General features: G+C 44.8%; 3 protein-coding genes across 7 annotated transcripts in view; all 3 read right to left on the bottom strand.

Moving 5' to 3' along the window:
• The window catches only part of LOC111863921 (serine/threonine-protein phosphatase 6 regulatory ankyrin repeat subunit C), a 7586-nt gene extending 6423 nt beyond the window's left edge, over positions 1 to 1163 (bottom strand). Inside the window, exon 1 of the mRNA XM_023850749.2 lies at positions 1131 to 1163. The gene's annotated coding sequence lies outside the window, so the exon portion shown is untranslated. The remainder of the gene's footprint in view (positions 1 to 1130) is intronic.
• Positions 1164 to 16428: 15265 nt separating this feature from the next.
• On the bottom strand, positions 16429 to 23065 carry LOC111863826 (ankyrin-1). 4 transcript variants are annotated; one of them, XM_023850572.2, is made up of 2 exons: positions 22929 to 23065; positions 16429 to 19263 (listed from the first exon to the last, which is right to left on the bottom strand). In XM_023850572.2, the coding sequence occupies exons 1-2, from the start codon at positions 23030 to 23032 to the stop codon at positions 17277 to 17279; spliced, it is 2091 nt and encodes a 696-aa protein (XP_023706340.2). In that variant the 5' UTR covers positions 23033 to 23065; the 3' UTR covers positions 16429 to 17276. The 4 variants fall into 4 exon arrangements, with proteins under 4 accessions (XP_023706340.2, XP_023706349.1, XP_023706331.1 ...); XM_023850581.2 differs by having other exon boundaries at positions 22896 to 22940; XM_023850563.2 differs by having other exon boundaries at positions 22851 to 22936.
• Positions 23066 to 31911: 8846 nt separating this feature from the next.
• Positions 31912 to 69785, bottom strand: LOC111863884. 2 transcript variants are annotated; one of them, XM_023850680.2, is made up of 4 exons: positions 69654 to 69785; positions 45432 to 47007; positions 37412 to 37705; positions 32315 to 32398 (listed from the first exon to the last, which is right to left on the bottom strand). In XM_023850680.2, exons 1-3 carry the CDS (start codon positions 69720 to 69722, stop codon positions 37437 to 37439), a joined length of 1914 nt encoding a protein of 637 aa, XP_023706448.1. In that variant the 5' UTR covers positions 69723 to 69785; the 3' UTR covers positions 32315 to 32398; positions 37412 to 37436. The 2 variants fall into 2 exon arrangements, with proteins under 2 accessions (XP_023706456.1, XP_023706448.1); XM_023850688.2 differs by lacking the exon at positions 37412 to 37705 and having other exon boundaries at positions 31912 to 32398.
• Positions 69786 to 72089: the final 2304 nt, after the last annotated feature.

Raw genomic sequence — 72089 nt, 5'->3', positions numbered from 1 at the left:
GGTCCGCCGCGATGTAAAGCCAGCGACTAACCGCTTGAGCTATGGCGCGTCCTGTGTACTCGTATAGTCTGGGAGCAATGAGTTAAGCGATTAATGTCTTATCTTTGTATATATCTGAACCCACTTTATTAAACTTTCAAGACCAGTTGTGTTCCACAGTGCCTTGCAAGTGTTTCGTCCTTGAAAGTACCGGATGTTTCACAATCACAAAATATAACGCGCAATGACATTGTTTCTGTGTTGAGAAGTAACGGTTACTGGCTATGGTTGTAATAACGAAAATCAGGCCTATATAAAGAGGTGCAAGCACGGCCATTTGGCCCTGGACCCTGATCTGGTGGATCCCCAAAATACTCTTATTTAATTACAAAACGATAACAAGTAAGCAAGAATGAGGGAAGTGAATTTAACTGAATTATTGATTTATTATTCTTGGGTTTTCATCGATATTAATTTGCGTTCTAATGTTAGATTTAAGATTTGGATAGTATTACACGAGATTGCCAAATTATATGTAAATAAAGTAGAAAAAGTAAAACGGTGTATTTTTTTATTGGCAATTTAAAATTTCCTTCAATAGATGAAATAAAACGTGATTTTTGAATGTACTTATTAAATATATTCATATACTTATATAGTTTTCAGCATGTGGTGGGGGCCCCAAATTCTTGAATGTCTAGGACTCCACCTCATCTATCTCAGGTCATAGTAATAATAATAATAATAATAATAATAACCGTCCTGTGACCCTATAGATTTGTTGTTGCCACTGATTGGCCTATTGTAGCCTGCCCTGCGTGATTATGATGATGGAGAATTTGGTGGAATGAAGATTGGCAGGGGAAACCGAAGCACTCAGAGAAAACCTGCCCCAGCGCCACTTTGTCCACCACAAATCCCACTTGACATGGTGGACGGTAAACAACTGGAAATAGATTTTAATGCCAACAGCAACAGGATGCTAAGATACAACATTAATAACGAGTAGTTTTGCGTCTAAATTCGAACCCTGAATATTTATATTATGGTGCCCCTGTGTTGTGCGCGAATTTCTGTGGTTGTTCATGGTTACCACAAGGCTCTTCCTATCCCCGTCTGTCAGAAACTGTGGAAACGAGAGACACACTTACCTGCCCATCCACCGAACACGGCAGTCACTACGACAGTCGCTTGAAGATCCACTTACAAGCTCTGCTTCTTGGTATCGGTAGCGATTAGCGTCTTGCTGTTAATTTAAAGAAAATTGTTTATCTTTATAATCACATGACGTCATTATACGCAGAAGATATGCTGCAAGATATAATTAACAGAGACGTGCTTACTTTAAGATTTGCATCTGGAGTGCATGAAATCTTCCGTCTTCTGTTTTATTTGTGGCTTACGTAACAAAACGGGAGCCGCGACAGCTCAGTCGGTATAGCGACTGGCTACGGGCTGCACGACAGAGTTAGAATCCCGGTAGGGTCAAGAATTTGTTCCTCTCCACGTCGTCCAGACCGGCTTTGGGGCCCACCCAGTCTCCTATACAATGGATACTAGGAGATCTTTCCACCGAGGGTAAAGCGGCCGAGGCGTGAAGCTGAACCACTCACCAACTAGTGCCGAGGTGAAGAAAACCTGTATCTATACATACAATCCCCCATACACCTTCATGGCGTAGTTGCTAATTAGTTAAGCACAAGGACACCTTTACCTTTTGCTACGCAGCGGAACTCAGTAATGTGGACCGTAGAGAACTGAATTGTCGGACGATAAGTGAAATGTGAACTGGGGAGGGGGAATGCGTCAGGAAGTGGTTCGTGGTATAATTTGAGGTACTATTTTGGAATTTGGCCTAGAAAACCGAAATTAACGGCCATGGGGATTCGTTGCGCTGACCACTTGACACCCTCTATCCGCTAAAAGATGGTACTAACTTCACCGACAAGCGGCGGTAGCTCAGTCGATATAGTTTGCGGACTAAAAACCACGGATTTTTTTGGGGGGAGAGAATGAGGAAAACCACAGAATAGTCGGAGGCCAGACCGAGATTTGAACTGCACACCTGCAGAATACAAGCCAGTATCGACCCCACTTGAGCCAACTTGCTCAGTTTCTGCTCCCACGGCAGGAGTTTGGTACTGCTTGGTGGTTCCTGAAATCGGTTTGGACATCATGACGAAGAGCAAAATTCTGTCCCTGCCGGGAACTGAATCCCGGACCTGCCTGTAGCTAGTCACTTTCCTGGTGAGGTAACCATTCTTGCCGTTCTCAACTACTACATGAAGCTCAAACTCATCTGTGGCATGTAAGCGCAAACATGCTCCACCACCTTATTCCAAACTTCTGTGTTGTGACACCGTATATCCCAGTAGCTGAATACTAACGTTTCGGAGGAACGTACGGCCGCCATTTTAAGGGCGGATGGAGACGGTAAGAGTATGTCCCTCGAAATGTTAATATCCAGAAGGTGCTGTAACTCAAGGTGCTCTTTGCCGTGAAAACCGCTTCTCTCATACTGGTTCCAGCGCGAATACAGTAAACCCTCGCTAATCCGGTTACAGTTAATCCGGATCGAAATGTGGAAAATGCTGTACACAACTGAGTACACACTTTATAAGACACATGACATTTATGAAGGCAGATGGGTCCCTTGTCTGTTGAGACAAAACTTGACACTTTCTTCAAACCTACATTATTACGTTCAAAAACAAGAACAACTTCCGAGTCTTATACTGATGAATAAATGTATTGTCTTATAATTTTTAATTGAAGACTCTACAGTAATATTGCTTTTATTTATGTTCATCAGCACTACTTATATCAATACATTTTCCATTTATTTCTGGCCTGAGTTTTGTTTTTTATTTTTTAGTGCTACCTTTTTATTCACTAAACTGGATTATGGCTTATTTTGGCTGATTTCCCCCCCCCCCAGTTAATCCGGATTAGCGAGGATTTATTGTACGCCGTCAGTTTTAGCAAAATCTGCGAATTTAAAGACAGTACATGAACGGGACTTGTCACTACAAGGTGCTCGATCGGTAACTTGCGAAGTTTACGATGCAGATACACTGCTATGCATATCAGTTTGGTTGGCATTTTATTAAACAGTTCAATAACATTAGCTCTATATTGTCACATGATACAGTGTGATTACAGAAGGGGTTTAGATTGGTAATTGGGTTTATTTAACTCTTGCAGAACGCTACTACAAGTAAATATAGCGCTATCGCTAATTCACGTGCTAAGTCTTCTCAGTCTGTTTTATCTTCATCGGCTGTCACCTGGTAACGGCTTCCAAAGCCGTAGCTTCCTCAGCTTCCGTGTTCACGTCCTTACTGGTCGGCGCCTGTCTCACAAGTAATTAAACTCTAGACTTGTCCTACTCATAACACCTCGGCACAGACCACACAGAAAACACCTGTCCCAACAGCTCTTCTATTGTTGCGTCACACAGATCGCGTAGAGAACGCCACTTTCCAGTTAGTACATTGGTGCGTTAGGAATGTGTTGCCCAGCAGTGGGCTCTGTTTGCAGAGTCATTATTTAGCAACGGTTCTACATGCTACAATATGTTTTTGTTGTTTATTTAATGATGTCAGTAATTCGGACTATGTGGAGCCGAATGACTGAGTGACAGTAAGTAGTGAATTGGAAAGGCTGTTGCGGGAAGTGATCGTGGCCTAATTTAATGCACTTCATCTACATTTCCCTTGAGAGACTGGGGAAAGCCACGAACACCGCAGCCAGGAAAGTCAGTGTTCCGGCCGAGATTCGAACCAGGCACATACCCGTTTTGGGGGTACGTTGAGTTTGCGATGACAGAATAAAAATGGGTAAGGCCGTAGCGTTAGATGGGCGGTGATTAAAGCGAGGAAAACTGTTTAGAAACCTTGATCTCACGAAAAGTTGCAGGGACTGTACTGCCGCCTGGCTTTTGCCAGTGCTGTACACGTACCTGTTGTATGTCGCGCGATAAGGCTCAAGGTGACACGATAACGTTTCTTGCTGTCGGCACTACAAGTTCCCCTGCGCGGAGTTCTTCTGCCTGCTGTTCATAATGCATTAAGATTTTCTTTTATTTAAGTTAGGTGAGGTGGAGTGAGGTGACGTGAAGTGACATGACGTGACTTGACGTGACTTGGCGTGATTTGACGTGAGGTGCCGTGACTTGACGTGACTTGACATGAGGCGAGGCTATGCTAGGCTAGGTTAGGTTTGATTAGGTTTGGATAGGTTAGTTTAGGTTAGGTTAGGTTTACGCAGTAGACTTGTGCGCATCAATCAGTAACTGAGGGCTACCATTCCCTGCTGTTAGGTGAGGTGAGGTGAGTTGAGGTGACGTGACGTGACTTGGCGTGAATTAGCGTGACTTGGCTACGTGTCTTGGCGTGACTCGGCGTGACATGATGTGACTTGACGTGACTTTGCGAGACTTGGCGTAACTTTGCGTGACTTGACTTAACTTGACGTGTCTTGTCGTTACTCGGCGTGACATGATGTGACTTGACGTGACTTTGCGAGACTTGGCGTAACTTTGCGTGACTTGACTTAACTTGACGTGTCTTGTCGTTACTCGGCGTGACATGATGTGACTTGACGTGACTTTGCGAGACTTGGCGTAACTTTGCGTGACTTGACTTAACTTGACGTGTCTTGTCGTTACTCGGCGTGACATGATGTGACTTGACGTGACTTTGCGAGACTTGGCGTAACTTTGCGTGACTTGACTTAACTTGACGTGTCTTGTCGTTACTCGGCGTGACATGATGTGACTTGACGTGACTTTGCGAGACTTGGCGTAACTTTGCGTGACTTGACTTAACTTGACGTGTCTTGTCGTTACTCGGCGTGACATGATGTGACTTGACGTGACTTTGCGAGACTTGGCGTAACTTTGCGTGACTTGACTTAACTTGACGTGTCTTGTCGTTACTCGGCGTGACATGATGTGACTTGACGTGACTTTGCGTGACTTGACGTGATTTGACGTGACTTGACGTGACTTGAGGTTTCTTGGCGTGGATTGACGTAAATTGACGTGAGGCGAGGCGATGCAATGTTAGACTAGGCTAGGCTGGGGTAGAATACGTTAGGTTAGGTTAGGTTAGGTTAGGTTGGGTTAGGTTAAGTTAGGTTAGGGTAGGTTAGGTTAGGTTAGGTTAGGATAGGTTTGCGCAGTAGACTTGTGCGCATCCATCAGCAAGTGAGGGGTACCATTCCCTACTCTTATTTTACGTGAGGTGAGATGAGGTGACGTGAGGTGAGGTGAAGTGAGGTGACGTGACTTAGCGTGACTTGGCGTGACTTGACGTGACCACGTATCTCGGCGTGACTTGGCGTGACATGATGTGAGTTGACGTGACTTGACTTAACTTGACGTGTCTTGTCGTTACTCGGCGTGACATGATGTGACTTGACGTGACTTTGCGTGACTTGACGTGATTTGACGTGACTTGACGTGACTTGAGGATTCTTGGCGTGACTTGACGTAAATTGACGTTAGGCGAGGCGAGGCAATGTTAGACTAGGCTAGGCTGGGGTAGAATACGTTAGGTTAGATTATGTTAGGTTAGGTTGGGTTAGGTTAAGCTAGGTTAGGTTAAGTTAGGTTAGGGTAGGTTAGGTTAGGTTAGGTTTGCGCAGTAGACTTGTGCGCATCCATCAGCAAGTGAGGGGTACCATTCCCTACTCTTATTTTACGTGAGGTGAGATGAGGTGACGTGAGGTGAGGTGAAGTGAGGTGACGTGACTTAGCGTGACTTGGCGTGACTTGACGTGACCACGTATCTCGGCGTGACTTGGCGTGACATGATGTGAGTTGACGTGACTTGACTTAACTTGACGTGTCTTGTCGTTACTCGGCGTGACATGATGTGACTTGACGTGACTTTGCGTGACTTGACGTGATTTGACGTGACTTGACGTGACTTGAGGTTTCTTGGCGTGACTTGACGTAAATTGACGTGAGGCGAGGCGAGGCAATGTTAGACTAGGCTAGGCTGGGGTAGAATACGTTAGGTTAGATTAGGTTAGGTTAGGTTGGGTTAGGTTAAGCTAGGTTAGGTTAAGTTAGGGTAGGTTAGGTTAGGTTAGGTTTGCGCAGTAGAATTGTGCGCATCCATCAGAAAGTGAGGGGTACCATTCCCTACTCTTATTTTACGTGAGGTGAGATGAGGTAACGTGAGGTGAGGTGAAGTGAGGTGACGTGACTTAGCGTGACTTGGCGTGACTTGACGTGACCACGTGTCTTGGCGTGACTTGGCGTGACATGATGTGAGTTGACGTGACTTGACTTAACTTGACGTGTCTTGTCGTTACTCGGCGTGACATGATGTGACTTGACGTGACTTTGCGTGACTTGACGTGATTTGACGTGACTTGACGTGACTTGAGGTTTCTTGGCGTGACTTGACGTAAATTGACGTGAGGCGAGGCGATGCAATGTTAGACTAGGCTAGGCTGGGGTAGAATACGTTAGGTTAGGTTAGGTTAGGTTAGGTTGGGTTAGGTTAAGTTAGGTTAGGGTAGGTTAGGTTAGGTTAGGTTAGGATAGGTTTGCGCAGTAGACTTGTGCGCATCCATCAGCAAGTGAGGGGTACCATTCCCTACTCTTATTTTACGTGAGGTGAGATGAGGTAACGTGAGGTGAGGTGAAGTGAGGTGACGTGACTTAGCGTGACTTGGCGTTACTTGACGTGACCACGTGTCTTGGCGTGACATGATGTGAGTTGACGTGACTGCGAGACTTGGCGTGACTTTGCGTGACTTAACTTGACGTGTCTTGTCGTTACTCGGCGTGACATAATGTGACTTGACGTGACTTTGCGTGACCTGACGTGATTTGACGTGACTTGAGGTTTCTTGGGGTGACTTGACGTAACATGACGTGAGGCGAGGCGAGGCAATGTTAGACTAGGCTAGGCTGGGGTAGAATACGTTAGGTTAGGTTAGGTTAGGTTAGGTTAGGTTGGGTTAGGTTAAGCTAAGTTAGGTTAAGTTAGGTTAGGGTAGGTTAGGTTAGGTTAGGTTTGCGCAGTAGACTTGTGCGCATCCATCAGCAAGTGAGGGGTACCATTCCCTACTCTTATTTTACGTGAGGTGAGATGAGGTAACGTGAGGTGAGGTGAAGTGAGGTGACGTGACTTAGCGTGACTTGGCGTTACTTGACGTGACCACGTGTCTTGGCGTGACATGATGTGAGTTGACGTGACTGCGAGACTTGGCGTGACTTTGCGTGACTTAACTTGACGTGTCTTGTCGTTACTCGGCGTGACATAATGTGACTTGACGTGACTTTGCGTGACCTGACGTGATTTGACGTGACTTGAGGTTTCTTGGGGTGACTTGACGTAACATGACGTGAGGCGAGGCGAGGCAATGTTAGACTAGGCTAGGCTGGGGTAGAATACGTTAGGTTAGATTAGGTTAGGTTAGGTTGGGTTAGGTTAAGCTAGGTTAGGTTAAGTTAGGGTAGGTTAGGTTAGGTTAGGTTTGCGCAGTAGAATTGTGCGCATCCATCAGAAAGTGAGGGGTACCATTCCCTACTCTTATTTTACGTGAGGTGAGATGAGGTAACGTGAGGTGAGGTGAAGTGAGGTGACGTGACTTAGCGTGACTTGGCGTGACATGATGTGAGTTGACGTGACTTTGCGAGACTTGGCGTGACTTTGCGTGACTTGACTTAACTTGACGTGTCTTGTCGTTACTCGGCGTGACATGATGTGACTTGACGTGACTTTGCGTGACTTGACGTGACTTGAGGTTTCTTGGCGGGACTTGACGTAAATTGACGTGAGGCGAGGCGAGGCAATGTTAGACTAGGCTAGGCTGAGGTACAATACGTTAGGTTAGATTAGGTTAGGTTCGGTTAGGTTAGGTTGGGTTAGGTAAAGCTAGGTTAGGTTAGGGTAGGTTAGGTTAAGATTGCGCAGTACACTTGTGCGCATCCATCAGCAAGTGAGGGGTACCATTCCCTACTCTTAAGTTACGTGAGGTGAGGTGAGGTGATGTGAGGTGACGTGACTTGGCTTGACTTAGCGTGACTTGACGTGACTTAGCGTGACTTGACGTAATTTGACGTGACGACGTGTCTTGGCGTAACTCGGCGTGACATGATGTGACTTTTCGTGACTTTGCGAGACTTGGCGTTACTTTGCGTGACTTGACTTAACTTGACGTGTCTTGTCGTTACTCGGCGTGACATGATGTGACTTGACGTGACTTTGCATGACTTGACGTGACTTGACGTGACTTGAGGTTTCTTGGCGTGACTTGACGTAAATTGACGTGAGGCGAGACGAGGCAATGTTAGACTAGGCTAGGCTGGGGTAGAATACGTTAGGATAGATTAGGTTAGGTTCGGTTAGGTTAGGTTGGGTTAGGTTAAGTTAGGTTAGGTTACGTTAAGTTAGGTTAGGGTAGGTTTGGTTAGGTTAGGTTAGGTTAGGTTTGCGCAGTAGACTTGTGCGCATCCATCAGCAAGTGAGGGGTACCATTCCCTACTCTTATTTTACGTGAGGTGAGATGAGGTGACGTGAGGTGAGGTGAAGTGAGGTGACGTGAGGTGAAGTGAGGTGACGTGACTTGGCGTGACTTTGCGTGACTTGGCGTGACATGATGTGAGTTGACGTGACTTTGCGAGACTTGGCGTGGCTTGACTTAACTTGACGTGTTTTGTCGTCACTCGGCGTGACATAATGTGACTTGACGTGACTTTGCGTGTCTTGACGTGACTTGAGGTTTCTTGGCGTGACTTGACGTAAATTGACGTGAGGCGAGACGAGGCAATGTTAGACTAGGCTAGGCTGGGGTAGAATACGTTAGGATAGATTAGGTTAGGTTCGGTTAGGTTAGGTTGGGTTAGGTTAAGTTAGGTTAGGTTACGTTAAGTTAGGTTAGGGTAGGTTTGGTTAGGTTAGGTTAGGTTAGGTTTGCGCAGTAGACTTGTGCGCATCCATCAGCAAGTGAGGGGTACCATTCCCTACTCTTATTTTACGTGAGGTGAGATGAGGTGAGGTGAGGTGAAGTCAGGTGACGTGACTTAGCGTGACTTGGCGTGACAAGACGTGAGTTGACGTGACTTTGCGTGACTTGGCGTGACTTGACTTAACTTGACGTGTCTTGTCGTTGCTCGGCGTGACATGATGTGACTTGACGTGACTTGACGTGACTTGAGGTATCTTGGCGTGACTTGACGTAAATTGACGTGAGGCGAGGCGAGGCAATGTTAGACTAGGCTAGGCTGGGGTACAAGACGTTAGGTTAGATTAGGTTAGGTTCGGTTAGGTTAGGTTGGGTTAGGTTAAGCTAGGTTAGGTTAGGGTAGGTTAGGTCAGGTTAGGTTAAGTTTGCGCAGTACACTTGTGCGCATCCATCAGCAAATGAGGGGTACCATTCCCTACTCTTAATGTACGTGAGGTGAGGTGAGGTGACGTGAGGTGAGATGATGTGAGGTGACGTGACTTGGCGTGACTTAGCGTGACTTGACGTGACTTAGCGTGACTTGACGTAACTTGACGTGACGACGTGTCTTGGCGTAACTCGGCGTGACAAGATGTGACTTTTCGTGACTTTGCGAGAATTGGCGTGACTTTGCGTGACTTGACTTAACTTGACGTGTCTTGTCGTTACTCGGCGTGACATGATGTGACTTGACGTGACTTTGCGTGACTTGACGTGACTTGAGGTTTCTTGGCGTGACTTGACGTAAATTGACGTTTGGCGAGGCGAGGCAATGTTAAACTAGGCTAGGCTGGGGTAGAATACGTTAGGTTACATTATGTTAGGTTAGGTTAGGTTAGGTTGAGTTAGGTTAAGCTAGGTTAGGTTAAGTTAGGTTAGGGTAGGTTAGGTTAGGTTAGGTTTGCGCAGTAGATTTGTGCGCATCCATCAGCAAGTGAGGGGTACCATTCCCTTCTCTTATTTTACGTGAGGTGAGATGAGGTGACGTGAGGTGAGGTGAAGTGAGGTGACGTGAATTAGCGTGACTTGGCGTGACTTGACGTGACCACGTGTCTTGGCGTGACTTGGCGATACATGATGTGAGTTGACGAGACTTTGCGTGACTTGACTTAACTTGACGTGTCTTGTCGTTACTCGGCGTGACATGATGTGACTTGACGTGACTTTGCGTGACTTGACGTGATTTGACGTGACTTGACGTGACTTGAGGTTTCTTGGCGTGACTTGACGTAAATTGACGTTTGGCGAGGCGAGGCAATGTTAAACTAGGCTAGGCTGGGGTAGAATACGTTAGGTTACATTATGTTAGGTTAGGTTAGGTTAGGTTGAGTTAGGTTAAGCTAGGTTAGGTTAAGTTAGGTTAGGGTAGGTTAGGTTAGGTTAGGTTTGCGCAGTAGATTTGTGCGCATCCATCAGCAAGTGAGGGGTACCATTCCCTTCTCTTATTTTACGTGAGGTGAGATGAGGTGACGTGAGGTGAGGTGAAGTGAGGTGACGTGAATTAGCGTGACTTGGCGTGACTTGACGTGACCACGTGTCTTGGCGTGACTTGGCGATACATGATGTGAGTTGACGAGACTTTGCGTGACTTGACTTAACTTGACGTGTCTTGTCGTTACTCGGCGTGACATGATGTGACTTGACGTGACTTTGCGTGACTTGACGTGATTTGACGTGACTTGACGTTTCTTGAGGTTTCTTGGCGTGACTTGACGTAAATTGACGTGAGGCGAGGCGAGGCAATGTTAGACTAGGCTAGGCTGGGGTAGAATACGTTAGGTTAGATTAGGTTAGGTTCGGTTAGGTTAGGTTGGGTTAGGTTAAGCTAGGTTAGGTTAGGGTAGGTTAGGTCAGGTTAGGTTAAGTTTGCGCAGTACACTTGTGCGCATCCATCAGCAAATGAGGGGTACCATTCCCTACTCTTAATGTACGTGAGGTGAGGTGACGTGAGGTGAGATGATGTGAGGTGACGTGACTTGGCGTGACTTAGCGTGACTTGACGTGACTTAGCGTGACTTGACGTAACTTGACGTGACGACGTGTCTTGGCGTAACTCGGCGTGACATGATGTGACTTTTCGTGACTTTGCGAGACTTGGCTTGACTTTGCGTGACTTGACTTGACTTAACTTGATGTGTCTTGTCGTTACTCGGCGTGACATGATGTGACTTGACGTGACTTTGCGTGAATTGACGTGATTTGACGTGACTTGACGTGTCTTGAGGTTTCTTGGCGTGACTTGACGTAAATTGACGTGAGGCGAGGCGAGGCAATGTTAGACTAGGCTAGGCTGGGGTAGAATACGTTAGGTTAGATTAGGTTAGGTTCGGTTAGGTTAGGTTGGGTTAGGTTAAGCTAGGTTAGGTTAGGGTAGGTTAGGTCAGGTTAGGTTAAGTTTGCGCAGTACACTTGTGCGCATCCATCAGCAAATGAGGGGTACCATTCCCTACTCTTAATGTACGTGAGGTGAGGTGACGTGAGGTGAGATGATGTGAGGTGACGTGACTTGGCGTGACTTAGCGTGACTTGACGTGACTTAGCGTGACTTGACGTAACTTGACGTGACGACGTGTCTTGGCGTAACTCGGCGTGACAAGATGTGACTTTTCGTGACTTTGCGAGACTTGGCGTGACTTTGCGTGACTTGACTTAACTTGACGTGTCTTGTCGTTACTCGGCGTGACATGATGTGACTTGACGTGACTTTGCGTGACTTGACGTGATTTGACGTGACTTGACGTGACTTGAGGTTTCTTGGCGTGACTTGACGTAAATTGACGTTTGGCGAGGCGAGGCAATGTTAAACTAGGCTAGGCTGGGGTAGAATACGTTAGGTTACATTATGTTAGGTTAGGTTAGGTTAGGTTGAGTTAGGTTAAGCTAGGTTAGGTTAAGTTAGGTTAGGGTAGGTTAGGTTAGGTTAGGTTTGCGCAGTAGATTTGTGCGCATCCATCAGCAAGTGAGGGGTACCATTCCCTTCTCTTATTTTACGTGAGGTGAGATGAGGTGACGTGAGGTGAGGTGAAGTGAGGTGACGTGAATTAGCGTGACTTGGCGTGACTTGACGTGACCACGTGTCTTGGCGTGACTTGGCGATACATGATGTGAGTTGACGAGACTTTGCGTGACTTGACTTAACTTGACGTGTCTTGTCGTTACTCGGCGTGACATGATGTGACTTGACGTGACTTTGCGTGACTTGACGTGATTTGACGTGACTTGACGTGACTTGAGGTTTCTTGGCGTGACTTGACGTAAATTGACGTTTGGCGAGGCGAGGCAATGTTAGACTAGGCTAGGCTGGGGTAGAATACGTTAGGTTACATTATGTTAGGTTGGGTTAGGTTAAGCTAGGTTAGGTTAAGTTAGGTTAGGGTAGGTTAGGTTAGGTTAGGTTTGCGCAGTAGACTTGTGCGCATCCATCAGCAAGTGAGGGCTACCATTCCCTACTCTTAAGTTACGTGAGGTGATGTGAAGTGAGGTGACGTGACTTAGCGTGACTTAGCGTGACTTGACGTAACTTGACTTGACGACGTGTCTTGGCGTGTCTCGGCGTGACATGATGTGACTTGACGTGACTTTGCGAGACTTGGCGTGACTTTGCGTGACTTGGCGTGACTTTGCGTGACTTGACTTAACTTGACGAGTCTTGTCGTTACTCGGCGTGGCATGATGTGACTTGTGATTTGACGTGACTTGACGTTAGGCGAGGCGAGGCCAGACTAAGCTAGGCTAGGCTAGGCTAGGCTAGGGTAGGCTAGATTAGGTAAAATTAGGTTAGGTTAGGTTTGCCCAGTATACTTGTAAGCATCAATGAGTAACTGAGGGGTACCATTCCCTGCTGTTAAGTTATGTGAGGTGAGGTGAGGTGAAGTGAGGAAGTGAGGTGAGTTGAGGAAGTGAGGTGAGGTGAGGTGAGGTGAGGTGAGGTGACGTGACGTGACTTGGCGTGATATGACGTGAGTTGGCGTGAGGCGAGGCGAGGCTAGGTTAGGCTAGGCTATGCTAGGCTAGGTTTGGTTAGGTTAGGTTAGGTTTGCGCAGTAGACTTGTGCGTATCAAACATTAACTTAGGGCTACCATTCCCTGCTGTTAGGTGAGGTGAGGTAAGTTGAGGTGACGTGAATTGACGTGACTTGGCGTGACTTGACGTGACTTGGCGTGACTTGACGTGACTTGGCGTGACTTGACGTGACTTGGCGTGACTTGACGTGACTTGGCGTGACTTGACGTGACTTGGCGTGACTTGACGTGGCTTGACGTAACTTGACGTTAGACGAAGCGAGACGGCGCGAGGCGAGGCTAGGCTAGGCTGACAAGAAATTATTCAACCACTTTGTGAATACGGCAGCGTTGAATGCTTACATTCTGTACTGCAAGGCTGGTAACAAGAAAGATCATCTGTTATTCAGAATAAACTTAGTGAATAAAATCACAGCAATATCCCATGGACAGAATTAGAAATGTGCAAACGGCTTCCTTCCCATACCGACCCGGAATGTACGAGATTGACGGGACAGCATTTCATTCAAGAAAATCCCAAAACCGAAACATAAAAACGGAAAGAGAAAACAAACCAGATATTCGTGTAAAAACTGCCTAGGGCACCGTCTCTCTGCCTAGACGCCTGTTTTGAGCAATACCACACCAAGTTGAACTACTAGACACTGGATATGGAGAGCTGAGAAAAAGAAATTGCTTGACAAAATGTAAGTACACATTTATAGTAGTGAACTGTAAACAATTGTAAATATAATATAATTTTTTGGAATTTTTTAAATAGCGATTTCGTTATTTAAAAATATTTAGGTAAATGTCTGCACAAAACCTTCAATGCTTGCAAAAATAAAGCACCGGGAGGGATTTAAATATCCCCGCTTAAATTCCCGCTAGATGCATGTAACTGAGCGGATGCATACGGTGTGTCGCACACGCTTGTGGGGTTAACGGTCATGCGCCTGGCAACCCTAGCAACGCCACCTGAATGCACTCCGTCCGTCTGTGGGCAGGACGAAACTCTAGAACCACTGAAACGCTTTTAATGAAATTTGGAATTGGAGAGTATTAGCAAAAGTTATCTGCAGATTCTGAGTTTGGTTCAAACCGAAAAAGAAGACAACAGACGCTTGACATGAAGACCTAAACGCGTTTCTGCTCGTAAGTCAAGCGCAACTCGCTGAATATTTATCGGAGTGAAAATATTTCGAAATTACATTGTACAGGAAAATGAAATAAGTTTCATTCCAAAACGCTTTTCCTCTAAGCCTTACGGTTTTAGAGACAATTAAACCAAAGCGATGCTGTGCATACGTCTCCTTATTTGATTTCCGAACTTATGCGAAGATTACTGAGCAGGGAACAGTGGCTTTCTGAACATACGCGAAGACCACGAAAGTCTCTTTAACTGTTGGTTCCTCCCACCTTAACTGTAACATCCTCATGGCCGTGTATGTAGACATACATACATTTAATTAAATATAACTCAACGTGCTTCGCGGTAGCGTAGTTGGTTGAGGCACTATGCCACAAGCTGGAAGGTAGCGGGCTCGAGTCCCCATGAGGTGTATTTTTTTCATTTACCTAATCCTGCCGGCTGCACTATGTCCCTGGAGTCAACTCAGCCTCTACCAGAAATGAGTACCAGGAATCTTCCTGGGGGTAAAGGGCAGCAGACGAGTAAGGCTGGCAACCTCACCTCTATCTGTGGGTTGATTGTGTAGAGAAAATGTGGGAGCCTCGACGTCTCACAACCCTATGGGCCTCCGTGGTCTTCTACAGGGATAGCTTTACCTTTTAACTGAATGTGCTCTCAGAGCATTTCACCATTACAGGTCAGTCTGCACGAACATGAATGGTTCAGTTGTTTCTGAGAAGGGTCACAGTTAAGAAAATAATAAATAAGAAAATTAGGAATTCACTTAGGCCTCGTTTCAATCAGAGATGTTTTATTCTTTGAATGTAGTACAGTCTTATTTTGTATCACATGTACATAGTATCTGGAATATAACTTGCTATTTTCTTAGGTCACTTTCAAACCCTGAAGACGAAGGCAGAATTTTGTGCCGAAACACTAATTGAGTTTACCGGACTACACGATGTTACATTCCAGAAGACTTTGATCTGCACAGACGCGTAATGACAGCGCACAGGGAAGTCCTAGCACTGAGTTCGATCACCTGACAGTGAACAGGTGCTTGTGAATTTAATGTTTGGTTCTTACAGGAAGCGTTCATCGTGGTCTTGATCCTTCCATTTATATTTCCTCCTGTTCAGTGTGCAATGTATACTTTTACATCTACATTTTTAATTGAAATGCAGAGAAAAACGTCCAGATTGACGTTTCAGGAAGGGCTAGGGAGTGATAACTAAGACATGAAAAGTGAGATGTTCGGTTTTCACAGCGGTGAAAGTTCGACATACAAGTACAGTCTGTATCTGTGTGTAGTCTTCAGGATTATGACATCCTGTAGCCTAGTAGCTAAGTAACAACCCGGTGTTTCGTCTGTGAGATAGGATCTGAAACACGCAACACAGCAATCAGGGGAATCCTGTATTAATGAAATACATAATTAAGATTCAAAATATCGAAACACAAAAACGCGATATACAAAACACACAAAGGCTTCTAGTTAAAAATGTAACAGTCAGTTTGTAACATTTCATATCAGTGTTAAACAGGAAGAAATAATGAAGACAGCCCGACGTTTCGGAGACACATATCTCATCCTTTCACACGCTGTTCGCTTAGCTTGTCCCATCTGTTGATTTCATACTTGGCTTACTCTTCTATCCTATAGATGGAGGCTGTATATTCCTCCGAAATGTCGGGCTTGTCTCCGAACTACACGGCTTTGCCACACACCGGAGTGAGAACATCAGATCCAACAGAGAAATAATGAAGTTAATTCGCTCTGTTTTAAGCTCATATTTACGATGCAGAGGAGGGACACGCCCGTATAACATTTCTCCTGATGGGTAGTTTCGAGAACATTTCATAAGAGTAATCTTCAAACGTATTAACATTAAGAGACACAAGAGCAAAACACAAATTTAAAATGTTTTTCCCCGTATCTTGATACCTAAGGTTGAACGTTATAGTATTTTGGGTGTGATGCCGTGCAGTTTTGTAGCCAGATATAAACGTTTCGGAGGAACCTGCTGCTATCATATTCAGGGTAGAAGAGTAACCCGTGAAGGAGAATGTGGTCAGCGATTTATGGAAGAGAGGACATCATTTCCTCTCTATTACTCAACTCTCCTTTTCTGAGGGGTTACACTTTTACTTACAAGCGGTTAGTCGGTAGCTTCTCACCGCGGCGGCCCGTGTTCGATTCCGGGTGTGGTCAAGTGGGATTTGTGGTGGACAAAGTGGCGCTGGGGCAGGTTTTCTCGGAGTACTTCGGTTTCCCCTGCCAATCTTCATTCAACCAATTGCTCCACAATCACCCTCACCTATCATCTGGGGCTGGTACAATAGGCCAGAAGTGGCCGCAGTACAAGGGACTTAGTCCCAACCCACTAGCAATAAAAATACACTTATACCTTGAAGATGGAGGATGCAGGTTCCTCGGAAAAGTTGATACCTATCTACCGAACTGCATGGTGTCACATTCAAGCAGACTGGTCTCACGCTCACTGCCTTGAGTCCGCCACGTGTCATTGAGTTTTCAAGTGTCTGTTACAAGTAGGTATGATGTGTGACACGTACGTGAATTTCTGGTTTCGACCTGCAGGCGTTAAGGCACTTCACACCCTTTGCGGTAGTACGTGTGTTGCAAATGGAATCAGTGCAACAGGGACACTACAGGCGACTTTCCACGCTGCTGAGCTGGTTTTAACGCAGGGCCTGCAACCACCACTACGAAAGTACACGTGGTGATGCACAGGGACACTGCAGGCGACTTTCCACGCTGCTAAGCTGGTTTTAACGCAGGGCCTGCAACCACCACTACGAAAGTACACGTGGTGATGCACAGGGACACTGCAGGCGACTTTCCAAGCTGCTACGCTGGTTTTAACGCAGGGCCTGCAACCACCACTAAGAAAGTACACGTGGTGATTAAGTACTTTCTGTGCTGAATTAAATTTCGATAACAGATACTTCATTTGTTTACATAATCGTGTGTAACTTAATATGTGATTTCGCGCTACAAAACAGTTTTAGCTGACAGGGGAACTATTTATATTACCACAAAAATATGTTTTGAGATTAAGTAGTACATTGCGTCTGAATGAGTTCATAAGTTCATGAAACATGAAAGGCTGGTCATTGTGTTAGGAGGTAAGAAATATGCGGTGCTTAACAGCGCTGCCCCCAGCGGATTGGCGTGTTACTTCCTTCTGGTCACTCTGGCAGCCCTCTTCTTGTTAAGAACGCTGATGCAATCTGCGTGGTTCTGCGCAGTGGCCAAGTCCAGAGCTGTTTTCCCGTCCATCGTGCGTGTGTCGAACTTGGCTCCACTGTGCAACAACAGTTTGAGTGTTGCCAGCCTCCCCCCATGCGCCGCGCAGTGCAGTGGAGTCCAACCTGCAGAACTCTTGATGTCCACTACCGCACCCTTCTCTAGCAGCTCTTCAGCACAGCTGAGGTGTCCATTTTGGGCAGCAATATGCAGAGGCCACCATTTACCTCTGGCCTTCATGGTCAGGTCCGCTCCGTTCTCAAGCAACAGACTAAGCACCTCAAAGTGTCCGTTCTGTGCCGCTATGTACAGTGCAGTAAACTGTTCACCGTCCGTTGCTTGATTAATAGCAGCTCCGTTCTTGAGCAACGTCTCGACGCAGTTCACTTTGCCACTTTGCGACGCGCGGTGCAGAGGAGTCCAGCCACCTGTTGCTCTAGCATTCACGTCGGTACCCTTCTTGATAAGCGCCAGCACACAATCCGAGTAACCACTGTGAGACGCGACATGGAGAGGCGTCAGTCCGCCAGTGCTCTTTGTCTTGACATTGGCGCCATTTAAAAGCAGGAGTTTCACGACGTCGAGGTGTCCGTTCTGCGACGCTATGTGCAATGCTGTCCAACCACCCTTACTCTTGTCGTTCACATCGGCTCCGCTCTCTATGAGGATCTTGGTGCAGTCTAAGTGTCCGTTCTGCGCAGCTACGTACAGCGCCGTGTTACCCAGGTCACTCTTCATTTGCACATCCACGCCCTTGTCGATTAGCATCTTAACACAGTCCCAGTGGCCGTACCTCGCAGCTCTGTGCAGAGCGGAATGTCCGTATCTGGTTGTGGCGTGTTTGTCCGCCCTGTGACGCAACAGCAACTCAGCACACTTGAGGTGCCCTCTCTCGAGAGCTTTGTGAAGTGGAGTCTCACATTTCTCGTCTCTCGAATCCACCTTTGTTCCCTTCTCCACCAGCGCCTTCACGCAGTCCACATGCCCTTCTTCAGCTGCTTTGTGGAGGGCGGTTAGTCCTAAGCAGTTCTTGGCATGAACATTGGCGCCCTTCTTGAGCAGTATCATGACGCACTCGAGACGCCCGCTGGACGCGGATATGTGGAGCGCTGTTTCGCCGTCAGGTGTTGCTGCGTGAATATCTGCGTTGTACTTGAGCAGTGTCTCTAGCGACCTCACGTTCCCCTTCTCGGCCACTGTGTGAAGGACAGTGTATCCTCTGCTGTCCTTCGAGTTGGCGTTTGCCTTGTTCTTCAGGAGGACTTCTAGCGAGTCCTGAGATGCAACGTGCAGGATATTGGAGTCCACATTTGCTCCGTGTTGCAGTAGCAGGAGCACGCAATTTGTGTGACCCTTCTCCGTAGCGACGTGCAGCGGGGTCCACCCGTCATCTGTCGTCTTCTCGTTGGGACTGGCTCCGTTCTCGAGGAGCATTTTTACGCAATCCCAGTGTCCACTCTGTGCCACTGTGTGCAGGGGGGTCCAGCCTCCCGTGCTCTTCACCCCGACATCAGCTCCCTTTTCAAGGAGCAACCTGACGCAGTCAAAATGCTCGTTGAGCGCGGCTATGTGCAGTGACGTGACGCCTTCCAAGTCCCGAGCATTGACGTCGGCTCCTTTGTCCAGCAGAAATTTGACGCATCCCAGAGCTTTGAAAATAGTAGCGGTGTGGAGAGCTGTGACTCCCTGCTCGTTCTTGGAGTTGAGGTCGGCTCCCCGCTCTACCAACAGCCGTATGCACTCGACGCTTCCGTCCTGGGCCGCTATGCGAAGAGCGTTCTCGCCGAACTCATTAACAGTCTCGATGTCCGCCCCCTCGTTGAGTAATTTCTTGGCGTGCTTGAAATCGCCTGACCAGATCGCTTCAAGGAAAGCGGTGTTTAGCTTCTCGGATTGGCCTTCCATTTCGGGTGATCTGAAATCATAATTTACAGTTTCATAATCGACAGACTGGGTTCAATGATTGATCTTAGTTCTTTCCAGAAGTGTCAGATCAATAGTTACTGTCCCCCTTTTCACCTGAGGGTGGAAACAAATCCAGTTTCCGAAATCTTGTGCTTAGTTAGGAATACCAGACGATGGACAGAGTCCACAAAGAGAGTGATACTGAACATAACTGTAGTATTACTAAATACACACCGAAGAAATTCAGATATGCAGATCTGTACACATTTGTAAAATATCCCGCGAGTTTCGGGGCATTCCCGAATTAAAACCTTTAAGAAGTCCTTCCTTAGTTTCCCATGTCTGTCCATCTGTCTGCATGTAACAACTGGAGAAGCGCTGAACAGATTTTTATGAAATGTGATACTGCATATTAAGAATGCCGTCTTCTAGGATGTAGCGCCGTGTAGATCTTATGTGAACCGACGTTCCTCTCAAACGTCGGTTCACACAAGATCTACACGGTGCCACAACCCAGAAGACGGCATTTTTGATAATCACCGCCGTGAAAACCTCAAATCTTATACGATACTGCAAATGTTTGCTAAGAGGGCAGCGTAGTTGGTTGAGGCATTATGCTACAAGCCGGTAGGTCGAGGGTTCGATTCCCGATGAGGTCATTGGACTTTTAAGTTGACCTAATCCTTCCAGTCGCACTAAAGCCCTAGGGCCGACTCAGCCTCTATCAGAAATGAGTGCCAGGAATTTTCCTGGGGTAAAGGGCGGCCGGGGTGTGAGGCTGACCTAACCGCCATCTGTGAGCCGATTTTCTAGAAAATGCGGGACCCTCAACATCTCACAACCCTATGGGCGTGCAGGGTCTGTTACAGGGATAGCTTTACCTTCACTCATTTTATATGTTTGCAACACCTGTGGTCATATATGAGATTTACTTGGAATTGGACAACTGAAGTGGGCGCCTTGCAAGAAGATCCACGTACGTTTCTCTGCGTACATCTAGCGTCAGTTGATAAATTTTTGAGCAAAATATATTTCAATTAAAGCTGTGCCAGATGCTGAAACCGTACGTTTTATTTCAAGTGTATTTGTTCCTGAATGTTCTACCTTTCGAGAAAATAAAACAATACACACTTTTGTGCGGCATAAACTGGTAAACTGAGCAGACGCTGACCGACTATGGGTTCCTGGATGGAGATTTTCAATAGTTGGTGCTCACGAATTTGGATTGTAGAGACAATATTAGAGCGTTAGAGCCAAAACTGTGATACCGCGTGGCATGATTAATATATACGAACATCTCGGAGGAACCTGCTGTCTTCATCTTCAGGTTATCCAAAACGTTGGCATATGTTTACCTGGCTACACACGGTCTGATATTCCAGAAGGCGGTAACCTTCATATCCCCTCCCATGGGAACTCAAATCTCACGTTTCCTAACTTGNCCGAAACGTCGGTTAACACCACATATACACGGTGCCAAATCCCAGAAGACTGCTTTCTTGTTTAATTTGATTCTGCATTTACCGTCATGGAATTCCGGAATATTGAAGACGGGCTTCTAACCTGTGTCTGAAACACATTTGATAGCACGTCATCGATGGGATCTTACGTCATAATTAAAAAGCTACCAGATTCTATTTTGAGCACAGGAATGGGGAACCGAATCTTCATACCGTGGACTTTGACTAGCTCACAAGAATTCTCTTCCGTAGTTGTCAGTTAAAGGCGTGACGTAACCTCCGAAATGCTTTAGGCAAATGATATGTTGTTCTGAGTGAACATAGCAGCATTACTGCCTGATGAATCATTGTGGCGACAACAGAGCTAAGCAGGCAGGTAGAGACATCACTATCAGTGAGTCACTCTCTGATGACGACGTTCTTCATGTCTTGAGTGACCACTAAAGCGCTCCAACCTAATTGACCAATAATGAATGACTCATGGGTCATGTATTTGAGAACAGTGTTTTCATATCCAACGATACGCAGTCACCGTGGCGTGTGCCTACGGGTTACACATATTGGTCGGCGAGATTTTCTTTTTGCAAGACAAATACAGCGTCCTCTAAACGAGCATTGGTTTCTGCGAAACGAATTCACACTGGGGAAGTAATACAGTCGTCTGTCTGTGAATTATAGGCAAACATCACTTACTCGTTCAGCATACCTACGGGACATGAACCATAGACAACACATCACTTGTCCAATATACCTACGGGACAAGAACCACAGACGCATGTCACTTGTTCGACATACCTACGGGGAGTGAACCATGAACAACACATCTCTTGTTCAGCATACCTACGGAGCATGAACCATAGACAACACATCACTTGTCCAGCATACCTACGGAGCATGAACCATAGACACATGTCACTTGTTCGACATACCTACGGAGCATGAACCATAGACAACACATCAGTTGTCCAGCATACCTACGGGGCAAGAACCACAGACGCATGTCACTTGTTCAACATACCTACGGCGCGTGAACCACGAACAACACATCACTTGTTCAACATACCTACGGGGCATGAACCATTGACACACATCACTTACTCGTTCAACATACCGTTTTTTTCAGAGGCTCTTCCAACACATTCTGGGCCCAGACACAGTTCCGTAATCATTTTTCACAGTCGGTAGGACCCCTTGGACGAGTGATCAGCCTGTCGCAAGGCCGCTACTTAGACACAGGACAACACAAACATAGAATAAACGCATACACAGACACAAGACACACACACAACAAAACATCCATGCCTTGAGTGAGAGATTAGAACCCACGATCCCAGCTTCCGAGAAGCGAAGACAATTCATGATTTTTTTTATTCGCTTAGTGGGGGATCGTGTCCTGGGTCCACTCGGCACGGCGGCCACTGATTGGCATATTGAGCCTGCCCCGGGTGATTATAATGATGGAGAATTTGGCGGAATGAAGATTGGCAGGGGAAACCGAAGTACTCGGAGAAAACCCGCCCTAGCGCCACTTCGTCCACCACAAATCCCACTTGACGAGACCCGGGATCGAACCCGGGCCGCCGCGGTGGGAAGCCAGCGACTAACCGCTTGAGCTATGGCGCGGCTACTGTGACCGACTGTTCAGAATACCAAGGGGGGGGGACCGTAGATATACATAATTTGTCCTGCATACCTACGAGGTATGAACCATAGACACACGTCACTTGTTCAGCATACCTACGGGGTATGAACCATAGACAAACATAACTTGTTCAGCATACCTACGGGGCATGAACCATAGAAATATGTCACTTGATCAGCATACCTACGGGGCATGAACCATACACATACGTCACTTGTTCAGCATACTTATGGGGCATGAAGCATAGACAACACATCACTTGTTCAGCATACCTACGGGGCATGAACCATAGAAACATGTCACTTGATCAGCATACCTACGGGGCATGAACCATATACATACGTCACTTGTTCAGCATACTTATGGGGCATGAAGCATAGACAACACATCACTTGTTCAGCATACCTACAGGACATGAACCATAGACAACACATCACTTGTTCAGCATACCTACGGGACATGAACCATAGACAACACATCACCTGTTCAGCATACCTACGGGACATGAACCATAGACAACATATCACTTGTTCAGCATACCAGTGGAGCACGAAACAGAAAGGCGTCACTTACGCTTCAGCTGCACCTGGAAACTCGGCTGCCGTGCTGCTCACCAACAAGGCACTGAGTGAGCGGGCCAGGTAGTCTGGCCAGTTCTCCCACCAAGCGCTCTGCATTCTTCGCGGGGGCTGAAGGTCGAATTTCCGGACGTTAGTGTTCGTTTGTTGTCGACATTCTCTTCTTGCGGGCTCTTGTGGACACGGCAACGAATCTTCCAGGGAATGCCCTGACCAGCTGAGCGACTGTTAGCTTCTCAATGAAATCAATGAATTTTTTAGAAAAGAATGTTCTGACTGCCATGTGTTTCATGTAGCTCTGTGGCCTGGCTACTTGATTAGAGGAAGGTCGAAGGGGGTTACCATTCCTGCTACGTGTTCAGGATGTCTCATCTTCAGTTGTCGGCTGGTTATGCACCGTCCCTTCCGGCGAGATTGTACGAGATTTTCTGTGATTTCTCTCCTTCCAGGCAACGCAGTTTGTCGCGGATTTCTTCAGTGTTTCCACGTAAGAGTTTTGCATGAAGAGTTGTACCTTCTGGGATATAACGCTGTGTACTCCGAAGAAAGTCAACCGACGTTTCGGAGGATCATGTCACCGTCATCTTCAGGTTTGTTGAATAAAGTCCTGAAGGAGGAGTCGATATGTTCCACCGAAACGTCAGTTGATTTCCAACGGATTACACGGCGTTATGTCCCAGGAGATAGTACGCTTCATAACTATCGCTGTTAGAACATCAAATCATACGGAATTTTACATGATTTCCCTTGCCCCCCCAGACAAGATAGGTTTTTCTCAGCCTCTCCAGGAAAGAGTATTGACTGTGTGGGAACTCTTATATAGAACTGGGCTTTATCACTGGGCCTAGTGTAACGTAGTGAAATATAGTGTAGTGCAGTGTAGTGTAATGTGATGTAGTGATATATAGTGTAGTGTAGTGTAATGTAGTGCAGTATAGTGTAGTATAGTGTAATGTAGTGCAGTATAGTGTAGTGTAGTGCAGTATAGTGTAGTGTAATCTAGTGCAGTATAGTGTAATGTAGTGCAATATAGTGTAGTCTGGTGTAATGTAGTGCAGTATAGTGTAGTCTAGTGTAATGTAGCGCAGTATAGTGTAGTCTAATGTAATGTAGTGTAATATAGTGCAGTATAGTGTAGCCTAGTGTAATGTAGCGCAGTATAGTGTAGTCTAATGTAATGTAGTGTAATATAGTGCAGTATAGTGTAGCCTAGTGTAATGTAGCGCAGTATAGTGTAGTCTAATGTAATGTAGTGTAATATAGTGCAGTATAGTGTAGCCTAGTGTAATGTAGTGCAATATAGTGTAGTGTAGTGTAATGTAATGTAATGTAATGTAATGGGCGCCGTGAGGACATTTTCAAAGGGGCGACGGCCAGAAAATTTTCACATAAGCTCACGTTTAAGGCATGTCAGACTGTTTCCAGTGGTCGCCCTAGAATGGGTATAATGCAAGAAATAATTTTCAGTCATTTGCACTAAGATTTTAAATATTTCCTTCTTTGTTGCAATTTTTAAGTTTTACAAAAATCCAAAGGGGGATGATAGGTCTGGCTACCTCCCTTCCGCTACAGGGGTTGTGGTGTTGATGTCGGTACTCTGTAATATACCTCCCTCCCATACTGTCTCTTTCTACCTGAAGACTGAGACGGAGCGACACACTGAAACCTCATTATTTCTTATTAGTAAGTTGGTTGTATCCAGACAAAACCCATCTTATGAGTGCTGTAGTGTCCTGCCTCCACTTCTGGGCGAATGTTTCTCCGTACTGTGTAGCATGCGGTTTGTTCTGACTCACATCAAAACTGTAGTTGATTCCTAGATTTCAAACCCATTTTCCCGAAAAACTGTTTCAGATGGACACAGTACACTCCAGAACTCATGTGACTTCAAGGTTTGTGTCCTTCCTTCTGGATCATTAAATCAAATTAGGAGTAATTGTCGTGCAGCTGTGGGCTCGCGGTCCCAGGCTCGACGGATGCGAATGGCTGATATGGTGGAAGCGACTGATGAAATTAGCTTGGGCATGGACGTGGGTGTCCTGTTGGAAGGAGAGAGTGCGGGGGTACTTGCGACACGTTTATATCCCAATCGCAACGAGGAGTGGCGTACCGAGTACCGTTGTGTAAGAACTGATTACGGGGATAGCATACGTGATACATGAACTTTCTGTAGTGCTCAATCAAGAAACGCCATGTCGCTTCTTGCTTTGTTGTTTAGCGATGCTGTCACTATGACGCCTATATAGCGTCGATGATAACAGCGATTGCTGGATGTGAAACATCTGATGGAACGAGAATTGGCAGGGGAAAACGCAGTACTCGGAGAAAACTTTCCCCAGTGCCACTTTGTCCACCACAAATCTCACACTTTCTGACCTGGGATCGAGCCCGGACCGCCGCTATGGGAAGCCTACGACCCCTATGACTAACCGCCTGAGCTGAGGCAGCCCCTTCCGTCGTATTCTTATTCAAATGTTTGAATCAATGTACCATTACAGCACGCATGCGCATTTTTCTGACCCATTTAAAGCCAAAAAAGAAAATCCGTGGCCTGTAGTCCACAAACGAACTATACCGACCGAGCGGCCGCAGCTTGTCGGCGAAGTTAGTGCCAACTTTAGCAGGTAGAGGATGTCGTGTGGTCAGCGCAACGGATCCCCACGGCCGTTAATCTCGGCTTTTTAGACCGGAGCCACTATGTCTTTGAAATAGCTCCTCAATTATCCTCATGAGGCTGAACTTTTCAGAACATCTGATAGCACCGGGAATCGAACCCGGGACCTCTGGATCTGTAGCCAGGAACCCTGACCACTAGAACATAGAGGCACCCCCCCTCTTTTAAAGCACTGTGCTTTAATATTAAGAAATTCTCCATTTTCCCCGCACGACGTGTTTCTTGTAATTCTGACACTAAACAGCCACAATATCATTACACAGTACAAATACAGCGTTTGTAAAGGAGATGCGTTTTACTTTCTTTGAATAGTGCTTTTACATTATATGAATTACACAAGGTTCGTGGTATCTTGTCTCAATATGAACGGGAGGAGGGGGATGTTGCGGTCTGAAGGAGTGTGCTTGTGATAAACGGAGTGTTAAGAAGAGCAAATAGCTACGTTGCTGATAAGAGAACTGAACCCAGTATGTTGACATTCCTTTATTGTACTTATCTCAGTTGGAATGATAATATCACTTCAGTATACAACCATATTCCGACTCGTTAACATTTCAGAAATTGCTATTACAATAGGATTTGACTCGCAGTCTATTGTCTATGGCGATTATTGTCCATAAGTAACAGGGAATAACACAACAGATGTGGATTTAATATAAGAAATATGTGAAGAGAAATTATTTTCAGTTGATATACTAACCATTTTCTTAATCATCAATTAAACTGTGATTTTTATTCCACCATTTTGTTATAGAACAGTCTGTAAACTTATAATTTATAGTTATGAGAGAAGAAATAGGATAATAGCTGCCTTTATTTTATACATTATTTTAAATTTTACGTACTTCGGTATAGAATAATAAATTTGGGGGAACACATAGAAAATTAATGCACCATATCAATACTTCTATCGTAATAATAATAATAATAATAATAATAATAATAATAATTATTGTCATTAATCTCACACATTTCTTGGCACTATATCTCTAGTGACATGATGCAGACAGGAGAACCCTGATACAGTTTATTTATATAGCAAATTATTTTCTTTTTAATAATATTATTGTCATTCGTACTTATATGAAGATAATAATTCGTATAACAATTGAAGGTCTCGCTTGCATGGCCTACATTGATGTGTTAAGGCGTCTAACAATTCCATTGTTGTTAGATAGAAACCCGAAGGCATATAACCTGGATATAGACCGTGCTTATGCATCTGTTATTGTCTCATTATTGTTTATGACTTTGGTTAGCTCGTGTCTTTTAAGTGCTATTATAAAAACGCTTCCCATCTCCTCCACGTGCCTATAAAATGTAAGCTGAAGTTTGATATTTGCTTTGGATTTAAAGTTATTGAATTAATGCACTATTACGACTGACTCGTTTCATAAACAAACGAACCGTGTGACTTTGTACATGTAAGGATGTGCAGAATTGAAAATGATGGAGTATCTGTGTTTGTGTTGCATTAATGAAGAGAACTGAGATTTGTGGCAAGCTATTTTTATCTGAAAAAGGGAAAAAAGTTTAGCGTTACGAATATTTAGGAATGTAAAATTCGTGGACTTAATATCATTACTTTGTTGAAATTGATTGAACAGAAGTCATCAATGCTTGAAAATAAATCCTAATTGTCGCAGTATCAGAGCCCGTTGAGAAAAAACAAACTCCGTGGCCTGTAGTCCGCAAGCGAACTATACCGACCGAACGACCGCCGCTTGTCGGCGGAGTTAATGCCAACTTTAGCGGATGGAGAATGTCACGTGGTCAGCGTAACGGATCCCCACGGTCATTAATCTCGATTTTCTAGACCGGAGCCGCTATTTCCTTGAAATAGCTCCTCAATTATCCTCACGAGGATGAGTGGACCCCGTTCCAGACCCACTACTTCTCAGAAAATCTGGTGGTAGCGACGGGAATCGAACCCGGGACCTCTGGATTTTTAGCCAGGAACTCTGACCGCTAGACCACAGAGGGGGGTGGGGATCAGGGCCCGTTGACATATACCGAAAAAGCAGTATGATTGGTTAGAGCACACAGATAATGGTGTTTAAGTGTAGAAATGGAGGAACTCGCGTTTGCATGTCGTAGTGTTTCGCCCGGAAAATGGACGCTAAATTAAATCAACTTCCAAGTAATGCACAAATAATCATTGAAGGTAGATTTTTCGGAACCTTTAAAAATAAAGCTACGTTTTAAACAACTGTTTGACACCTTCAGACAAGCTTGTCATGGTTTCGAGCACGAATGTTACATCTTGTATTCTAGTAGCTTTTCGTGCAAATAATTCGTTACCAGGAGTGTATTCGCAGATAGGAGGGAGGTGACTGAGGCAGAAAATTTGGAAATATAACGAAGAAAGAATACATTTGAGACTGAAGCAACCAGATTTATTTCATTGTTGGTATTATGTTGTGAAGATCTTTGTATCGACTGGTATGCTTCCGTGGAAATGTATAAATGAAATTCTTTTCTTTGTTGAATTGAAACTCAGTAGGGGAAAGGTTAAATTCACTGCCGTCTACTGTAAGATTGTTGTTGTTTCAAGCAACGCTGCTACTGTATTTTGCTGCGGGTAGAATATGCTTCGTGTGGAATGGTTAGTGAGTTACACGAATCAAGGTTATTGTCCTCTGGGATGTGACAATTAGTAGTCAGCCATATTTAGGGTTACTAGTACCCTCTACGTTTTTTCTCCAACCCAATATTCCTATATTTTTAGTTTAATTTTATTAATATCATTGTCCTTGTTTTGTTCTTGTTATTATTCTTCATCTCTCGCTTCTGTTGTTTCCCACCTTCTCTATGTTTCTACATTTCTTTTCCTTTTGGCCCCTTCCCCTTACAAGATACTCCTTTTAAGAACCAGCGGTTCCTATTAGTTCATTCTTCGTCATGGATCTTGTCTTTCCTCATATGGCCCTCCATTTTAACGTCGCATCTTTACCTTCTACCCTGAAGATGGAGGCAAGAGATTGGTTGGTATCCGTCTATCACTACATGGTGTCACACCCAAAGAACAATTATCTTAGCAAACCGCTGAGGGAACCTGGTATCTGGCATGGATCAATGATTTTGCCCCTGCTGCAATAACATTGATTCACAACCAGTACAAAACGCAACTTGAAATCATAACACATCCTTAGGAACTGTGTACCAAATGTGACTTTGAGCTCCTAAGATATTCAAGGACAGAAGAAACTTTACGATTCATCTGAAAATATCGACTATATAAAGAATTTTGAACCAGCCTTTTAAGTCATGATTGGATTAATTGGGTAATTGAAGGAGACGTTTTATGATGTTGCGACACTTTTTGTTTACGTGTATGAACATTGTGGTCAAGTACGAATATTTTGTTTAAGTGTGAACATTTTGGTTTGGTGTGAACATTTTAGTGACGCCTTAACACCGCCCACGGGCGAGAGAAATGATTTGGGTTATCTTAATGTCTTGCACAGCAAAGTTTGATGGGTCCTGTCGCCCTCAGAATGTGTTATCTCACACTACATACTGAACATTCCTTTTGAAATCAGGACTCATATGGAAGAACTTGAATATTCTTAGAATACTTCCGTTCGTAAGCATGTTTAAAAAATATCATAATGAAGCTTGAATAAATTTATCTTGACATTTAGAGACAAATAAAGATTATGAATATATGTTGCATCTAAAGTTAATGATTTAGTGATCATTTCAGTAAACTCCAGCAAATATGACTTTGTCTATTAGTACAGTTCTCTATACACGAGAGAACATAATCATTTCGGCAAGGGAACTCACTCTTTCGGATTAAACGAAAAGAGAATGGACTCCAACTTGTCTTGCAAGAGTTCGTACTGAAATGAAGACACCCCATAAAGATGCTTCGCTTTGTATAGTCTACATTAAATAACACAGAAGTTATGCATTTCATCAACATCTAACAGCACTAGTTCAATAGTTGTGAAGTTTTTGTTTGACATGAATTATGAAACTTATGGAATTTAAACTGAGCATGGTTTCGTAATCAGATTTAAAACCTTTTATTACGCAAAATCATGCTCTCATATTTATTTTATAAAATACATTTTATCAGAATTTATGGATTCATAGATATGTGGGGTAACTACCTCTCTACCTCAGTCGACAAACAGCTTATTGTATTAACTTGCCACACAAATTATGCATCTGTTACTTTCGGTACAGATGGCGAGCGCTGTTACTTTCGGTACAGATGGCGAGCGCTGTTACTTTAGGTACAGATGGCGAGCGCTGTTTAAAAAATTATTTCCACGAACTCGTGAATTTGAATATGTTTTTAGAACATTTGTCTTTGTAACGCTTCTTATTCAACTCTTTCCCTGCTGTAAGCGCATTATCTCGTTCAGAAATTCTGCCTGTTTCCCCTCTCGACATCTTTGTTTTCCGATATCGTAAAAAGTGAATTCTCCTGCCATGTGCCGACAACATGACGTTTCAGCCGTAGGAATTATAATGCCTGATTGAAATATAGAAATAAAAGGGATTTTTTTAATTAGAACATTAAGTATTCTGATTGTATGCCGCGTCATAGCTCAAGCGGTTAGTCGGCTGGCTTCCCACCGCGGCTGCCCGGGTTCGATCCCGGATCTGGGATTTGTGGTAGACAAAGTGGCGCTGGGGTAGGTTTTCACCGAGTACTTCGGTTTCCCCTGCCAATCTTCATTCCACAAAATTCTCCATCATCATAATCACCCAGGGCAGGTACAATAGGCCAATCAGTGGCCGCCGTGCCGAGTGGACCCAGCTGGACGCCACCCCCCACTAAGAAAATAAAAAAAAAAATTCTGATTTTACAACAAGTTAATACAAGTGAAATCAAGTCAAACGTAACGCGTAATGTTTATATTAGCACGTAGAACCCAAAGCTAAATATTTCGCGTTTACTGAAAATTGTTTGCTGGCGCATATGCAGTTTCTGTGTCAGTCCATTTCGGCTGTCAATGCGATAGTGAAAGAAATGTTCCGTAAGAGAACTGAATGACAGTCCTTAGTTTCAGTAGTTCTTTGCGCCGTCTTTCTCATATCGGCAGCCAGACCTCTTTCAGAAGAAAAAGAACAAGACTTAACATGGCTGCAGCAGTTACAGCAACATAACATAACATACCAGTGTCGACAATACTTGCATTTACTTTGCAATGTCAGTAACGACGTTTACAGATTTGAGGTTTTCACGGCTGTTCCTATGAAGAATGCCGTCTTCTGGGATGTGGCACCGTGTAGATATTTTGTTAACCGACGTTTCGGAGGAATGTATCGCCACCAGCGTGAGCAGGTTCATCGCTCGCGTATTTTTCATAACCCGAAGATGGACGAGATACATACCTCCGAAACGTCGGTTAACAAAATATCTATACGGCGCCACAACCCAGAAGATGGCATTCTCGACACTGTCCTTGTCCTCAGGTACCGTCCGACTAATTAAATCACGACAAGGCCTCCGTAACATCTCAAGGGATTAATTTTAACCGCGCGAAACGTGGCAGAATGTAAGAAATTCAAGTACTGCTCCCGAAGGAAGGAATCGTAGTGCTTTAATTCATGACGTAGTGCATTGGGAAGGGTTGTAAATGTTGCGTCGTTGGTTTCAGATATCTCATGATTCGAATTACGGACAAAATATCAGAAATTGATTGTGTTTTCTACGTATTATCTGAAGTACATGATAAAGTAACTCCTCCGATGTACAATTTAAAATTTCCTCGAATGTCGACACACGTAGGCTACACTGGGTTTTCAAACACTTCTGACCCTCGACATTAGCGGAGAACACTGTGTTCCTGTGTTTATTGTACGTAAGTTCTGTAAAGAAGCGAACGGTCAAATTCGAAAACAATTCATTAAGTATCGATAATTTTATTCTTTCCGTCAGAAGAAAACGGTGGCCACTGAACTGAGTTGGTGTTTGTTACTATTACATCACGCTTCACTTCAGTCACTAGGCCTGTCGCTTTTGTTGGTCACAGAGCGTACGGAGAGGTGGGGGGGGGACCGTAAAGTGTTACGGCATTGAGGGCGTCTCTGTGTCTCATTTAATATCATGCTCTTTGTCAGTTTAATTTCATTTACTAGGGCTATGCTACAAACCGGAAAGTCGCGGGTTCAAGACCCGATGAGGTCATTGGATTTTTTTTTTCAATTGACCTAATCCTTCCAGCCGCACTATGACCCTGAGGTCGACTCAGCCTCTAACAGAAATGAGTACCAGGAATTAATTAAATATTTTTCTTGAGAAGTAAAGGGCATCCGGCGCGTAAGGCTGGGAACCTTGCCGCCATCTTTGAGCCGATTGTCTAGTATTGTGAGACCCTCACAACCCTATGGGCCTTCACGGTCTGTTACATGGATAGCTTAACTTTTTTACTTAGGGGTAAGCATAATTCGTTATGTTATTGTAATTTAAGACGAAATATTTATGACCTCCAAATATACAATTTTTGGGGCGCAAAGGGTACCGGTGCTCACTGATCCACCGCTCGGAGCCCTAGCTGCAAATATATTTTTGGAAACATGATATTTGGTACTGTCTCGAGATATCGAAGAGTTTCAGATACAAACCAGAGGAGCGCGATGTTGCTGTTTGTGTGGGCACGTTCATAAATGCGCTGTTTGTGGGCGAGGTTACAGTATCAGATTGAAGTTCGGTGCTGGTCGCAGGAAGAACTTGAAGGCTGTTGTCGTTCAGATGTTTCTCGCGTGAGGGCGCTTCCGGCCCGGGGACGGGGTTGTCCTCGGACCTTTGCTCCCCATCTGCGGGATCCTTCCTGCAAACATCACGAAACAGATTAATAAACAAGTCTTCACGGTTTCACATCCATGCCACAGAACAAAGGCCAGGCCTAATGGCAGTGTGAGTAATGGTGTGCTCCCCCACTCCCACCATCGGGCAGTCAAGATGGCGGTAGGTGTTTGTTACGCGGGAACAAGGGTCACTTGTCTATAGGGCAGTGCTCTGCTTGCTGTTTGGCTTATTCTTCGACCTTGAAGATGGAGGCGATATGTTCCTCCGAAGAGTCGGTGCACTACACGAAGACAGAATTTTCCTTAACGTTAAATTTCGTAAGAGATGACCGGATCTTGCGTGTCACACTTCCTGTACACGTAACGTTCTCCGAATAGATACTTTCATTCACACCGTGAAGTCTGGTAAAATTGACTTAACGATGCTATCTGTAGCACAGGGGGCCTTCTGAAACGATTCTTAACACCCGATTTCTTACGACGAGGACCAGTTGGCCCCTACGCAAACCTGATGCTAGAGGACCACCGGTTGTCGGCTGTCCACGTCTGCTTATTCAATATATTCACAGCTACTCTCCATACCTGGAGGCCGTCTCCTCCATCCGCAGCCTGAAGACGCGCCATGCAGTGATAACAAGGGACCCACAGTATTGTAGTGTATCTTCAAGGAACAGGACGGGAGCGTGTGGATTGAACTCATCTGGCTCAGGGTAAGGACTGGACACGGCAGTGGCCCTCTGCGTTCCATACATTGCTGGTAAGTTCTTGAGTAGCTGAGCAACTGTTAGCTTCTGAAAAAGGGCTTAGTTTCATGGAGATATTCATTAGCTCAGACTGCAAAGCGCGAAATTTCTTGGTGACAGTGTGTATTGCCTGAGTTCAAGCCTAGATTCGAACCGAGTACCTCATATTACAAGTCAGAAGCGTTACCACTTGAGCCAGCTTTTCTCTGGAATATACGGTTTCCGTCTTCAGAATGAAAGTGTTTCCTTTACCTTGAAGATGGAGATAGAACCCATGTGCCAGACTACACGGTGTCATAACCTAGAAGACTGCAGAATAAGTTTTGGTAACAGGATCAAAAGCATGACGTCCAGCGGTGTGACTCGAACATTGACATCAGATGTGGCACGTCTGCAATTTATTTATGATTATATATGTAAACACCTGACGATGGCCAATCACGATCGAGATATGTAGCGTTCAATATAATAAATTGATATATTGAGTTCAGTCGCTTATTACATGCAACACAATCAACTTGGATTTTATTTTATGCAGACACAAGAGTTTACATAGAATGAAAAAGTAGATGACGTAGTTTTTTTTTATTGCTAGGGTGGGACTAAGTCCCTTGTACTGCGGCCACTTCTGGCCTATTGTACCAGCCCCAGATGATAGGTGAGGGTGATTGTGGAATGAAAATTGGCAGGGGAAACCGAAGTACTCGGAGAAAACCTGCCCCAGCGCCACTTTGTCCACCACAAATCCCACTTGACCAGACCCGGGATCGAACCCGGGCTGCCGCGGTGGGAAGCCAGCGACTAACCCCAGATGACGTAGTTAGAACAGCATCACTAAATGACACAATAATCAATTCATACATATATTCGTATTACACTTTTCAACGAGTGTCTTGGTGTGGTGGTTGTCAATTACTTCGCCCTCGGAAAGTACCATTTTTTAAACACCGTTTAGTGACCTTGCGTGCTGAACGGAGGTTAATTTTTATTGACGTCTCACTGCAGACAATTTCAGCTCTGTCGGAATCCAAGCCATAACCGACTTCATGGAGCTGAGCCCTTCTTGAGAAGCCGCCAGATGTGCAGCTACTTAACAGCTTCCCAATATTTTATTGAACCCGAAGGTTCATCACCGTTTTCATAAGAGCCATCCACTGGTACCTATCCAGAGCCAGAACAGTCCAGTCCAAAGCACCCCATCCTATCTCTCTAACTTCCATTTTAATATCATCCACCCACCTAATTGTTGGTCTTCATAGTGGTCTCTTTCCTTCTGGACTTCCCACCAATGTCCTACATGCACTCCTCTTGGATCCGAGCAATGCACAACTAAACCACATTATTCCCATCATGTGACTGGCATAAAGCTGTACTGATGCGCCATGAGAGTTGTACTGACGGCTGCAGTGGGCAGACAAATCTCTTGAGGTTTAGAAGGTTTAAGAACACAGTCTCGAACATACAGCGGATCATTCTTACGTGTGGGAGCCGCGGACAACGCAGTCGGTGTGTAGCGACTGCCTGCGGGCTGAACGGCTTTGAATAGGATTTGGAGTTCCAGTAGGGGCAAGATGTTTCTCCTCTCCACGTCGCTGAGACTGGTTCTGGGGCCCACCCAGCCTCTTATCCAGTGGGTACAGGGAGTAAAGCAGCCGAAGCGTGAAGTTGACCACTCGCCTCCAACTAGTGCCGAGGTCAAGAACACGTGGATGTATACGTACATCCACTCCCGCCATACCTTTTAATGGTGTAGTTCATAATTAGCTGAACACAGGGACATGTTTTCTTTACCATTCTTATGTCGCGACTTGTTTGTATTGTCTATGTAGACCTACGTCTGTATCTGTTTTTATTGCTAGTGGGGTGGGACTAAGTCCCTTGTACTGTGGCCTCTTGTACCAGCCCCAGATGCTCGGTGAGGGTGATTGTGGAATGGTGGAATGAAGATTGGCAGGGGAAACCGAAGTACTCGGAGAAAACCTGCCCCAGCGCCACTTTGTCCACCACAAATTCCACTTAACCAGACCCGGGATCGAACCCGGGCCGCCGCGGTGTGTCCTACGTCTGTAACTCAGCAACTTTACAGCGATGATGACTGTTCAGTCGCTTGCTCGCGCATGTTCAGTAAAGGAAGCACGTACATACCGTGGCCACGGCATGGCACAAGTAACGTCGTTGCTAGACTGAGGTGGTTTATCTTTCCACTTGCGTTCTTTGTTGAATATACAGCCATAGTTTGCTTTGCGAATGACCTTGTAATGTTGCTAGTGTCTCTACTTGCCCGCTGTTATAACTCATGGCTTATTTTTAATCTCGAGTACAAACAAGGTCCTTAGAGTGGATTGTCACACGTAAGTGCGTTACTTATGCTTCTCAACCCGCTACAACAAGTGGTTAGTATATGTATCACCTGCTTTAACTACTAAAAAGCTTTGCATTCCCCCCCCCCACAGTCTATATATATTCGTGTGATTAGTCCCGTAAATAGCATTAGCTGTTGGCGTTTCTATGCCACGCTAAATTTTTAGACTACTTATATCAACTTCAGGATTCAAACAGACAATTTTACTTTAGTATTTGGTATGCAACACGCGTTACAAAGAAAGACTATAAATAAAATATTTTCCTCAATTGACAAATGTCATCTGCTATACAGGGTGTTGCACGGGTCACTTTGCTGACAGATCTGTCTGTTAATTCATTTCTAATGAGAGCGTCCGATTTTCACTCTGATTTCTTTAAATAAACTTATTTAAATAATGAAGTTGCTTATTTATTATAACCGTCATGTTCGCGCCGCATAGTGATCGCTTGATGCACTAAGCCTCATTGTGTGATATATTTTCCTGTTAGTTAAGCTGGATGTTGTACGTGGCTATGGCAATCTGCAACAATTTTCAAGACAAGATACTGCATCATCATCCTCTAAGCCACACGAAGCGGTTTAGATGCGATTTACTCCAATCTCTTTCATTCGTGTTGTGAGCGAGATTTACAGGCCCATAACTGTCGAGAGGGGGGGCTCTTCGTCGTAGTCCAAATATTCCTGATTGAACCCCATTTCATGCTTTTTAGCAGCAAAATATACGACCTGGAGAACTGGTTCTTAACCGGTGGGTGGCGCCCCTCAGCGGGTCACACATCTGTACATCCGCCTTTTCTCAGTCATGTCATCTGAAACGGCGTGTGCGAAGCATCTTGTAAAAGGGACTCGGGCACAGCCGCGATTGGACGTGACCCCCTGAGAAGCACTAACGCTGAGAGACAGAATATGTTAAGTGGCCCACCAATTGTTGCAGCCCTTACTTCACCCAGACACGAGTTCGCGTGCCGGCCTGCTGTTCTGGAGTCGGAGTTTTTAGTCCTGCGCATTAAGTTCATGGAATGTATGCGCGTGCGCGAACTGTGGGTGCTGCTTTTAAATTCACTGCAGACTCAACGTGTGTTGAATTATAATGTATCGGTGTCGTGACTTGGCTGTGACGTGGGCGATAAGTGTTTACCGAAGCAGCGGTCTGCAGGCTCCACCGGTCTCAGTGAACGGTAGTCCTTATGTACCGCCTGCTTTAAACATTAGAGATCCCTGTTAACTTACCTAATGAATGCGAAGGTAAGATGCAAATTTGTCCCTGCGCTAAACTGAACATCACGATATGAGGACGTTTCGGGGGGGAGGGGTGGTAGAGATACAGTGTTTGTTAACGTTTACGCTAGATGGAGGTGATTGGTCGACTTCACGCCCAGGCCACTTTACAACCCTCCCCGGACAAGACCCCACGGTGCCCTTTCGATAACAGGTTGGGTGGACCTAGGAGCCGTTTGGGTATTGTGGAGAAGAGAAAAATCGAAAAATACAGGTTTATCGGTTGCAACGACACGTAATTCGGAAAAATGTAGGTATTTCGGAAGAATATATCAGGTTCAATGTCAAGGTCGAAGAGTAAGTCGAACAAGAAAACAGCGAAAAACAGGTGTCAAAAAAGAGAAATCTCTTGTCCCTGCGGAATAGAACCCAGAAGCCACGGCTTTCCAGCCCGCCCCTCTACTGGGTGTATTTATATGTTCCGTATGTGATCCTAAGAGGCACAGGAACAGTTTTGTCCTTTACCTTACCTCCACTCCCGAGGCAGCAATTTCTGCCTGACCAACCTTTACGGTAACTGCAAACATGCCAACTTGAATTAATTTCATATGGGATTCGTGTTATGTACAGTCCTAATGTACTCTCCTGAGAATACGGAAGTACTCGTAGTTGTATTTCAGTATTCTAGGCACACTGTCCTCTCTGTGTACCTTCATGATGAGGACGCGCAAGCGTTTAGTTGTACAGGGTGTGGTCGTTCTCAGCGATTGTCTTTCGAGCGTCGGCCAGGTCTGATCTGGAGGCGGCAGGATTATCATCCTCGCCGTCCGCCTCCTCGAGAGGGGCGGTGGACGCCCGGCCCGAGCGGCTGTAGCGGGAGCTCCGAAATCCAGGCAGCCATCCCAAACGTGCCAGGGAGCCGATATGTCGTTTCGTCAAAGGACTTGTATGTAGCAGTCGGTTCTGGTTAGTGTCTCGGAACCATCCGCTCCGGGCCACGGAGCCTGAAATATTAGAGGAGTCTCATCCACGACCCCCTCCCCTAAATTCAGCTGTTATACAGTCTACTACGCATTCGCAAGCAAAACGGAGACTACGGAAAGACGGGACTAACTACAGGGCTGCTTAAAATCTACCATGCGGCAAAGAGCAAGGCGGCTACACAGAAGAGTCTCGGTATCCAAGAAGGAAAATGGTTACCAAATTATTGTTGATTCTGTCGTGAGATTTGGAGTTATACAGGGTGATTCTGAATAATATATTTTTTTTCGGATTAGAATGTGGGGATTAAACTGAGTTTATACATCTCAGTTACTAGGAAAGGAGGTCGCTGTTGAGAATAATTCAGTTGCATAGATTACGAACATTATTAGATGATGAATACTAAAATGACAGGGGGTGAATATAATTGCATTTAAAATCTTCCGTTCTGACTTAGGCACTGGTTAGATGCACGTCAACTAGAAATCTAACGCTTGGTTTTCATCTCATATAGGATCTGTCATTCATGATCACTTCGTATATATCAGAGTGGAAAGTGTGTATGGAGGGCCTGAAATTTGTCTGTATTGAAACGACAGGAGACTGAACATCCGCTCTGTGTCTTTCCGGAATCATCCATGGAGCTGCTCAGTATTGGAAGAAGAGAAAGCAGTATTATGGAAGTAGTATTTACCCTTTAAGGCACAGCGGTAACTATGTGTACCGCCTGCTTTATCATTAAACATATTCTACATTTTTTTCACGCATCGTGTTTGTTATGATTCTCGGAACAAAAGTGATTATTTCCTTAAACATCATTGATCTGTTGCTGTTTGTATTGACAGAACAATTGTGTTTTCTGTGCTGCCGGAAATGAGTTGAAATATTATTTAAATTTACTTTAGGCTTCAAAGTATTAGTGACGAAACGGACTGCTGGTAACACGAAATGTATAATGCTGTGTCTTATACGAATTTTGGGTGTAAGACGTAAGAAGATGCTGGATGACCTTGGGGACAGAGGAGGATATTTTCATTTGAAGGAGAAAGTTCTAGATCGCATCAAGTGGAGGAACTGTTTTGGAAGAGACTGTGGACCTGTCGTCTTGACAGATTACAGATGAATGAATGAATATCTGGAGTCGCAGAGCTGAGATAGGACATAGGCTTCCGTGTTACCCAGCAGGCAACGAAATAGAGGCACAGAATGACACGGTGTCTCGGTCGAGTGGTTACCTCTTCTGCTGTATATTTAGGAGCTTCCGGGTTCAAGTGCTGACAGAAGCGTTAGCGGTATTGCAGACCGCGGGACTGCAGTGAAGCTCTAAGTGATAACAGCGAAGAAGGATCCTAGTTACTCTTTGTGCTGGCCGAGCCATAGCTCAAGCGGTTAGTCGCTGGCTTTCCACCGTGGCGACCCGGGTTCGATCCCGGGTCTGGTCAAGTGCGATTTGTGGAGGAGAAAGTGGCACTGGGGCGGGTTTTCTCCGAGTACTTCGGTTTCCCCTGCCGATCTTCATTCCACCAAATTCTCCATCATAATCACCCGGGGCAGGGTACAATAGGGTAATCAATGGCCGCTGTGCCGAGTGGACGCAGCTCGGCTCCACTAAGCGTGCTTTGCGTTTGTTTCCAGCGCAAGAAAATATGCAGAAAGTAGAGGATAAGTTGAAGAACACTCAGGGGTAGACGGAAGGTAGTTGCTGCTTCTCCTAATATGATTCGCTCAGCTAAAATCAAGGATGCATTGAAGTGAGACGAGAAAGGGCATGAAAATTTCTACTCAAAATGGCTGAAAGGGAAATCAGGGAGCAACACACGACACTAACTAAATCTGATTGAATTATACTTCACTACAAAGACAATCGAATTGCAGGTTTCAGTAATAACATCTGACATCCATTAACAACTGAAGATCTGATTAGAGACATAACATATTCGAAGCATGCAACATTATGTGAGGTTATATCTGCAATGTCGTTATGATGAGCAAAGGAAATACTCGCGACAGTGATATTCTGTATACACTGGATGCAAGCAGATCTACTGAAGTCGTTGATGAAGTTTACCGCATTGTTCAAGTGGCGGAATAGTTAGTTGCCATGCCAACAGGTTTCCAACCTCCTACAACATTTAACTACTGCACACATAACTACATTACTCTCTTTACAAACACTGAAGCGACATAACGACAAACACCGAATCCTACAAACACTAAAAAGAAACACTGATTTTATAAATAATATTATAAAGAGTGTTGTCCTTTGGAATATCACTTCATGTAATGTTATGGTTATGAACATTTCGGAGGAATATGCTTCCCTCTGAAAATGGTGGCAACATTTTCCTCCGAAACCTACCAGGTTATGCTGTGTCATAAGCCAGACGATGGCAGCCCTCGTCTAGAATGCCATGAGAAGAATTCTCATACTCCCCATTATGCGTTCACTTGATGCATTGCGTGTGAAGAACACATGTCTGGAGACCTCCAGCTGTAATGGTATCTGAGATGTGGTAACCCATAATGCCACTCTTGTTCGTGGGATCAAGTTCCGCGTGAAGTTATGAATATCGAGTTTTGTATTGTATTGATTTATTGAAGGGCTTTGTACGTAACAGATGAACCAAATAGACACACAAGAACAAAGAAATGAAGAGAGAGAGAGGAGAGGAGAAATAAACAGAGATAGAGAAAATAAAATTATGTCAAAGGAATTTCTGAAAATTTTGTTTCATAGCACATTTTAAAGAAATGGAAGAGAAATGCGGCTGTTGAGGGATAACATATAGAGCTTCGAATTTGATTATTTAAGACGTCATCAGATGGTAAGAGTAAATTAATCGTGAAACGAAAGATTGTTTGTTTTTTGTGAGTTACTGTTGGATACTGTTAGTGTCTCAGGCTGCATAGCGTCGAGTGACAGGGGCACTGGTAGCTAGGAATTGGAATTGATTTGAAGCCAAGCAGTCTTGGTCTTATCGAGACACTATCGCGGCAGTGGCCTGGAGGGACTGAGGAAAATCGCAAAAGACCTCAGTGAGGATTGCCAGGATCCTGGCCGAGATTCGAACCGAGCACATCCCGCATACAAGCGGCTGAAGGTCTGTAGCATTATCGCTATTCGAAGTTGCTTTGTGAACTGAAATATTACGAGACGAAGTGAATGTTGTTTAATCAGGGATAAGAAACCTAGAATGTTGTCATGGAGGAAAGGTTACTGAAATTTGTTGCACTCATGGGTGCCACCAGAATCACTTATGGGGGGGATACCTAGAACATTTTCTGACGAGTATACGTATAAGCCTTTGTGGATTATTTTAAGAATTATCATTTTTATTTAGGTTAGAGGAATAAAACTTTGTAGAAAATGATTTTAATCTTCGGTATTAATATTTCATACTCCGTGGCTTTAGTCCGCAAACGAACTATACCTACCGACGGAGAATCGCTTCTGTGACAACTTTAGCGGATAGAGGGTGTTGCGTGGTCAGCGCAACGAATCCCCACGGCCGTTAATTTCGGTTTTCTAGACCGGAGCCGCCACTTTTCCATTCAGTTGGCTCCTCAGTTATCCTCCGAGGCTGAGTGGATCCCGTTTCAGGCCCACTGCTTCTCAGAAAATCTGGTAGCGCCGGGAATCTAACCCGGGACCTCTGGATCTGTAGCCAGCTCTGACCACTAGACCACAGAGGCGGTCTATTAATATTTGACACAGTTCTATTTTTACAATTTTGATATTTTTAACATCCAAGGGGTGCTACAGATGCCTGCAGTTCTACTGCCGACGTCCGTGGTTGCACTGGTCACCGGAGGGAGGAAGGAGGAAGGCGAAGGGGCACTCTGTGAAAGTGGGATGGAAGATCAGTGTTTGAAAAACTGAGAATGGAAGAACAGATTGCTAAGGAAAGTGAAAACGCAAACACATTGGAAAAGATGAGCACAGTATTGAAAGAAAGTGCGTAGAAGAAGAGGGTTAAAAATAAAATGTAAGAGGCCGTAGAGGCCCAAATGGATGCGAGACGTCGAGGCTCCCAAATTTTGTAGACAGTAGGCTCACAGCAGGCGGTGAGGTTGTCAGCCTTACGCGCCGACCGCCCTTTACACCAAGGTAGATTCCTAGTACTCATTCATGTTATAGGCTGTATCGACCCCATGGTCAAAGTGCGGCTGAAAGAATTGGGTAAATTGAAAAAATCCGACATATTCTGGAATCGAACCCGCGACCTTCCGGCTTGTAGCATGAGGGAGGACAGAAGGGCGATACATTTCCACCCCTAAGAACAACATTCAGTTTGCAAGCAATTCTGTACTCACATCACCGCCTTTCGATCGTCAGAAGAGGCGTCTGGTTAGTTGTGATGCCTTCAGTTAAATTTTGACACATCTGACAGTAAACGAGTGATACTCTGAATTACGGTACTCATTGAAGTTCAAAACACAACCACATGGGGGCTTTGAAGTCGATTTGACCTTTTCAAGCACGTTGATTACTGAATATTCCATCTGATTTCACATCCAGAAAATCTGCCCCCTCCCCCACAGACTGTATTTATGTGTGTCGTAATGTACTCATTATAAGGGGTCATCATCTGTAATGATTAGTGTAAGAGGTGCCGTGTTTGCTGTTCCCATGGAAACCTAGTTAGAAATGGCAATTATCTGATTTTCTCGTTTAATTATCAATCCCATTTTACTGGTCTCCCTAAACACCATTGCCACCATTGCCAGCTTGATCTTTGAAATAGAAATGCTTTATTATCTGTGAGATAGGAACTGAAGTCCATACAGGATGTTCCAGGAGGAATTGTAAATATTCTGGGAGGTAATAGTATCGGCGATTGTATGCAGAAAGTGTGTATATACATGTGTCCTGTTCTGAAAGTTTTCCGAGATAGAGCTATTTCACTGTACAGTTCCCTGTACACTGTACAGACGAGCAGCACACGAGCTGCAAAATGCATTGATGTGGACAGTGGAATTTTCGAAAATGTATTGTGCTAGGTCGGTAGCCGAGCGGTCTAAGGCATGCACTCTCTTTGCTCGCTCGGAAGCCGGGATCGTGGGTTCGAATCCCACTCAGGGCATGGATATTTGTGCGCGTTTTTCTGTGTTTGTCTACAGGTAGAGGCCTTGCGACGAGCTGATCACTCGCCCAAGGAGTCCTATAGAATGTGTAAGATCTAGTAAACCGAAGTGAAACGGAGAGTTTCATGGAGGTAGGCCTAGGCCCAAATTGGGGCTGCAGCGCCACAGAAAAAAAAATTGTACTAGGTGAACTTTACCAACTTTGTCACTTGAACAATGAATACCGGTATTAGAAACAGCACATAATATAATGTACAGTGAAATAGCTTTCTCTCTCTCTCGGAAACCGTTTGGAATAGGACATTTGTTCATATACACTTTTTTTTTCTTTGCTTAGAATGTCCGATACTGTGACCTCCCAGAATACTGGCCTTTGTTCCTGGAACATTTCATATAGTGTTTAGCTTGAACTTCAGGCTTCAGACAGTTATCACTCGTTTACTGTCATATGGGGATTTATTAACAGACTGAATTCGTTTTGACAGAAGGGCGTTCACCCGCCAAGTTTTATTTCCTTACATCGCTGTTAGCTTTATGTAAACAATAAAGCAAAAAATAAAATAATTTGAAGAGTTTTGGGATATACCGTCATGTAGTCCGGTGAAAGCCAATCAATTTTTCCGAGGAATATATCGCTTCCATCTTCAAGGTCAGCTCTGCTTGCTGCCTGCTTCATGTTGGTTTTTTACATGCCTTACTCTTCCACATTGAAGATGGAGGCGACATGTTACTCCGAAACGGTAATTGACATTCACGGACCACACAGCCTTGTATCCCAGAAGGTAGAAGTCTTTATAGCCATAGCTACGGGAACCTCAGTTCCGATAATAAGATAAATTATTTGTAGCAATGGCAAAACTGAGATATTATGTTATTTCATTGTGCATACTGAGACTCATAGACGTTTGTAAGATTTGAGGTTTCCACGGCGGTGACTGTGAAGAAAGCAGTCTTCTGGGATTTGGCACCGCGTATATGCGGTGTTAACCGATGTTTCGGAGGAACCTATCGCCTCCATCTTCAGGGTAGAAGGAAAATATAAGCAATCCGCAGACGAAGAGACCGTGAGAACCGGTACCGCCTGCGGATTTCTTATTTTTTCCTTCTACGCCGAAGATGGAGGCGATAGGTTCCTCCGAAACGTCGGTTAACACCACATATACACGGTGCCAAATCCCAGAAGACTTCTTTCTTCATAGACGTTTCTTTGTCGGCTTATTTAACGAATTTACTCAACTGCTTGGTTTATATAGCGCTAAATGGAAAGATGCTTATGAAACAGAGACTCTGATAGAAGTGGTCGTGGTATATTAAAACATTATGCAAGAATGGCGACGCAACAACGATACGAAGCGTGTGCTTCGAGATTTGTACTCGGGAAACTCGAGTCCCCACTACATCGATATGTGATATGTAAAAGGCACTCAAAATTAATTACAAACACGAATTCTGCAACATTTTGTAATTTTAAAATTTATTCGTGTTAAGACTGTGGTATTTTATGTTGTGACACCGCGTAGTCTTGTGGAGGGATAATCTGCCTCCATCTTCAGAGTTGAAGTATACGTCCTGAGGGCTGGCGTCGGTTATACAGGCCAGGTGTAACGGGAGTGGTCATTAGGCTCGTGGAAACAGTGTAAAGAGAGGCGATTAGTCCTAGCCAGTGTGAAGAAATGCAAAAAATTGGTTCTTATAAGGTCACATCGGTTCATTTCTACAGGTGGGTACACAAGTCTACACGGTGGCATAACCCGGAAGGGCATATTCTTCAAAATCGCAGCCGTGAACACCCCGAAGAAAGAAAGGTTTTCTCTTGCTAACACGGGTATCAAAAAAGTCAGGCAGTTTCTTGACCAGCTGAGCGACTATCGCATCCTAAAATTCTCTGCTGTCCACGAATAAGTTGGTTGATTTTTTCCGTAAATATAAGGACATCGTATAGGAAATATGTTGGAAGCATCTCGGAAAAAAGATCTATGTTTTTGTACAGCCCTGCTTTTACTTGGGTGCAATATTTAGTTCATAATTTATTCTCGGTCCGAAGGCAATCTATCTTGAAAATGGGTTTCATGGGATTCCTCAGTTCCTCCAAGGAAAGTGTTACCAAGGTAGTTCTAGTTAATTAACTCCGTGGGAAAAAGTCGTCGTTGAGAACCTGCTATTAAGCTAGTCAAGATATTCACCGTCTCTTATGGGACTCGTTCATCGCAGTGTTCAGAAGATGCCGCCACTGGCCCGTGTCCTGAACCAGAGGACTCCCTTCCATAGCAGGACACAATAATCATAATATTAAATCGGATATTTAAATCGTTTTAATATTACCATCCCAGCTTCTCCTAGATCTTCCAACTTGCCTCTTCAGCATTTCAACCACGATATTCTATGAATGTTTATACCTTATGTGTGCTACGTTCCCATTATATCTCATTCTTGCTTCGATAATCCTAATAATGTCTTACAAAATGCCGATAATTTATGTATATAAACCATAAAATATATCGCAAAATTTTTAATCTATATTCTTCATAAGTCATCCTTCGTTTCATTGCTTTATATCCGATACAGTTGAGAAATTTTCGTTAAATCTACAAAGAACCTAAAAGATAACTTAGATATCATCTTATGACATTAATCTCTGTTACCATAGTAGCCTGTGGTACTCACCTAGGAACCGTTTCTCTGGCGCGGATGCCCCAGAGAGCAGCTCGGCAAAATCTTCATAGTCGAATAGGTCAGAGTTCTGCATGACCGGCATCGGGAACTCGTCAGAAGAGGGCGCAGGCAGCAGGAACGCCTGCCGTTTGGTCCTCTTCCCCCACTCACCCTGGATATGGTTTTCCTCGTGCAGGGATCTCTTGGCCCTGCTGCTGGTTTCTACTTGCTGTGTGCTGTTATATGCAACACCGTCGCTGCCGGAAGATCGACTCGACTTCTTGTGTATCTGGAAAGAGCCCTTCGCGGCCAGAGAACCGATATGTCGCTTGTCTTCCTCAGGGTCGTCGTTGGAAGCTGAGACTCCAACAGGAAGGCCGTCTTGTCGTAGCAGATTTGCTACGTACTGTTTGGCCATGTCTTCTGCGTCTCCTTCCTCGTCGTCGAGGCGCTTCCCGTACTTGAGATGCTCCGGAAAGTGCCAGTTCCTAGCCATTGCCCCAATGTTCCTCTTGGCCTCTCCATCACTTTCAAAATAATCCTTTTTGGACGCCCCAAAACGTGAGCCCTGATTCCTCACGATAGAGCCAATATATCGTTTTCCTTCTCGTAACGGACTGATCCGGTTTCGAATCAAGGAAGTCACACTGCGTTTATCGCCGTCTAAGCTTTCGTCATCGTCATTCTTCTTGGCTGCACCCCCAAATCTGAAGCCCCCGGCCCGAGCGATGGATCCCAGGTTCCGCTTGCCTCCATAATACGGGAAGTTAAACCCCCTGGCCAACGAACCTATGTTCCGCTTGCTGATCTCCTGGCCCTCCTCGTACAGTTCCTGGATAAGTTCGTCTACATCATCGCCAAGTCTCTTTTGGTGCAGATGGCCATTCACGTCCAACGCGTCTTCCCTTTCATTCAGTCCATGGGCGCCCAGTAAGCCGTTCTTAGCCATAGCTGCGATATTTCTTTTTCCCACCAACTCTTCACTGCTCTCATTGCTGTCGTGCGGATATTCCTCTGATTCGTGAAGGGTTCTGGGCACTGGTAGGTACCCAGCGCGGGCGAGTGCTTCAACACTTCTCTTCCCTTCCTTAAAAGGCAAGTTTCCACTTTTGGCAAGTGACGCAAAATTCCGTTTCTCTTCTTCGGTTTCTTCTTCTTGTAGCTGGTTGTCGAGTTCCTCCTCCTTCTCTCTTAGCAGCTCTTGCTTCAGTGTCCTAAGCTGGAGTCGCCACAAGTCCTCAGTCTCCAGTATGCTCTGCAGAATGTTGTCGGCCTGGGTCGCGTCCTCGTCGCTCTCGGATCTCTTGCCCTCTGCGCGGCTGAAGGGGAGTGCCCCGCTCCTGGCCACTGAGCCCAGATACCGCTTGCCGGCGGGCAGGAACACGTCTCCGAGGTTCCTGCCGCCCGCCATCATGGGGTGCATCTTCTTGTTCAGCACTTCGCGCACGTAGAGTGGCAGATCCCCGTTCTTCGCGAGGGAGGCGTAGGAACGCTTACCTTGGAAGGGCAGCTGCCCCGTGCGGGCCAGCGCTCCCACGTGGCGTTTCTCCACTTTGTGTTCGGTTCCCTGGATCTCCTCTGACACGACCTGCGAGCAGACACCACACCGCGTTAGTAATGCGGGGGAGGGGAGAAGAAACAGTCTCACTGACTGACTTACAAACCAACGTTTTCGTTACAAAACCCACTGTTGGTCACATTCTCAGTCCTCTCGAATTTGATTCCCGACCTCACAACCAATTCTACAGAAACAGTCTTTAAATTGATGTTCATATCTGCTTATGGTAGGTTTTCATGAGAGTTTCCCCACCAACATAATGATGCATTTCTTGTTTCCCATCCGAAATACACGTCTCACAGGTTCGCGTAAGCACGGAGTATCTCGCCAAGTTGCATTCGGGAGGTGTCTGATTCCAACTGGACCCTGCCTTGCTACAAACCAGAAGGTCGAGTGTTCTATTCCCGATGAAGTCATCGGGTATTTTAATTTACCCAATCTTTCCAGCCGCACTATGGCCCTGGGGTCGACTCAGCCTCTAACGGAAATGAGTACCAGGAATCTTCCTGGGGGGTAAAGGGCGGCCGGCGCCTAAGACTGACAACCTCACTGCCATCTGTGAGCAGATTTTCTTGAGAAAATGTGGGAGCCTCGACGTCTCAAAACCCTATGGGCCTTCAAGGCCTGTTGCTGCCTTAAATTAGGAACCATCTAGATCCTTCCAAACGCGTTTCAATTCTTTGTTTGATGTAAGAACCATTCAACATTACATAGCCTGAGCTGCTTGGAGTGTCGTTATGTAAACTGTAAGTAAATAAATAAATGAAACACAAAGTTTCACGTTGTGTAATATTCTCTGTTCCTCTCTTATCTCTTCTTGTTTATTTATGGTTCATAAATGGCGCTTTCAGTAGTTCAGACCGTAGAAGTCGAGTAGAACAGGGATTAGTAACTTGGGTAATATCCTGGAAGTAGCCTGAAGGGGCCGAGGAAAACCACGAACTGCCTCAGTCGGATGGCTGGCATTCCGAACGGTGACCCCCCTTTGTACAAGCCAGAACTTATGACTTGAGCCAACTTGCTACATCGCGTCTCCTAATACCAGGTTCAAACTCAAGCAATTACCACTGCTCGTGCCACATTAGACAGTAATTTAAAATCAATAACGAATTTGTTCAGATGATTAGGAATCGTAACCAGTACACGAAGGCAGTGGTTTAGGACGCGATCCCTGGGGTCGACGTGACGTATCTGCTGCCATGCTGCCATGAACTGTCTGTCGGTTTAGTGCTAAATGCTGGGCCTCAGAGCACCACATGTCGATATGTCAATTGATGGAGATCTGCCCAGCGATTCGCCTCTCCTCACCGGCATTTGGAAAATGGGAAGCTGAAAGTAGGCTGGGTTTGAGGTTATCACGACGGTGAATATGAAGAGTACAGTCTTGTGGGTTTAGAGAAACATATCGCCTCCATCGTCAGAGTCGAAAATTAAGCCCAAAACAAATAAACGTTCCCGAAGATGGACGCGATATCTTACTCAGAAACGTCGGGCTATCTCTAAACTAAACAACCCTGATGTACATTTTTTCATAGGATAAGATTAGATATTAAGAATGATTATAAACAAGAACGGAAGTTGTATATTCCATTTCTGAATATGCCTACACAAGATTAGTGATGTTTGGGATGCCGTAAATTCTATTTATTTATGGTTTTATTTTCCGACGCAGTCAATAGCTCGCATGGGTGTGAAACTTTGTCTCTGATATTAAGGAACATAGACTGAGGGTGTTTGAGAACAGGGTGTTGAAAATTTTGGACCAAAGAGAGACGAAGTGAGAGGAGGTTGGAGAAAACTGCACAATGAGGAGCTTCATAACTTGTACTCTTCTCCAAGTATAATTGGAATGATCAAGTCAAGGAGGATGAGGTGGGCAGGGCATGTAGCACGGATGGGGATGAGAGGAATGTATATATGATATTGGTGGGAAAGCCAGAAGGAAAGAGACCACTAGGAAGACCAAGACGTACACGTAGGTTGATGAACAATATAAGAATGGGATGGGATGGATTGGATTGATGTGACTCAGGATAGGGATTCCTTCGGATTCCATAAAATGCTGGAAAGTTCTGGAATAGCTACACAACTGGCAGCTTCTCAAAAAGGGCTCTTCTCCATGAAGTTAGTTAGTCATTAGCTCAGGCTATATACCATCGAATGGTAGAATGATTAATAAATGATATATTGGGACGGGTTTTTATAGTAATCTGTCGTGGCCTATTTCAGGGTACAATCCCAGAATTTGCCCTGATGAATTGAGGAAAACCTTAGACAATTCGGTGTTTCCAGATGACAAGCCGGAAACAATAGCACTTGAACCAATTTGCTGGGTGCCTTCAGGTTTCGTTTATTGCAGGTGAATACCGATTATTCTCAGACTGAAATGAGTAATTACTCTCCACACTCACTTCCGTATTTAATGCAACTCTGTTCAAAATTTCTTCTTAGTTTTTAAAATGACATTAAAATCACAATCAACTGCTACACGTCTTGGCCTTAATTGGCCATCCTCAGACAACTGTTCACTTTTCGAAATCGCCATCCTGCACCAGTTCTTAAGTCGAAATATTTCAGTGTTACTGAATTTTCNAACTGAATAGGTGCTTTCCTTCACCTGAGGATGGAAACAGATCCAGTTTCCGAAACGTCGTGTTTTTTATTTGTTATCTTAAAAACCAGGACGATGGATAAAGTCCAAAATCCCAACATATCAGTGTGTTATACACCATCGTCAGAATCCTATAGTAATAACTCTTTATCCTTTCCAGCACTACTTTCCTCTTTCGGAGTCCGTGTTTTCTGCAATATGTAATATATATTTAATTGTTCGATACTGGTCCATGCTTGTTGCCATGTGTTTGCGTTGTGTATGTGGAGGGGGTAAAGTTGTGGTTTCTTTTTGTATAAGAATTTTATTTCATTCCCCCTGCGTAATGTTTGAGCTTGTGTTCGTGTTTTCTTGCATTGAAGACGGAATATAAGGCGTAGAGTGATATGTAAATGCAACATCATGTTGACATGCAATTTTATGAAATTAGTAACGACAACCGCAACAGTTTGCCATAGCTGCTGTGGTCACAACCACTGCCCGTCAGGATTTCCCACCTGCTCCAGCATCTCAGAATAACTCCCATAAACGTCTCGTATCCAGGAATGCGATAGGTCTCATACTTGTCAAACTATGTGATGTATGATGCTTCCATCTATCGGTGTTCTAGTGCTCTGTGTCTTGCCAAAACAACGCGATCGTGTTTTGTTAGCCAGCAGCTCCATATAATATTGACTTTGCTGCCTTTTGTTTCACGAACGTCGTCTCTGGTAAGTGCGAGTTACTTCGCGACGCTATGCGGCGTCGTGTGCTGTGATGATTCATGAACTGGAAAATATTTGAAAAGAGGCGGTTTGTTGCCTGATCGAGGTACTGGCTAGGAATGTGCCTGGAGAGACTGAGGAAAGCCACAAAAACCTTACGATATACGGGTCTCAAATCGAAAACTTCCAGGGTAGGAGCCTAGAGCGTAACCGCTGTGCTAACCTGCTCAATTCTGTTGTTGTGTCTACCGGTGTAACGCAAGTAACTAGCTGAGGCTTGTCGCGGAGAATTGTGACACGACATTTGAGGTTTTCTCAGCGGTGGTTACGATAATTATGTTTTTCTCGTTTGTGACACACTTTATTAGCATAATTTCCTGTTTTTGAAAAAAAAAAGGAGGCTTATGAGATCATCTTGCTGTCTGTGTATCCGCGCATGTCTCTGTATATGTTCTTATGTGTCTATCCATCTTAATTTTTTAGTGCTATGAGGCTTATATGATCACCTTGCTGTCTGTACGTCTGTTTCCCTCCCCTATTTCTATTTGTTTTTATCCCATCTTTTGTTGTATGAAAGGAAAATATGAAAATTTGTTCTTCCGAGAACTTCTTGTATTATTTTATTTATTTAAAGGCGTTGTCATCATCTCAGTGACTAGTGAATTGGAGGGGGTGTAGTCAGAAGTGGTCGTTCCTTACCCGATATACAGGGTTAGCCTAAAAGAAATATATACTACCAAAGTTTTACAGAAAGAAGAGTTTCAATAAAATGGCCGAGATACTTAAATGGTCTGAAAAGTACGCCCTGAAGTTTACATGGGTACGCCTTTTTACGGGATACAGGACAAAAAACGTGCACTTGAGGTGAATCCCTCACGCGCTCTACTACAGCTCTCGGGTTTTCAGTTCCCCATATACGAACGTCGTGTTTGTTCACCGTACCGCTAATGTGGAACTTTGATTCGTCACCGAAAACTGCCGGTTAAAGAAATCATTACTTCCTTCATTCCCTTGCTGCATGTCCATACAGAATGAGTGACGGATTTGTCGTTTTCAGTGAGGTTCTGCAATAATTGCAACCGGTAAGGCAACATTCGTAAACGTTTCCCCCCACAGTCTTTTGTGGAACTTGAAGTTCTAAACTTGCACGTGTTGTAGACTTTCTTGGGCTGCGCGTGTAAGTTTCACGAACAGTCTGTTTCTTTTGGGCTAACCCTGTATAGTGCCGAAATTTGCCTGGAGGGACTGGGACAAATTCGAAACCCCTGTGAGGATAGCCAGCGTTTCGGAGGTCGAATATTAATGATGTAGTTTCCACTACACCGTAGAGAAGCTGCTCTATAAATAAAAATATTCCATAAGATGCCAAGAGCCTTAGAGAGGAAGATGTCTGGATGCAACAGTTTTAATTCTTGTAGCCACGGTACCGAGAGCTTCCTATGAATGTGCGTTGCTCGAACTAGCAGAGGTTATTTATCGTGGTACGAGATTTCACATACCTTGCAAGCTGAGACTAGTGTAACCCGTCGAGAATTCAGCGGGACGTTTCATTATCTGTTATATAAGCTTTCGTACTATTGCCTTCCCCTGTTTTCTCCTATATTATTTTCCAGTCCTACACTTTATCGAATGATACATCGAGATCGACGTTTAACTCAATCTCCCACGAACATCACGCACAAATAATCGATTATAACCCGTCTTCTTTATGTTGTAACATCAAAATATCAATATTCACAGAATAGACACGATAGACTGAAATAAATCTCACGCTTACGAGCTGTTTTATACACAACGGGTAGAAAGAGGTGACACTTATTTCACAAGAAAATCGCTATCTTATTCGCAGTGGAATACAGAATCATTCCTGGTACTTCCTGTTTGCTTACATCTACTGTGACCTTGATATAAGAAGATGCCCAGCGATCTCCCTCCCCCCACACACACACGAACTGAGAGCTACATGCTACGGGCTGTCGTCTGTGCGCCGTTGCGTGCTCTGGGGTCCACCCAGCCTCCTCTCCAATGGGCACCGGGGGCTTTTGCCCGGGGTAAAGCGGTACGCGCGTGAAGCTGCTCACTCAACTCCAGCCAGTGCCGAGGTCAAGAAAATGTGGATCTATACATCTAATCTTCCATACGCCTTCATTGCGTAGTGCTGAACTAGTTAAGTGCAGGGACAACTTTACCTTACCCTACGAAATGAGTAGGAGCCTGCAGAACAGTGTTTAGACTACACGCTACTGAAAGATGTCGGAGAAGTTGCCGCATGTGCACGGCGATCAGAACACTCTTTTGTTCCATGTAAAATGATTAAGTAACAAACTTTTTATTTATCACTAGTGGGGTGGGACTAAGTCCCTTGTACTGCGGCCGCTTCTGGCCTATTGTACCAGCCCCAGATGATAGGTGAAGGTGATTGTGGAGCAATTGGTGGAATGAAGATTGGCAGGGGAAACCGAAGTATTCGGAGAATACCTGCCCCAACGCCACTTTGTCCACCATAAATCCCACTTCACCAGACCCGGGCCGCTGCGGTGGGAAGCCAGCGACTAACCGCCTGAGCTATGGCGCGGCCTTACAAAACTGTATGAATGTATTCATGAAAAAATGGAACCATGTAAAGGAAAACAGGATCCAAACAGTGGATATGGATTAAAAAGAAGGAATGAAATGCATTAAAGGGACAGAAATTTTAAGCGGTATTTTTAACAAGGAACTGGATTTCAGTATTTGTTAAGGGAGTTGAAGGGAAACGATTACAATGGGTTGGCCATTTAGAGAGAATGGACGCAGCAAGTATACTGAGAAGAGCATTAGATTTAAAATGAATAGGAGAGAGATAAGATTGTTCGGCTGTGTATTGAAGACAGCGAAGAGATAGGAAAGACACTGAAAATGAAGAATTCTGAGAAGCAAGGAGAGATAGGAGACTGCGTCCCCATCGCACAAAAGCGCGAAGGAGGAAAAGGAGAAGAATTGGCCTGAATGCATGAGTGTAATAAATACAGGCCGTTATTTCTATATAACAAATGTCTCACAGGTTATGAATCATAGAGATCAGATATGGCCGAAATTGAAAGGGGGCGGACAATGTAGCTAATGGGAAACATCGCTGGTCGTCATGGCAACAGGAAAGAGCGCGCATTGCAGAGGCAGAAACCTGTTTCTTCATCTACACGCGTGACCGTTGCTTTTTGAAGAAAAAAAAAAGCGCATCTTTGCGAAACGTATGGAAATTGAATATCTGTGCTACGGAAATGAATGTGTCTCAGCGCTGCCTTTTGCAGGGAAGTCCAACAAATACCGATGCGTGCTAGCCCCGTTCTTCACGGTTCATTCTACAGCGCTCTCAGTGTGTGTGAGCTTCAGAGGGCCCCAGCCCCAGATTATAGGTGAGGGTGATTGTGGAGCAATTGGTGGAATGAAGATTGACAGGGGAAACCGAAGTACTCGGAGAAAACCTGCCCCAGCTCCACTTTGTCCACCACAAATCCCACTTGACTAGACCGGATCGAACCCGAGCAGTCGCGGTGGGAAGCCAGCGACTAACCGCTTGATCTACGGTGCGGCTCTCACACCAAAGCTGCTAACTTCGGAGGGAAATTAATTTTTACACTTTTCGCCTCTCGGAAGCATGATTACTTAACGAAACTTTCGTCCTCCGTTGTTCTCGCATTCATCAGTTTTGATTACAGAGCGGTCCTTGCAAACGCTACGTAATTTTAAACACGTTTTGTATGCTCTAGCCACTCCAAATGAGCACATTCTGTTTCTTTCGCTTAGTTCTGAAACTCTCTCTCTCCTTTTGCGGAGCACAGTGCCTCGCGTGAAGCTACGTACTTCCGCTTCTTGTTTCTCTTGATACCCACAGAATGAAAGGAAGCCAAAAACTTGGTAACAAAACAGCGTCTTCTATGGAAACTGTAGCTTGCTTCAAGTAGCCGTTCCCGAACAATGGAAGCAGGCTTAATATGCCAAAAGAAAGTGACTCCTGTATCCCATGACGTGATCAGAGACGAATGAAGGCAGTTTGTCCTTTGTAGACACAGACTGGAACAATAACTGCCATCTTACGGGTCAGCGAAATGGAAAGTCTATTTAAAAATTTGTGCAACCGTAGCCTAACTCCTTTACTCCCAAATAGAAATCCTTTTCCAACCCTGGTAGACGCTTCAACAGTCGGATTGCTGTTCGAATTCCGTTGGCAGCATATTTATGTTTGTGATCGACATTGTCTTGTTCACCTGCAAAACTGGAGCTATTCTCCGCTGTGAATAATGTCAACTGGGTTATGTCTCTGTGTAGTCCTCTATTTTGAAGATGGAGTCGATATGTTCCTCGAAACGTTGATACCTCCTACCAGACTTTCGGTGTCATATCCAAGAAGTTCGCATTATCTTCTGGTCATCGTTTTTCATTGATCCTTCAGATGTTTCACCTCTGTTGTTTATGGCTTCTTACGTCACGTTTCGTTTATGCTGATTTTCTTTCATTTTGCCTTCATTGTCATCGCCCTCTTTGCAGCAGCGCTTGTTTCAAGAACTGCACATCACTGTCCTTTCTTTCCTGCCTGTAACTTCTAATCGAAGGCTGGTTTCCCATAGCGGCTGCCCGGGTTAAATCCCATGTTGGTTCATATGGGATTTTAGCTAGATAAAGTTGTACTGAGGCAGGTTTTCTCCGAGAACTTCCGTTTCCCCTGCTGATTCTCGTTCCACCGACTGCTCCACACTCATCATCTATCATCCTGGGCTGGTACAATAGGTCAAATAGTGGCCACAGAACCAAGTAGACCCAGTTTCACTCCCCCGCAAGAAACTAAAAGAAAAATCACGTCTCGAGCGGGACACTGATTTGACTGACGTTGCTCATGATCTTTCCCAGTCTCTCCAGCTGCAACTGGGGATAGCCTATTCCGCTTACTTTAAAGTTCGCTGTACATTATCAGACTTTCAATTCATTCGGCATTAACTAAGTTTTATAGTTGATTGACCCTCGTTAAATAACCTTCGTGCAGGATCCGTCAGTCGGCTCTGCCTGTCTAAGCTGACCCCTGACCATTTCTGCCTGGTAACAGCACCCCATAGGGAAAGTCAGTGCAGGTTAAGATTTTGGTCGGGCCACCGTCTGTCTTGACTGATGTACAGTATGCGCCAAAATATTCAGTACTGAAATGAAAAGACGTCCTGTTGATATCACTGTCTATTCATGTGAAGGCCCCTTGCACGACAGAACCTTCTCAAATCCTGAAGAAATGGTCCGATCACCATGTCCCTGTAGCGTTCTTGGGTGACGGTAAGAGCGTTGCCTTCCTCATCCTCAATGAAATAGGGGCCTAATATACCGTGTGCTGAGACGGCACAGCATAGCGTCACACGTGTACTATGTAGCGCTTTCTGGGCGTTAACATCTGGCCGCACAAAACCAAGGAAGCGAGTTGTCTGGCGACCACTTCCGTATGAATACTTTTTCCTCCTTCGAGAGATCAATTTCCAACAACTGCACAACACAACTTCCTCTTCACTACCGGGAACACGTGCGGCTGGAGCTTTGACCCGTCTACAAACGCACATGCGCGTTCGAGATGCGCGAGTTACAGTACTGATATTTTGACGCATACTGTATTTTGTGGTTGTACTCAGTCTCGCAGTAAATGACGGTATAGTATTTCCAAACAAATGGTGGCTATCTCCTTCGGAACCCTCGTTACCTTGTCACCATTCATGACAGCCATCGAACCCCTGCAGCTGGATCAGTGTCTTTCTTCCTGGATGGTTTAATGACGCTTATTATATCGAGATTATATTAGGACGGTAGGTGAATGATGAATTGGGACGGATTTGGAAGGAAACGGTTGCGGCCTAATTTAGGTATTATCCCGGCATTTGTTTGGAGGGAATGAAGAAAATCACGAGAATTCTCAGAATAGCCGGTGTCTCAGTCGATATTCGAAACGAGTACCTCACGAATACAAGTCTGGAACGTTACGTCTGAGCCAACTTGTTCGGTGAAGCATTGTTTTTATCCGTTCAAATAACGGTAGTAACTATATATACCGCCTGCTTCAACACATTAGAACTCTACATTGTGCCCTCACAGTGTATTTGTGTGTTTTGTATGATTCACAGTGAACAGGTACTCCTTCCTTAAGCAGCATTAACAGGTTGGGTTTTTAGCGGAGACGTAATGTGTTTCCTGTGAGGTAAGAACTGGATTTATATACGTTATTTATACGGACCTCTGGCTTCAGAAGTTTAAATGTCAGAGGATACCTAATGTTGGCCTTCATTTTGTCCTGCAACCGAGTTGGTAGGTTTCTGGATCTCACTCTGACAAATGCAGCTAGCCAGTAATGGCACTAGTGGTTTTGTTCTAAGGCTTTATGAACTCACACAGACGTTCCTCACACGCTGTCTGCGGCAGGCAGCAAACTCGTAGTTCAGGAGAGAAAACAACAGCAGAACAATGGGCTAATGCTCGAACAGAACTTCGTCAGAGACAGCCACAAGGTAGTTTGGCTCTTCCTAAGACGATCGGGTCACGTTTCCTCTCCTCTTCTTAGTCAATATGTGAGGCCGCGCCGTAGCTCAAATGGTTAGTAACTGGCCTTCCACCGCGGCGGCCCGGGTTCGACCCCGGGTCTGGTCAAGTGGGATTTTTGGTGGACAAAGTGACACTGGGGGTGGGTTTTCTCCGAGTACTTCAGTTTCCTGCCAATCTTCATTCCACAAAATTCTCCATCATCTTAATCGCCCGGGGCAGGTTACAATAGGCCATTCAGTGGCCGCCGTGCCGAGTGGACCCAGTTTGACTCCACCCCCCACTAAGCGAATTAGTCAATACGTGTATATGTTCGTAAAGCTAACTAAAGGCCCTGCCATAGCCCAGGCTGCTAAGTAGCAGCTCATAACTGCGAAGGCCAGGGCTTATTTATAGGGCAATCCATGTGGGGTTTGTTTTGGACAAAGTGTAATTGCGAAACGTTTTTTTTCTCTCTGAACACTTCGATTTTGCTCCGCCAGTTATCATTCCACCATTGCTACATTCTGTCTTCTATCTGGGGCTAATGCAGCGGTCCCCCTTGCTACCTAAGGACCGAGGGGCTCAGCCTCATGCCACTCCAAGAATAGTAAGAAACTAGTTCAGTCGGTGTAGCGACGGGATACGGGTAGGAGGGCCAGGGTTCGGTTTCCGGCAGGGGCAAAATATTTTTTATTTCCTTAGCGTCCAGACCAATTGTAGGGCCCACCCAGGCTCCTATCTAATGGGTCCTGGAGGCTTTTTCCCTGGGGTAAAAGCGACTGGGGGTGTGAAGCTGCCCACTCACCTCCAACTAGTACCGAGGTCAAGAATGGCGGAGCTATACCTACACTGTCCCATATGTCTTCATAGCTTGGCCCTAAATTAATTAAGAACAGGGACAACTTCGCCTTTTTATATTTATCTAGGCCTCGGGTCCTCTGAAGATGTCCATAGTTAAATACAATACGGCAGTAGCAGCTGGCACAGTGTTAACCCTGGGAAAATAGGTACAGCTATCCCTGTAACAGGACGTGGAGGCCCATAGGGTTGTGAGACGTCGAGGCTCCCACATTTTCTAGACAATCGGCTCACAGATGGCGGTGAAGTCAGACTCACGCGCCCGTTTCCCTTTACCCTCAGGAAACTCCTGGTACTCAATTCTGTTAGAGACTGAGTCGACCTCAGAATCATATTGCGGCTGGAAGGATTAGGTAATTTAAAAAATCCAGTGATCTTATTGGGAATCGAACCCGAAACCTTCAGGCCTTTAGCAAAGTGCCTCACTCAGCTATGCTACCACGTACCCTCTTAACGGCGGGGAAAAAGAATAAATTAAATTATGGAAATATTTGCTGTTATTCAGTACAGAATATTTTATATCCCGTCTTATATCTGAACGTATCGAGATTAAAACATTGAAACTGTAATGATGCCCATTGTTTTCTATGAATATGAGAATTTGTCTGTGAACTGGGGGGGAAGACATAGAATGAGGATGTTTGAGGACAGGATCTTTATTACAGGGCAAGAAATCCAGCTCTGGCCATCAGTCACAGCTGAGTAGGATCGTTTCTTCTTTCACACCTGATGGCGGAATCAGACACAGCTTCCGAAACATATTATAATTTAAATATACATAAAACAATGGGCAATAGGCAACATAATAATTTTACGACGAAGAAATTGCCGTTGTAGAGGTTCGCTTTGTAATCCGAATGCACATACCTTCGTAGACTAAACCACGAAAAGAAATCAATGTTCGCGTCGGACCATATAGGGTTCGCAGGCCCTGTGGTTAAAACAATGACTTTAACGTTGCACTAGAGACGGAATGTTAAGTTAACGAAATTTGACTTTCATTTTCCGTCTCGTTGTAATATATATCTTAACTGAAGTTGCCTGCGTAAATGTGTACGTTACTTAGCAAAGCTCTGATGAAATTGAACCCGGGGGTGGGGGGTGAATTTCATTTTATTCTGGCGAAGTTGAAAAAAAAAAGCGTTTTCTCAAGTGTTTAATTAGAATGTACAAACTTTAATTGAATCTCGTTTTGAGGAAATTGCGACACGTTCTTTCGTTAATTGCTTTGTTCTCCAGGCGAGAAACGACTGTTCCGTGACGCAGTTCCGGCCCGCGACCTTAGCATCATTAAACGAGGGAGGGGGGATAGAACCAACCGGTGAACTGACTAACCATTCCATAGAACGAAATGCTTTTAGAATAAAGTACTGAAGATAATGTTTGGACACATGAAATATAAATTATTAGTCGTAGCATCTACTGTACTCTAAGAACCTTGGCCTCCTTTATAATACCTGTTCTTCTCTATTATTTGCCGTTTACCTCATCTCTTCACTTTCAGCTTCTGTAAATCATCCTCTGCATCATCCAATTATCCGTGTCTGACCCTTCCCAATTTTTTTATATCTTCTGGCTTAATTCCAACAATTTCCTCAGCCGTCCATATTTGATTCATTGTGATCATATGCCCCAGCAAGTTCAGTCTTATGTCACAAGCCAGAAGGTCACGGATTCGATTCCAGATTAAGGCATTGAATTTTTCAATTGTCCTAATCCTTCCAGCCGCACTATAACTCTGCGGTCGACCAAGCCTCTAACAGAAATGAGTACCAGGAATCTTTTTGGGGCTGGAGGGCGGCCGACTCATAAGGCTGACAACCTCACCGCCATCAGTGAGCAGACTGCCTAGAAAATGTGGGAGCCTCGACTTCTCACAACCACATGGGCCTTCATGGCCCGTTACAGTGATATCTCTGCATTTTACCTTTCCATCTTTTTACCTTCAGTTCATGGTTAGCTGTAATTCATAAAACCTCTTGTTCAGTTACTGGTCCACGTCTGTAAGTTACGATAACGCAACTGTAACTTTGTAATTGTAACACGGGACCAAGGACAGGTCGCTCGCGGATACTAAGTGGCGGTAGCTACTGAAGTCCATCAACTCTACGGACCAGGCTACGTCACACTTTGTGTAAGCAGCCTTCCGCTACGTCACACTTTGTGTAAGCAGCCTTCCGCTACGTCACACTTTGTATAAGCAGCCTTCCGCTACGTCACACTTTGTGTAAGTAGCCTTCCGCTACGTCACACTTTGTATAAGCAGCCTTCCGCTACGTCACACTTTGTGTAAGTAGCCTTCCGCTACGTCACACTTTGTGTAAGCAGCCTTCCGCTACGTCACACTTTGTGTAAGCAGCCTTCCGCTACGTCACACTTTGTGTAAGCAGCCTTCCGCTACGTCACACTTTGTGTAAGCAGCCTTCCGCTACGTCACACTTTGTGTAAGCAGCCTTCCGCTACGTCACACTTTGTGTAAGCAGCCTTCCGCTACGTCACACTTTGTGTAAGCAGCCTTCCGCTACGTCACACTTTGTATAAGCAGCCTTCCGCTACGTCACACTTTGTGTAAGTAGCCTTCCGCTACGTCACACTTTGTATAAGCAGCCTTCCGCTACGTCACACTTTGTGTAAGTAGCCTTCCGCTACGTCACACTTTGTATAAGCAGCCTTCCGCTACGTCACACTTTGTGTAAGTAGCCTTCCGCTACGTCACACTTTGTATAAGCAGCCTTCCGCTACGTCACACTTTGTGTAAGTAGCCTTCCGCTACGTCACACTTTGTATAAGCAGCCTTCCGCTACGTCACACTTTGTGTAAGTAGCCTTCCGCTACGTCACACTTTGTATAAGCAGCCTTCCGCTACGTCACACTTTGTGTAAGTAGCCTTCCGCTACGTCACACTTTGTGTAAGCAGCCTTCCGCTACGTCACACTTTGTGTAAGCAGCCTTCCGCTACGTCACACTTTGTGTAAGTAGCCTTCCGCTACGTCACACTTTGTATAAGCAGCCTTCCGCTACGTCACACTTTGTGTAAGTAGCCTTCCGCTACGTCACACTTTGTATAAGCAGCCTTCCGCTACGTCACACTTTGTGTAAGTAGCCTTCCGCTACGTCACACTTTGCGTATGCAGCCTTCCGCTACGTCACACTTTGTGTAAGCAGCCTTCCGCTACGTCAGACTTTGTATAAGCAGCCTTCCGCTACGTCACACTTTGTGTAAGTAGCCTTCCGCTACGTCATACGTTTTGTAAGCACCCATACGGAAGAAAAGTCTCACATAATTATGTTTGAATTTGCCATCGGCTTATGAAAACTGAACGTATATTGAAAATGGAATCTAGTATCTTTCTGAAAATATTGTAATCATCTACGTCACTAAGTGAGGATGACGCACCGTTGTTTTCATGACGGATGGAGCATTCAAAACGGGCGTCATACATGGTTATACAGCTGTCTGTGTGCCACCTCACTGACGTGTAACCGAGGTGCTCAACACGACGGTTACATGTCTGGGAAGCATCCAATATTCCGTGAGTCACACGGATTGCGAGTGAGGCTGTGTCATCTCACAGTGCCAGTGAGTGAGTGTATTAGCTCAGTGAATCTGCCTGTGTTCCACATTTGAGTAACGTCACGGTAACTGAGGCAGTGTGCGCGCTGTTCCAAGAAACAGACGGCCGCAGTCAGCCTTGATGCCAATAAATCCGAACATCTGAGCTCCATCAAGTTCTTTACTTACGGGAACGGAGACGTCAGTTGGAAGCCCCTTCGATTCAATTGTCTCAGGTCTGTCACGTCTGTAGTGGTGCCACAGATGTGGCTTCTGGAACCCAAGTTCTGTGCTAAGTCGCTCGCCCTCTATGCTACTGTGACGCATGTTTGCCACTTGGAAGAAGAGGGCAGGTGAATACTCCGACAGGGAACATTGTCTTTATCCGTTGCAGCCTGTTGTGTTTCATTCAGAATGAGTATATTTATGTCAGACGACACAACAATTCATGTAAAAATTACTAACATACGTTATTTACATTAAAATATTAACGCGGCATGTTTCAACCCTTATTGGATCATTATTAGGTTATCATTTGTGCTTAAGTGCTGAGTTTTTGTTTAATATGAATTTATACAAACAAAACAAACTCCGTGATTTTAGTTGGCAAGAGAACTATACCGACCGAGCGGCCGCCGCCTTTCGGCGAAGTTAGTGCCAACTTTAGCGGATAGACGGTGTCGCGTGGTCAGCGCAACGAATCCTCGTGGCCGTTAATTTCGGTTCTCTAGAATGGAGCCGCTATTTCCTTGAAATAGCTCCTCAGTTACCATCACGAGGCTGAGTGGACTCTGTTCCAGACACACTACTTCTCAGAAAATCTGGTAGCGCCGGGAATTGAAACCGGGACCTCTGCATCTGTAGCCAGGAACTCTGACCATTAGACCAAAGTATATATATATTTTTTTTAATTTGATCATATGATATGTGATATTTGCTTAGTAACGAAACCTCTCATTGTTACTCTTCAGCTCAAGCTGTATTGGTTTCAATGACTATTAGTTAAATTTAATATAAATTAATTAAATTAAGATTAGAATTATCTTATCATATTATTGTTATATGAATTGTTGTGTCGACTGATATAAATATACTCATTTCGAATAAAATTAGTGAGTAATTTAAACACAGCGATCATGGAAGTTACGGTAACTGAGGATCGCTGTAAGGACAATGTTTTTGAGACTGCTAATACCGTATTGAACAACAGTGATTACTGGAACTTTCACAATTTATGCTCTGATAAGATATCAGGAATATCAGATCAAGGAATAGAAGGTGGGCTGGACGTAACAGAAATGGGAAATGTATGCAGCTTCTTGCTGGCTGAAAGTGACCCTGAGGGCTTTGCATAGATCTTAAGATAATATTGTCAATATTTTATGGAGTACATATGGATGGTTCTTGAATTGGTAATTGGATTTATTGAACACTTACATAGAGTAAATAAAAGTAATTATAGCGCTATCGCTAATTCATACACTCTGCAGTTCACTACAACATCTAATAATTTCTCTCAGTCTGCTCTGTCTTCATCGCCTGGTGACGGATCCCAACAATATCCTCTGCTTCCGTGCTCACGTTCTGACAGCCTGGAGCATGTCCCACAACTGACTCATTGCTACGACTGTCGACTCTCAACTGACTGAACTCATAGTCAGAGTCAGAGGTACTTTACAACTGGCGGTTTACAGCCAATCAGTTCGTTTTGGTACCAAGTCTCTTAATACTCACCACCAGAGATTATTTTTTTTTCAACTGATCTGTTACGGTCACTGTCCTTAGTTAGTTAGTTATTGGAGAGGGTGGGTTTCCCCATGCACTTAGACCTGTATTGGTCCATTGTGCTTCCCTCTATGATTTCTACCAGTCTCTATATCCTACCGGTACTGATGCTTACCATTAGTCCCGCTCAGCCAGCGAGACCGGCTCTACTAGCTGAGAGGTATCTATAATGCTTCCTACATCTACCAGAGGTATTAGAGACTGCTGTTGGGCGGAAAACGTCCGTAATTTGGCTCAGTGACCTCCTTTGGAGATATGAGGTTCTTTTACGTGCCGTAAAGCTACGATACGGGACCCACGGCTTAAAGTCCCTCCTGGAGGACTTGTTCCATGAATTTTTCCGCCATTAAAATTTCGACGACCTCCGCCGGGTATTTGAACCCGCCTCTTGGGTAGAATATCTGTGAAGGTGGAGCCAACAGGATTTTGCGAAACTTCGATACATTTCTACCAGAATACACGGCGTAACATCACAGACGACAATGTTCCTTATATGCACTCTCTTGAGAATCCCACAACTAGCAATGACAAACCTTCGATTTCCTTAGAATGACCGGAATTCGTGGGCTAGTTGAGCGACTACTAGCTTCTCAAAGGGACTGTTATCCATGCAGTTGGAAGCATGTAGCACTATTCCCTCAGGGACGTTATTCTAGCTCGCTGATATTGTTCTGGTGTCACGTGATCTGGTTTTTTAATCCCCGTTTCACATGGGTCGTGGTTTCTGCGGTCTGCTAATCCCGGTAGAGCGCAGCACATGTTAACAAGTCATTTCTATTACGGTCAGCCGTCGCTAATCCGGTTACAGCATGTGCGGATCGAAATATGAGAAATGAAAGATTCTGTTCACAGATGAGTACATACTTTGAAAGACATAGAGATTTGGGAACAGAAGGAATTAGAAGAAGAGGACTTTCAGACTGTGTTGAGGGCAGCTGGAGTGACTGAAATCACGCAAAAGAAGACCTAAGATTGGCTTGAGCTGGATGATGGAGACCCTTGATTTCAGTTTCTTGCCTTTTTATAGTTTCTAATAAAGGACCTACAGTGATATTTGTTACAGTATATGAGTCAAGAGTGTTAAATTTACGTTGCCCTGCTCGGGCCTTCCTATGTTATATCGCGTTTTTGGAATATCTTTTATTTATTTAACGACGCTGTCAGCTGGTGTGCTATGTGGGTTCGAGTGATAAGATGATAATGATTACCCTGTCAGGATTTTCTTGGTTTTCCTCTGTCCTTCCAGGCAAAGGTACAATCTAATGCATTATTCAGTAATCGTCCTATAATTCATCGCCGTGTTATTGGAGGGGCGGACAGGGTCGTTAAATAAACAATAGGTATAATAAATTACAGGTAGACAAGTCCCTGAGAGTTAAGAGTTCAGGCGCATTCCATTGTTGTCAGCAGCGGGGCACTGTGCACCCAGAGCACTGAAGGCATCGGATACTGTGGCTCAGTTTATGACGCCAATGGAACACATTTCCCGGCAACATAACAGTCTCTCAACAAAAGGCTCGTGACCCAGATGCGGCGCTATTGTTCTGACCAGTCTAGCGTCTGATATTTATGTCTCAGGGTTAACCATAAGCCAGAATTTCAGTGACGGACCCAACAGGGAAGGTGTGTTTCCTACCCCTAACCTGAAGGCGGGAACAGATTCAGTTTCCGAAACGTTGCGTTCTTGAGCGTTTTTTAGATTACGGGAAGATGGACACTCACTCATGGAGCTGAGTCCTTCTTGAGAAGCTACCAATTTTGCAGCTACTCAAGAAATTCCCAGCATTTTATGGAACCATAAGGTCCATTACTGTATTCACAAGACCCCTCCAGCGGTCCCTACCCCGAGCCAGATCAATCCAATCCATACCACCACATTCCATCTCTCTAAGATCCATTTTAATATTGTCCACCCACCTACGCCTTGATCTTCCCAGTGGTCTCTTTCATTCTGGCTTTCCCACCAATATCCTATACGCATTCCTCGTCTCCCCCATTCGTGCTACATGCGCTGCCCATCTCATCCTCCTTGATTTGATCATTCTAATTATACTTGGAGAAGAGTACATGTTATGAAGCTCCTCATTATGCAGTTTTCTCCAGCCTCCTGTCACTTCAGCCCTCTTCGGTCCAAATGTTCTCCTCAACACCCTGTTCTCAAACACTCTCAGTCTGTGTTCCTCCCGTAATGTCAGAGACCAAGTTCTACACCCATACAGAACCACAGGCAAAATTATAGTTTTGTGTACTTTAATTTTTATGTTTTTGGACAGCAGACGAGAAGCCAAAAGATTCTGGACTGAATGGTAGCAAGCATTACCCGAATTGAATCCCCTCTTAATTTCCTCCTCAACCAGGTTTTGATTTGTTATCATCGTTCACAAATATCTGAACTGTGCCACATTTTCATGGGAAGCTGGACAAAGTCCGAAAACACAGTAATTCCGACTGTTATACGGCACTGCAGAACCCTTTATAATATGAGTATTCATTTATATTTTCTGATGTATCTGTGTATTTATTTAACATACGAGTATTTTATTCCTAGACTTATTTATTTATTTGCGTCCTTTTTTATAGTTTAGAATCTTTTATAGCTGTTTAACGACGCTTTCGGTAGCTCAGAATATGTATGTAGCATGGGAGGCACGCGATAGCTTAGTTGGTTGAGGCACTATGCTACAAGCAGGAAGTTCGCGGGTTCGAGTCCCGATGTGGTGGATTTTTTCAGTTCACCTAATCCTTCCAACCGCACTATGGCCCTGGGTTCCACTGAGCCTCTAACAGAAATGAGCACCATGAATCTTCCTTGGGGGGGGGGAAAGGGCGGTCGGCGCGTAAGGCTGACAACCTCACCGCCATCTGTGAACTGATTGTCTAGAAAATGTGGGAGCCTCGACGTCTCACAAGGCTATGGGCCTTCACGGCCTGTTACAGGGACAGCTGTATCTTTCTTTCATATGTGTAGCATGGAATGGTGGGGTGATCAATGAATAATGAATTGCAAGGGATGTGGACCCAATTAATCGTAGCCTAGTTGAGGTACTACCGCGGCATTTGCTTGAAGTGACAAATAAAACCACGAAAAATTTATTTCGTGTGACACTACAGACGTTTCTCTTCCTCTCAGTGTCTGGACCGGCTCTGCAGCCCACCCAACGCTCTATTCAATGGTTACCAAAGGCTCTTTCCCTGGAGTTAAAGCTGCCTGGGCGTGAAGCTGCCTACCCACATCTAGTGCCTTGGTTAAAAGTATGTGGATGTATACGTTTACTGTCCCATACATCTTCAGTGTAGGGTGCTTAATTAAGGACACAAAGAATGTCGGTGTTCTAGTCCCGATTAGGTGTATTTTTCAATTTACCTAAATCTTCAAGCCGCACTATGGCCCTGGGGCGGACTGAGCCCCTAATAGAAATGGGTACCAGGAATCTACCTTGGAGGGGGGGGGGAAGGGTGGCCGGCGCGTAAGGCTGACAGCTTCACCGCCATCTGTGAGCCAATTGTCTAGAGAAAATGATGTGGGAGCCTCGACGTCTCAGAACCCTATGGGCCCCCATGGCCTGTTACAGGGGTAGCTTTACATTTACCTTTTTGTACTGTTAAGAGGTTACATGCAAACAGATGGACAAATTTGGTAATAGGTGCGTTTGCCGTCGCATCTTCTGTTTGGCAGTGCAAATGCCCGCTCGATATGCAAGGAAACAGATGACGAGTAAACACGTCATTGCGCTCGCTGACCGTGAACCGATCTTCTGGATGTGTGGTCGCGTGTGCATGGGAGTGGCCCGGTCACTTTAAAGTGGATACCAGGCTCTGTGCGGAAATGCAACTCCTACACCCGTTTGCCGTTTAAGTACACAGTGTTCTGCGGATAGAATTGAAACAAGGTAGAGGCGAGGCATCGTAGGAGCTTGGACAACGCTCTCATTCTTCCTAGTGGAGCTTATTTTACAACTCTGTCAGTATATTGGCTCTATATTGTCGAATAGTGGGGCGACTGATGGATCGGAGATTTCAACCGAAGCGTTCGCTTACAAATCGTTTTACTATCACATTATTTGCTTGAAGGGACTGAGGAAGATCACGCCTTAGACAGGATAGCTGGTGTCCCTAATGGGATGCGAAGAGAGTACCTCCGGAATACTCGTACAAGTCTAGAGAGTTACCTTTACGCTAACCTGCTCGATTATAATGCTTTCGATGGCATTGACTTAATACGTATCGTTAGAAGAGTGTTCTTCTGAAAATTAATTTTCAGAAAATATTGTACAAGAGGATAGGCAACAGACATGCGCTTATATGAAGCAACGTGTACCCTAGCGCCAAACTTGACAATGTTTCCGGACACACTGTTAACGGCTCAACCAATGTTAACGTAAAATTTTTCTACGTCTCGAATATTTCTCACGAAACAAAAATCAGGACTATCGGATAGGGCAATTAATGGTTTGTGCTTTTCAAAATTTTATTTTAAGAATAATAACTTTTAAGTATTAAATATTTTTTATATTATATATTTTTATTTTTAAGTTATTTTTGTCATTTATTTTGTGTTAATGTTAATTTCTTTAAATGTTTTCTATTATAAAATGTCTACATCGAGTGCAGATCATTTTATAATATTGTCACAATATATTGGTTCATAATAATAACAACAAACCATGCATTTATTATTATATCTTTTTTACAGAAAACATCTGAAACTTTTAGTGTAACCCTGTCACACAAATGGGTCACTCTTTATTATTTATAAACACGCATATAAACTTTGCGAAACATACGGAATGACTTACGATTTCGGGAATTCTAGAAAATTCCGGTTTCTCTTTCCCGAATCCCGGACAGACTCTGGAAACACTTGACAGGCCTGTGTGTGCTCCATGCATGGCTGCGTCTGGAGGCTTTGCTCCACGTACTCACAATCCAGTCATAAAATCGAATATCGTAAATAAAACAGATCTCTAGAGGCTCTTGTAGGCCTATATAAGTATTCTGCATGAATATGATGACAGCGGACAAGCGAGAGGTCTGCCTACCGGCAAACTTACTACACCTGCAAGCAGATGTTTAGTGCTCTATCGGCGCACTGTGTTACCCCAATCTCAGCAGTAGCAATACGATTTTATTGTACAGAGTCATATTCTTCTGAGGCTGAAATGCACAAACTGTGTCCAAAATATCTCAAACTTTGTCCATTCGTGTAAGGAGGAAGTGAAATCATGAGGCAAAATAGGTTTCCATGGCGGGGCCACGGAATAAGGCCCAGACCGGGGCCCACTCAGCCTCCCAACCAAAATAGGTTTCCCTGGCGGGGTCACGGAATAAGGCCCAGACCGGGGCCCACTCAGCCTCGCAACAAAAATAGGTTTCCCTGGCGGGGCCACGGAATAACGCCCAGACCGGGGCCCACTCAGCCTCCCAACCAAAAAGTACCGTGAGCGCCTTCCCTTCTGGTAAAATAGCTGGGGAGTGAAACTGATCACTCACCTCTATCTACTGACAACGTTAAAAATGCGTGACCCTATACCTCCACGCCCCATGCGTCCTCATATTGCTGTGAATTTTTAAGAGCAGAGACAACCACGGGAGGAGAGTGTCACGGATGTAGCCTTGCGGGTTATGTCAGTGTAGTCTTTTAAGCGGAAACAGGGGTTTCGAAAGAACATTCTGCCTCCACTTTCAGGGTAGAACAATGAAACTGCCAGGCGCATAGGTCTTGAAACCAGGGACAGAGAGAATGGAGCACAGGAGATAGCCCGAAAAATGACGCGGCTTAATCTTTAATCCTGAAAATGGTGACAATAGAGTTTTCGAAGCATAGATACCCTTCTACCAAAGTCCACGGCTTCACATCCCAGAAGACCTTAATTTTGATATGTACCGCTGTGAGAACCTGTCATATCACAACGTCATGTTAGCAGTTTAGCCATTACGTATTTCTCCATAAAAAGCGCTAACTATGAATTGTAAATAAAAGTGTACCATGAATGTTTCACATCAGGTTTAAAATGCAGTTTTCAGTTTCAAATGTTCTTTTGAACTTACACTATCTCAAAGGTGCACATTACACAACAAATAAGTACGTGTTATGAAAAAAAATTGTTCACACGTCTGTCGCTGTGTACAGGGAGGTGTTCTGGGATTTAACGGAGGAAGTCGGACGTTTCGGAGGAACGTATCGCCTATATTTTCAGGGCAAGCTGCCTCCGACTCAGTTCACTATAAAGATTCATCAGCCCTGGCTCTCATTCCCTGCATGTAATGTATTTTTAATTTTGATTCGATAATGACTTCCCAAAAAGTCTGAAATTATCGTCACGGAACAGGTTGGTGTAGCAGTAACTGTCTCTCTATTTGTATTCGGGAGGTGCTGGTTTCGAATTTAGTCCGGAACACCTGCAATTCCGACCGAGTTTTTCGTGGTTTTCCCCAGTCACTTAAGACAAACCCCTGAGTACTTCGATTAAACCGTGGACGCGTCTGTCCAATTTCTTTCGAATTCATCGTTCATCATTCACCCTGAAATCTGACGATATATCTTCACTGCCGTTAGCGTCGTTAAATAACCAAACCTTTTGAAGCCAGAATATTTATTCAAAGTATAACAATAATACCAATAACGATGTTGGCGACTTGCCTGAGGCGGGATGACGACTAGGAGGCCCGCGAGCAGCAGGAGGGCCGGCGAGGATTTACACAGCCACATGTCGGCAGGCGAAGACACAAGCCGCGATGTGCCAACCGTTGCTATGACGCTCCGACGTCTAGCGACGCTGCGGGGCACGACGCCTTTATGAGCTATTCGGTCGCGACGAGTGGTAGCGTTTTGCGCATACTCGGGAACTCCTAACACCCTCCTCCAACCGCCCCCCAAGGAAACTACTTGTTGTGCGTAGTGCAGTTCATTACGTCATGTACGACATTTCATATTGATATTAGCTTCACGTGATTGTATTTGCAGTTTTATAATTAATATTTTCAGCCTCAAAAGAACTCATTAATTTTTTCTATCACTTTATTTACGTTTCCGATGTTTTAATATTTGTTTCTGTCGCACTTGATTGCCGAATTTTATTTTCGTTCCCTGATGAAAACTGTAAAATTAATGCGCCATGTCTGTATGTCGTTCTGTTCGCATGTAACAACTCGAGAACAACTGAATAGATTTTTAGTAAATGTTTGTATTGTCGAATTTAACTAAACTTTGTAGGATTTGCGGCACTCGTAGCGGTGGTTATGGAAAGTTTTATATTCTGGGATATAACACATAACCCATTGAAAGTCAACCGACGTTTCGTAGTAATATACCTCCGTTTTTGTTACCTGATTCAACTTGTTTTTTGCTTGGCTTATCCTTCGGAGAAAACCCGCCCCAGCGCAACTTTGTCCACCACAAATCCCACTTGACCAGACCCGGGATCGAACCCGGGCCACCGCGGAGGGAAGCCAGCTACTAACCACTTGAGCTATGGCGCGGCCCCAGCTGACATTTGCTACTGGCGTTCCTTGATCATACACCAGCCAACTCCTTTACTCTATTTGTAATTGCATACAAGAGCCTAGCGTTCAGGAACTGAAGATAAAAGAAAAATAACAGAGTGAACCGCCTGAACTGTTACACTGTTTCCTAACTTGTTTTATTACCGACACGTTTGGCTGAGCCGTAATGCGACTTGTCTCCCCGAAGCCCGAAATCTAAAGGCGCGTCCACATTACTTGTGCTCGTGCTCGTAAATCTTCGTCCACACTACTTCAGTTGCTCGTCAAGCTTCAGCGCCTGAGGATCCGTATATTTACACGTAGTGTGTATAGGCTGTAGTCGTATTTTAATTTATTGGCTATAGTTTTTAAATTAAGAATTTAAAATTTGCTTGTCTCGCGACTTGTCATATCGTCTACATAACTCGCGAGCATAGCGAGTCACACGAGCACCAGCACGAATAATGTGGACGCGCCTTAAGAAGACGCTTGAACAGTGATAGCTCAGGCGGTTAGTCGCCGGTTCCCACCGCGGCGGCCCGGATTCGAGTTCAGGCCAGGTCATGTGAGATTTGTGGTAGACAAGGTGACACTGGAGCAAGTTTCCTCCAAATATTTCGGTTTCCCATGCCAATTTTCATTCCTCCAGTGCACACAGTGTTGCCTACCATCTGGGGCTGGTACAGTAGGCCCACCAGTAGCTCGCGTGCCAAATGGACTCAGTCTCACCTACCATCCAGGGCTGGTACAGTAGGCCCACCAGTGGCTAGCGTGCCAAATGGACTCAGTCTCGCCTACCATGAGGGGCTGGTACAGTAGGCCCACCAGTGGCTGGCGTGCCAAATGGACTCAGTCTCGCTTCATACCACAGAACTAAAAAACGAAAAAGAAAAAAGTTCAGAAATTCTTCTCTGAACAGACCGAGGAAAACCACGGGTAACACCAGACATGACTGTCGGTAACGTGACCATCACTCGAACCAGGGGGTTACTTCTGAAGCAAGAAAGGGGGCGGAGCTTATGTTGGACCTATTTAATGACGCCGTATGAACTAGATACACTAGTTCAGTATGATATGAGACAATCGTATTCGATGCAGACTGGGAAGGAGCCGGTTGTGGGGGTAGTTGTAGGTTATTTTGTGACGATTTCAGCATCTAGGCTATATAGCGTCAGTTGGCAGGATGATTATGGAAAGCTGAATAGGAAAGGAGGTACCAAGAAAAACGACGAAAAAACCCTGAGTTTGGATAGCCGGGTGTGCTGACCGGGATTCGAATTTAGAACCTCCGGAATGTAGATCTAGAGCGTTATCGCTAGACCAGGCAGCTCGGGGCAGTTGTGGCCTTCCAGTAGGTACTATCCTGGCTTTAGCTTTGAGGTACTGAGGAGAATCACGATGAACCTCATGAAGAGCCGTGTCCGGTAACAGTTCAGAGGGACATGCGCATGCTCTGTGCGAGCGCTCGGTTGCTACGAGCTGAACAAGTGGATTTAACCTCCATTCTGCATTACAGTTTGTAACACGTTTGAGATATTCCAGCGGACCCAGAAGTAAGCAACTTGTTTCGGAAACACTCTGTAGCCACAAGTCA

Source organism: Cryptotermes secundus, unplaced genomic scaffold, assembly GCF_002891405.2.
Source record: "Cryptotermes secundus unplaced genomic scaffold, Csec_1.0 scaffold1705, whole genome shotgun sequence".
NCBI lineage: Eukaryota > Metazoa > Arthropoda > Insecta > Blattodea > Kalotermitidae > Cryptotermes > Cryptotermes secundus.
Note: the sequence above shows the minus strand (reverse complement) of the source record. Positions and strands in the feature narration are given on the sequence as shown.

Excerpts from the sequence above, each read along its gene's own strand:
- LOC111863826 (XM_023850572.2), bottom strand. The coding sequence starts at position 23,032 with ATGCAGAGCGCTTGGTGGGAGAACTGGCCAGACTACCTGGCCCGCTCA. Across the intron at positions 19,264-22,928 it reads TTTCCAGGTGCAGCTGAAGC|ATCACCCGAAATGGAAGGCC; the intron begins GTAAGTGACGCC and ends TTATGATTTCAG.
- LOC111863884 (XM_023850680.2), bottom strand. The coding sequence starts at position 69,722 with ATGTGGCTGTGTAAATCCTCGCCGGCCCTCCTGCTGCTCGCGGGCCTC. Across the intron at positions 47,008-69,653 it reads TAGTCGTCATCCCGCCTCAG|GTCGTGTCAGAGGAGATCCA; the intron begins GCAAGTCGCCAA and ends GTCTGCTCGCAG. Across the intron at positions 37,706-45,431 it reads GCCAGAGAAACGGTTCCTAG|GCTCCGTGGCCCGGAGCGGA; the intron begins GTGAGTACCACA and ends CTAATATTTCAG.